At 44.1% G+C, this 60,948-nt stretch overlaps 2 protein-coding genes across 4 annotated transcripts; one reads left to right on the top strand and one right to left on the bottom strand.

Moving 5' to 3' along the window:
* The first annotated feature begins 4,269 nt into the window (after positions 1 to 4,269).
* PPP4R4 (protein phosphatase 4 regulatory subunit 4) lies at positions 4,270 to 44,055 on the top strand. 3 transcript variants are annotated; one of them, XM_053475678.1, is made up of 25 exons: positions 4,270 to 4,933; positions 5,617 to 5,690; positions 26,668 to 26,770; positions 27,855 to 28,002; positions 29,901 to 29,974; positions 31,233 to 31,339; positions 32,309 to 32,416; positions 36,732 to 36,853; positions 37,111 to 37,233; positions 37,595 to 37,758; positions 37,861 to 37,980; positions 38,073 to 38,150; positions 39,375 to 39,458; positions 39,678 to 39,860; positions 40,213 to 40,318; positions 40,670 to 40,817; positions 40,942 to 41,086; positions 41,242 to 41,283; positions 41,374 to 41,448; positions 42,137 to 42,206; positions 42,314 to 42,394; positions 42,523 to 42,622; positions 42,943 to 42,995; positions 43,082 to 43,220; positions 43,997 to 44,055. In XM_053475678.1, exons 1-25 carry the CDS (start codon positions 4,820 to 4,822, stop codon positions 44,019 to 44,021), a joined length of 2,586 nt encoding a protein of 861 aa, XP_053331653.1. In that variant the 5' UTR covers positions 4,270 to 4,819; the 3' UTR covers positions 44,022 to 44,055. The 3 variants fall into 3 exon arrangements, with proteins under 3 accessions (XP_053331653.1, XP_053331652.1, XP_053331654.1); XM_053475677.1 differs by having other exon boundaries at positions 43,079 to 43,220; XM_053475679.1 differs by lacking the exon at positions 42,314 to 42,394 and having other exon boundaries at positions 43,079 to 43,220.
* Positions 44,056 to 46,126: 2,071 nt separating this feature from the next.
* Positions 46,127 to 56,367, bottom strand: SERPINA10 (serpin family A member 10). Its single transcript, XM_053475445.1, has 8 exons — positions 55,743 to 56,367; positions 54,701 to 54,971; positions 54,332 to 54,479; positions 53,713 to 53,918; positions 50,374 to 51,083; positions 49,834 to 50,107; positions 48,431 to 48,578; positions 46,127 to 47,053 (listed from the first exon to the last, which is right to left on the bottom strand). The coding sequence occupies exons 1-8, from the start codon at positions 56,365 to 56,367 to the stop codon at positions 46,862 to 46,864; spliced, it is 2,574 nt and encodes an 857-aa protein (XP_053331420.1). The 3' UTR covers positions 46,127 to 46,861.
* Positions 56,368 to 60,948: the final 4,581 nt, after the last annotated feature.

Here is a 60,948-nt window from a genome sequence, read left to right as displayed (position 1 = left end):
GATTCCCCCTGAGAAAAAGCAGCCTCCGATGTGAACTTAACCCCCGAATCTACGACAGGCGGAACGCTTTCCTTTCCAAACTTTTACCTTTCTTATTAAGACGTCTGGAAACAGAAATTTTTAAATAATTTTAATACCCCGTTGTACATCTCTGCGGAATATGATGGCGATACATAAAACGATAATATTAAATAAGCCACACAGCTACTCCTGTCCCAAATACCGCTGAGGAGGGAGAATTGCATCTGATAAAATTATACATTGTTTTATCGCATCATTTCAAACATAAGTATGAAGAATACTTTCTCAACCAATGACATCACAGAAAGAACAAATGGACCCCTTCCAACATTGCACTTAATGATGTCACACTTACATCACCACTTAAAACACGCTACATTTTTTGTCTGACAGTCATGCATATTAAAAATAACCAAACATTGAACTGAATTCCCATACTGCGTCCATGATCTTGGCTGAGCATCATGGGAGGTGCTGTTAACAGTAGATAAAGCTACAGACGTTAGCTGTGAATTACAATTCCCATGATGCTCAGCCAGCCAGGTGTTCACCATGAATAGGCATCCTGGGAGTTGTAATTCACAACTAACACCTGTCGCATCATCCGCTGGTAACTACAGTTTACATGCGGCTCAGTCAGACATACTGCTTCCGTTATGCTGGCTGAGCATCATGGGAAGTGCAGTCAACAGTAAAGCTGCAGATGCTAGCTGTGATCTACAATTCCCATGATTCTCAGCCAGCCAGGTTTCCATTATAATGCTAGCTGAGTATCATTGGAAGAGTAGTCAACAGCAGCAGAGAAAAAAAAAAGGCTAATGTCAGTCTCTGTCCCAGGACCCCCACACACTGCCTTTACACACACCTGCTCATAAACACACATATACATACATGCTGCCCTTACACACGCCTGTCCATACACACTGCCTTTACACACATACCTGCCCATAAACACACACATACACTGCCCATAAACACACACATACACTGCCCTTACACACACACCTGCTCATAAACACACATATACATACATGCTGCCCTTACACACGCCTGTCCATACACACTGCCTTTACACACATACCTGCCCATAAACACACACATACACTGCCCATAAACACACACATACACTGCCCTTACACACACACCTGCTCATAAACACACACATATACATACATGCTGCCCTTACACACGCCTGTCCATTCACACTGCCTTTACACACATACCTGCCCATAAACACACACATACACTGCCCATAAACACACACATACACTGCCCTTACACACACACCTGCTCATAAACACACACATACACTGCCCATAAACACACACATACACTGCCCTTACACACACACCTGCTCATAAACACACACATATACATACATGCTGCCCTTACACACGCCTGTCCATTCACACTGCCTTTACACACATACCTGCCCATAAACACACACATACACTGCCCATAAACACACACATACACTGCCCTTACACACACACCTGCTCATAAACACACACATATACATACATGCTGCCCTTACACACGCCTGTCCATTCACACTGCCTTTACACACATACCTGCCCATAAACACACACATACACTGCCCATAAACACACACATACACTGCCCTTACACACACACCTGCTCATAAACACACATATACACATACACTGTCCTTACACACACACATATACATGTGCACTGCCCTTACACACACCCGCTCATAAACACACATATATACATACACTGCTCTTACACACACTACCTTTATATACACACACACACATATACACATACACTGCCTTTAGACATACATACACATACACTGCCCTCACACACACCTGCCTTTACACACACATATACACATACATCACCTTTATACACACATATACACTGCCCTCACACACACACATTTACACATACACTGCCCTGCTGATCGGGCGGCTGTGCACCCCGAGGTGAGCACCGCTCTCGTCTCACCCTTCCTCTGCTCCTGCAAAGCGGGACAGAGGTAGGGATAGAGGAGATAGAGGGACAGAGTCCCAAAATCGGGACTGTCCCGCCCAAATAGGGACAGTCGGGGGGCATAGCTGGGATCTCTCCAGGGTACACCTGCCGATTCCCGGTTATTACAGTGAACTGCCACCGAACGGCGCCAGATAGCCAAATGTACAAATGTTTATTCCGAGCTGTTTTTTTGGTGAGAGATAAAAATAACAAACGCACCGAACTTCTGCGCTGTATATAGTGACGTTCGGAGAAAACAACCAGGAAACGCATCATAATCTGTCACTTTACATGTATCTTGGCATCATTGGCTACCGTGGGATCAGGAAGTGGCTTAGAACCCCACTCAAACCATGCGAACTTCTCGGCAGATCGGCCCCCGTCTAGTCGCCCGTTTGTCCCGCTGTAAAGACTCAAACCTTAATCAGTCGTTGGTCTCGTCTTAGATTCAGGAGCCATACGCCTATCCCCTCACTGTATTAGCTGCTACCACTTCTGCTGGGAGGCTGCCCCACTTATCAACCACCCTCTCAATAAAGAAAACTTTTTCCGTTCCATCTCAGCCTCTGACCCTCTAGTGTTAGATTCCGGTCTCTTGTTTTAACTTTTCTCCTCCTCTAAACTTCCCTCCTGTCCTTTGTTAAATCCTTTCATGTATTGCATCCCATTGTACAGCGCCGTGGAATATGATGGCGCTATATAAAACAATACATAATGATAATATAGTTAAATGTTTCTATCCTGCCCCCCCTTCTTTCCTCTAAACCGTACACATTATATATATTTATATATAGCATTTGTTTAAAGTGAGAGATATTATTTTATTTGTATCGTTTAATTAAAACATAAATATTATTATTTTAAAAAGTGTAATAAGGACATATAACCAAAACCCAGGCACTTCCTAAAGGAGCCGACCCGAGACGCCCGAAACATTAACCCCTTAATAACCTGATGATTCTATGTGTGACCCAAATGGCTCATACCGGTCGTCATGGAAACCTTGCATTGACAGAATTTAAAGATACATTTAATTGTGTCACCTGCATTCAAGCAGGGATATCAACCATAACATACTGGGAGCAAAAGCACCAACTGGGGGTCTTATATATGATCCCAGCGGGGGGATAATAGGAAGGAGTCAGACTGTGTGACCCCGAGAATCTGCTCCTTCCCCCTGAGAGTTCTCGGGTATATAAAACTGGCTGAGAGATTTGGGCAGATCCGCTTTCACTTCTCCCTTAATACCCCCGCCGGTGCCCTTAACGGGAGCCGGTTTCCCCGACACTTGGCAGCCGGAGGATTAGAGAGATAAGGAGCGTCTCGCTGTAATCTGCAGACAAGGGGGCCACGAAGATTAAGATCCTTTAATAACCCGGCAACAGAGAGCAGGAGGATTAGGATCACAGATCACAACTGCACAAAGCGCTCGGCCCCCCGGGCTGACTGACGGCCGAAAAACACCCCGTTTTCCTGGTTTCCTTTAACGTTTACACAAATCTAAAAATCAAAAGCCAGATTTCATGGAAAAATATTTGGGGGTACATAAATGGAACAGGCTCCCAGCAGAAGTGGTAGAGGGTAATACAGCGAGGGTATTAAACATGCATGGGATAGACATACAGCTCCTGAATCTAAGACGAGACCAACGACTGATTAAGGTTTGAGTCTTTTACAGCAGGAGAAACGGGCGAGTAGACGGGGGCCGGAAGGGGCCGACCTGCCCTACGTTGTTATGATTCTTAAGCTGCCTTTAGGTTAGTAAAGTGGGTGGGACTGTACCTTTAACTGATGCTTATACAGGACAATATCTCTCAGGGGCCACTCTATGTACAGACAGGGCCACCAAGCGCGCTGCTTCATTCTGTCAGTTAGTAGAAACATCTGCTGCGGAACCTCTTGGTGGTTTCAGTCCCAGACAGGGTCACCTGTTTATAAGCAGGAACTCCAAATAAAAAAAAAAGAGACCCCACTTAGCATCTCACCATAAGAATCAGACCTCCCTCATAAACTGTCCCTGGGGGTAAACACGCGCCATAATAAACTGCCCCCTGTGGGTCTCCGCGGGATCAGGTGACCCGCCCCCTCACGAGCTGCATATACCCACGGCCGGGGCAGTGAGGGCGCGTGCCCGGTGCTGACGTCAGGAGAGTCACTTAGCGCTGCGGGGAGTGAAGCTGCGATGCGTTACCATGGAAACCTTAGCCAGCAGCGGTAGGGGGCTCCGCCTCCCTGTCACCGCGCACCGGAGATTTACTAGCCCGACAGGGAACGGAGGCTGACAGAGCCACACCGAGCCCGGAGACAGCCAGCTCAGAGGCCACGGAGACACCCCGAAGCCGGGGGACACAGAGACACCCCGAACCTAGGGCCACAGGTACCGAGCAAGAGACACTCCGAACACAGAGCCCGGAGACACCCCGAACCCAGGGGCCACAGAGACAGCCCGGAGACAACCTGCCCGGCCACAGAGACATCCCCAGACGTTCCGGGCCGCAGAGCAGGTCACTGGCCGACCGCTCACCGCCTGCCACACACTGCAGTTCCGGCTCTCTGCCTCCCGTGAGGGGCAACACCGACACCTGCCCCTGAGCTGTCCTGATTGGCTACCTGGACCTCCCTGACTGGATACCCTTCCCGCGCACCCCTCTGGCTACCTGCCTGCCTGGCCCCTGGTGGTTATTGGTGGGGTTTGGCTTCTGATCTGCCCCGGTGGCTCCTCCCGTCCTCCCCCTGCCATGTGAGCGCCCCCTCCCGGCTCTCTCCTCCCCCTCCAGCCAGGCTCTCCTTCTCCTCCATGCATCCCACCGGCTTCTTCAGGATGGACTTCAGCCAGGGCAGCCTGTTCGGGTACATAGAGGACCTCCATGAGCTGGCCATCATCGAGAGGCCGGTCCGCAGGAGCCTCAAGGTACTTGGTGGGGTGTGGTAGGGGGGCACATGACGTCATAACCCTGCCAGCCAAGCTTTCCTAGACCAGTGAATGGGGTCCCCCCTCTCATTGATTCGAATTTGCGGACCCGGCATGATGTAGGGGGCACAGGAGAGGCTCCATGTGACGCAACATCTCTGACGTCATTTAGCAAATGACATTTCTTGGATGCTTTAATGAACCTCAGGCCACCACGACTTTCATGCACTGACCTCGGGGGAAAGGGCAGGGGGGCTAGGGGCATTATGGAAGAAAACTGGGGGTAGAAGACGTCCAAAATGTATATATATGAACAGAATATATGAAAAAAATCATATTGCATATATTATGCAATTTGGCATAAAAACCCCAAAATAACTTTACTGAGAATGAGGGAATAATAATTAAATGAATTAATTTAGTAACACAAACGCTGTGTATTTATTATAATAAAGAGCCGTAGATTATATAACAGTATCGGCGATAAAATGATCGTCCTTTACATATAGAACACGCGCGCTTAGTTGGCGTTCCCTTTATATCCTTCCTATCGCATCGTATCCGTGCGGAATCATCATATAGACTTGTAGCACGCTGCAAAGTGATGACAGATACACGTAGAATGATGTCATACTGACTTGTTGCACGTCATACCGACAGTATTTTTTTATCGCATGTTGCAGACACCAGAAGAGATCGAAAGGTTGACGGTCGATGAAGAACTCAATGACATCGAGAGGGCTGTATATCTGCTCAGGTACCGTTATCCTCTTTGCCTCTTGTTAATGAAGGTTTAACCCCTTGGATCCTGTGCTCGTAGACGTATCAAATGCTAAAGATATCAATATGTAAAAAAGGATTTTTGGGGGCAAATGACCAGATTTTGAGACATATACATGCATTAAGAGCTTTAAAGGCAATGTTTTATAAGAGTTATATAAGAGTTATAACTCTTATGACTCTCAGACAGCACTGGTTTTATTTCTAGCAACAGAGCTACAATTCTGTGACATCATTTAGAGAACAAAAACAAGTGCCTGAGAGTCATGGGAGTTATATTTAACCCCCCAAAAAATCATTGCTTGTTTGGTAGTGTTGCCGTTTGTTCTTTCTGTGATGTCATTGGTTGAGAAAGTATTCTTCATACTTATGTCTGAAATGATGCGTTAAAGCAATGTATAATTTTATCAGATGCAATTCTCCCTCCTCAGCGGTATTTGGGACAGGAGTAGTTGTGTGGCTTATTTATTATTATCGTTTTATGTATCGCCATCATATTCCGCAGAGATGTACAACGGGGTATTTAAATAACCCCTCCAGGAGGCAAATTTCTGTTTCCATGCGTCTTAATAAGAAAGCTAAAAGTTTGGAAAGGAAAGAGTTCCGTCTGTCCCAGATTCGGGGGTTAAGTTCCTCTTTCTCGGGGAATCTGCTGACGTTTCACGCCTCGGGATGGTTCAATCGCCATTTTCCCAGGCGCTGCCTCTCCTCGTTTTTGTGCCAGGGTTTGCCACGTCTCGGCTCGTGCTTTAGGCTATCTGGGATGTGGTAGAGCGTTGGCCAAGCCAAGGAGGTCATACGTTTATTTTAGCGGAACTGCTTTGTTTATTGATACTTTGTTTCAATAATATATTCTTTGTTTGTAAAGAAGACAGGAGATTCTAGTTTATTGAAAGTATCTTTTGTTTGCGTTTATTAATACTTTATGCATGGTGCTGGGAGAACGTGGACTCTGCCTCCAAAGTGTTAGTGGGCTTAACAGTGCGGCTACAGGGAGCATGATCATCCAAAGGGGCAATAGGTTATTATTATTATTATTAATTGTTTTATATAGCGCCCCGTGTGCCACTCATCAGGGGGGTGTCGCAACGGCCACCTAACACGGGCCTGCAGCTCACAGCTGTGGCCCCGCGCACTGTATGAGGAAACTCTTTGAGCTCAGTGAGCTGCAGACCTGTGTTAGGCGGCCGTCAGGCGGGATAGATGTCCGCGCTGCCCCAGGGATGATCAGCTGGCGCCCCGGACCAGTGAAATCTGCAAGAGAGGTAAGGGGGTGTGTGAGAGTGAATGAGTAAGTGTTTAGGGGCAGAAATTTGACAGGCAGGTTTCTTCAGGGGCAGCGGTAGCACGTGGAGGCTGTTATAGGGACAGGGGTGGCACAGACAGGCTGTATAAGGGGCAGCTGTGGCATGAGGAGGCTGTATAAGGGGCAGCGGTGGCAAGGGGAGGCTGTGATAGGGACAGCGGTGGCAAGGGGAGGCTGTTATAGGGACAGCGGTGGCACAGACAGGCTGTATAAGGGGCAGCGGTGGCACGGGGAGGCTGTTATAGGGACAGGGGTGGCACAGACAGGCTGTATAAGGGGCAGCTGTGGCATGAGGAGGCTGTATAAGGGGCAGCGGTGGCAAGGGGAGGCTGTGATAGGGACAGCGGTGGCAAGGGGAGGCTGTTATAGGGACAGCGGTGGCACAGACAGGCTGTATAAGGGGCAGCGGTGGCACGGGGAGGCTGTTTTAGGGGCAGCGGTGGCATGGGGAGGCTGTTTTAGGGGCAGCTGTGGCACGGGGAGGCTGTCTTAGGGGCAGTGGTGGCATGGGGAGGCTGTTTTAGGGGCAGAGGCCTATCACGTCAAAGTCTGGCTCACCATATAGTGATAGGAGTTATGCTGCGCCACTGTCAACGTCTGGCTCAGTATATTGTAACAACTGTTCAGTAAATGTTATTTATTTAATTTTCAGATTTCTAGTTTTTTCCAGTTTACAAATTAGTGAAATAAATATTCTTGCCAACATCATTTATTTTGTGTGTGTGTGTGTGGGGGGGTGCCACATACAAGACCCGCCCCGGGTGCCAAATACTCTAGGTACGCTCCTGCGCCAGGCAGAGGGGGTTTAATCATCTCTAGCTCTTATCTTCCATTTCTCCCATTGTCCTAGAAACGTGTACAGGAGTCCTGTTAACCGTTTTTGGGCTGAGTAGCGATTTTATTGAAAATCACTGTTAATTTGTGATTGAAGCGTTAAGCACTCGAATCCTCTGTTGCATGGAAACCACATTTTACATTTTTAGACATTATATAAAGACTCCGAACAAAATGTCACTTGAACGCCTTTGGTTTAGAGCGCGGCTAAAAGTCTTAAGAATGAACGATATTCTCAGCCGTTGAGACCATTTAAATGACGTGTTTTCAACTGAATGAAAAAAAAAACCACTTTTACACCCACATCAGCCTCTTTTCTTTTGAACTGTAGCCGCTACGTACTTTCTCATGTGATTTCTATGGAATGTCTCTGGGTGTAGGCACTGAGTCGTTTAATTCTTGAATTCGACACTCAAGTTGAATAAATTCTAATAATAAGGATGCACCAAGCCAGGTACGAGCTCAGCACAAACACACACCTCAGCCGCTCAACAAGTGTTTGGATGAAGTGAGTGAGTCCGCTTTCCCACATTGCCTCAGCCGATCTGTAATCCAGACAGGGAAGATGGTAGGATTGATAGAAGCCCATAGGGCAATATGAGGGAGACCCAGTGTCTCCTGGGTCTCCCAGTTGCCCCATATGCACACTAATCCCCGGTTACAGGGTGATAAAAAACCCCAAACCCACAAACTCTTTAGTCTTGAGAAGTTTAAACAGCTGAGTGGGTAGAAAAACCATGGGCCTGGCATGTCCTCCTGCGGGAACCCACCGGGGGAGACTTGTTTAGGGTCCTGACGATGATCTAGTCAACACACTCAATCTTCATATTGTTTGTCAAGTCCCCGGCGAAACTTTCTGAGAACTCCAGCTGATCCGACGCAGTCTGGGACTTCTTTCCGGCAACAGAACGCAGGCCCTCCGCATGTTCATACAATATGTTCCATTAGAGACGATCCTTCTCTGCCAGTGAGACTCTTTTCTCTAATTGCTGAATATTACACAGATATAAGAGTCTCAACGACTTGCATTCCCGTTAGAAAAAGATTGTTTGACCAAAAATGTCATTTTTGGAGTTGGATGTGGAGCCAACATTTCAACTGAGTTTATGAAACGACTGCAATCTTTGTATGTTTCATGTGTGTGTGGAGGAGGCGTGATGGAAGAGTTCTGCCCCCCAGAATGGAATCCTAGGATCCCCCAAACGTGAAAGGATTCTTCATGCTGCTCATACGATCACCGGTGGGATTCCATCGCCATCACAATGTGATTATTTCCCCGGTTTTAATGACATTCCTCACCTGTCTCAAGAGATTTTGCCCCTAAACACAATAGAATCCCCCCGTCGTAATGATATTTCCATCTATCTCAGTGGGATTGTGCCCACCAACTCTGCCTCCTAAATGAATGAAATATGGCCACCAACGGGGGGGATTCAGCCTCTCTGTTCAATAGGATACTGCCCACAACAGGGCCGTAGAAAGGGCGAGACGAGAGAAGCACTCATCCCCGGTGCAGCTGTGAGGGGGCAGTGTATGTGTATATGTGTGTTTATGGGCAGGTGTGTGTAAAGGCAGTGTAAATAAAATATCCTCTGTAAAAAAAAAAAATAGCTGGGGGGCACAATTTTCCATTCTTGCCTCGAGTGAAAAAGGAGCTACGGCTCTGGCCCACAAACACATGGGTTTCTGCCCCCTCATCTTGCTTCTAGCAACAGCTGGCTTAGCGTTATGAGAGTTGCGGGTCAGCATACGACAAGCGGCAGGTAGCCTTTCATTGAGGTCACTGTGTGAAGAGTGGGCTTTGGAGGGTATGCCCTGCGCTGCGCATGGGCTTCCTGAGATGATTTTACACTGAAGTTGCAGCGGGTTAATTGCTGGGCTCGGTTGCTGTGGTGTGGCCAGTGCTGTGGATGTGTGACGTTCCTTTACCTCCCCAGTGCTGCGACAGAGTCATTCTTTAGGTCACACATGACAACTATTGTCTCAGCACATAATGCCCCACGACCAGCAGCGGCAATTGCATTCAGTTAATTGTTTGCTGATTGCTTTGCCTTCGAGTTCTCGAATCCAAACCCGTCGGCTCCGGGAGCGTCTGGTGTTTAGTCGTCTTTCATTGTGAATAACGGATTCGGTGTTGTAAGTAAGCGGCAAAGCGAACTCCCAATTTGCTGGCCTTCTCAGGTTATTATTAGTATGATTTATTTATAGCGCCATCATATACTGCAGCGCTGTACAATGGACATACCCCAGGCCACGTATGTTTTCGCCGCCTAAAAGGAACGCGTCTGTTCCCAAGGAAACATTCTTTGTGTTTGTACACAGTAACCCTCGCTGCGAGCGCTATTGATGCACGGAAAATAAGTGGCAAGAGAAGCTAAATTGGAAGGAGTCGCTGTCTGCATGACCTGGGATCTGGTTTAATATCCAAGCCCCCCCCCCATTGGATCATTGTTCTTGGTGCTCACACATTTATAAAGAACCTGCTGGCAGATCGGCCCCATCCGGCCCCCGTCTAGTCGCCCGTTTCTCCTGCTGTAAAGACTCAAACCTTAATCAGTCGTTGGTCTCGTCTTAGATTCAGGAGCCGTATGTCTATCCCGCGCATGTTTAATACCCTCACTGTATTACCCTCTACCACCTCTGCTGGGAGGCAGTCCAACCTGTATTCCACGCTCTCTCTTGCATCAACGGTTGTTTTGGAAGCTGGGATCAGGAGCTGAACCCAGCATTACCAAACTTTTTGCAGCTTGGGAAACTCTTGAATGTTTTTGGCAAAAGCCTTGGCGATGCGTAAGGATATCGGGCTCAGCGACGGAGTCGCCCGGATGTATTTTAGTGAAAGACCTGAACTCATTATTGTAAGCGCACGCCAGCGGCGATAGTTCAGCAACAGCACCAATATTAGGCGTTTAAAGCCAGCGAGCCGGTGGGCATTGATTGCTAAACCCATAGAGAGACTTCGATGCCTTTACAGAAGGGGCACCTATATATAAATGGTGCGTCGCTGCTCACAGTCACCGGGTAGCGATCGGTGCAACGGTGGATTGCAGGCTTATGGGGAACATCAGCTAGAGTATTTAAAATTAACATTAAATAAAGCAATTTAAGCTTAAAAACTGCTTATTTCCTAATCACGTCATTTTAGATCAACATGTTAAATCTCATAAAACGCTTCTTTTTTCTTCAGTTTTCTTCCTCTTCTCCTCAAATTAGTTAAACATTTAAATTTACCGAGTTCGGGTGGCCAGGAATAACAAAGAACGTTTGCCAAGTTGGGCTGATGCAGATATTTTTGTTTAAATTGTTTATCCCTCTAAATACAAAATATCAGCTCTTCGCTCCAACGTACAAAACTTTGTTTAAACGTAACTGACCTCCGAACCCCCGCAGAGAAACCGGATCTTTCTCTTTCTTTCTAAGCTCTACCGGCCCGTTTGCTTCTCTCAAATTTACAAAACGCGATTTATGGTCGGAATTCTAGAACGGAAGCGAGAAGGCGCTGAGACAATCGATTTGTCTTCTGATGTAAACCTCCCCGTATCACCGCCTGGAGGCTCCGCGGTTGTCTCCCCAGGACCCTTGATATTTTGGACGAGTTACGACCCCCTGAAGCCATTTGTGGCCTTTAAATGCCTACTTTCAGCCTCTTTACTCTAACTCCAAATCTGCGTGTACTCGCCAACACCTTCTACTCTAAGAACCATGTGAATGCCCATAGAATCTGCATCACCGGAAAAAGTAACTGATTCCCTGGATTTCCCATTTTTCCCATGAATGACCAAACTGACCACAGAGGAATTGCCCTAACCCCTAACTTATCATTTATTTAAGAGCTGTTATAACAGCTTTTTTAACAACTAACTTAGCAACTAACTTAACAACTAACGTAACATCTAACTTAACATCTATCTTAATAGCTATTCCAATAGCTTTCTTAAGTTTCTAAGAACAGTCTCTGTCTGTAACAGTCTGATTGCAGTCTCTTATCGAGCTGATTGTTCTGTAGCAGCCATGAGAATCTTCTGCAAAGCTTTTTTGGTCCGCCGCCCGTTAGATGTCATGGTTATGAACATCTGTTTCAGTTTTTCAATGGTGTTTTGTGGCGCGGCCGTCTTTGCAGGACGTGCGGGCTCTGTCTCAGGCGCACGGTTCTCACGATGCATTGGAATGGCACGCTGCGCCGGCCGCGTCCGCGGTTTCCGTTGCGCATTCTGCGTGCCAGGTGTTCTCTGCGCAGGCATTGTCCATGTCGCCCGTTGCGCAGGCCGCGTCCGCGGCTTACGCTTCCCGGGCATCGCCCATGTCGCCCGTTGCGCAGGCCGCGTCCGCGGCTTACGCTTCCCGGGCATTGTCCATGCCGCCTGTTGCGCAGGCCGCGTCCGCGGCTTACGCTTCCCGGGCATTGTCCATGCCGCCTGTTGCGCAGGCTGTGTCTCCAGCGTGTCTCCAGTTGGTCTCCAGCGTGTGGGTCGCACAGTTGGTCTCCAGCGTGTGGGTCGCACGGTTGCTGTCCGGCGTGTGGGTCGCACGGTTGCTGTCTGGCGTGTGGGTCCCACGGTTGGTATCTGAGGTGCAGGTCGCGTGGTTCTTGCTGGCCGTGTTGGTTTTGGCCGCAGTGGAGCTTTGCTTCCACTCAAGCTTGGGGTCCCAGTGGCTTCGTTCAGCGCAGGAGATGGGGTTCCCATTGTCTTCAGGATCCACTCGCGGTAGTATTGAGTGTTGGAATACACTCCTGGCTTTTTGGATTTCCCGCATCCCTCGCCCCAGCTTGTCACTCCGATGACGTTATACGTGGAGCTGTCCGGGTCCATGCACATGAATGGTCCTCCGCTGTCTCCCTACAGGAGTAAAGTATAGAGGAAGGTTAATGACACTTTTCCTTGGTTTGTAACAAACTGCAGCCTCAGCTGCGCTTCCCCTGTAAAAGCTCTGCGGTTTATTCACTAAAGAGCGAGCTGGCCGGGAAGTTTCTAAAAGCGGAGCCACAGCCACCCGATGTCTGGATATAATGACCGTTCTGTGACACGGTGGCCTGAATCCCAGAATAATCCCCAGAACATGACATGATGGCCCAGATTGTCTCTTTTTATCTATTTTTTGCTATTACGTCCTCTAGCCCAAAAAATCCACAAATATTTGTATCCAATCGGTGTAAGCGCGCTCCGATATCCCGGGGTATGGTCATACCCCCCCCCCCCCGGATCTCTTTGTCGGAGCCATGTGACTGGGTTAACCCATCTTCATTCAGAGACATATGGTCTTCCTCGTCTTGGTGGCACAGTTTTTACTATTGTCCTAGCGGCGCATGTTCCCGGGGAGAAGATTTGGAACAAAATACCATCTCCAACAGACAGATTTGGTTTTATAAACCCCCTCAGACATAGAGATTTGTTTTCTTACCTGGCAGCTATCGATACCACCCTCCTCGTAGCCGGCACAGAGATTGTAGTCGTGGACTTCTCCGTTATACCACGCGGAGCCGTTGCACCTCTCCAGAGGAATCTGGTTGACTTTGGCCTCTTGGAGGATATCTGCCGTTTGGATGGCTGTTGAGACATCAAAGATTAAACTCATGAATATCACCGGCTGCCGGACGCACAGACGCCAGCGATGGATAGGAGAAGAGTGACTTAAATAAACTATTCATGGAGTCCGTGTAAGAGTGGTGTGTGTGCGGCTGAGTGTGGCGTGCGTGACTGGGAGCAGTTAGTGGGGTGAGTTTTGGTGAGTTCAGTGTCTTTGGGTTTACATCTGTTTGGCTAGACGGGCGACGACCCCCTTCCGGAAAAACTATTCCCCGTTTATAACCCCAAGAGGAGAAATCTCCCCTGTAATGGACACTCACTTTTATCTTTGGTGACGCCCCAGCCGCTGATGTAGCAATGATCCATGGCGTGAATGTCCTTGGTGGCGCTCGGCAGGCAGGCCGGCTGCACGAAGTCGGTGAATCTCACGGTCTGGTTCAGCTTGATCAGCGCCACGTCGTTCCGCTCAGTCCGAGGATTGTAATGCTCGTGCTGAACGTACGAGTCAATAGATCTGATCTGGACGTCACTTCGCGATGGATCCGACAGTTGGAATCCTCCAAGTATGATTTGCCATTTGGAAACGAGCCTGGATGATGACAGACAGACAGACAGACGTTAGCGGGAATCCATACATTATCATTCTTATCATAAACACATTGAGCTCTATTAATCAAGAGGAATTCCGGGGCAAAGATGTGAAATCGATTCACAAACAGGAGATGTAACATTAACCAGGCAGAAGTTTACAATGTAACGCGTGATGGCTTTGTCAGGTTATAATAGTGAGGGTAAAGCGAATGGTAACATTTCTACCCCTCACAATCCCATTATGCACAGCCACCATTCTTACCCCCCTCCCCCATCCTTACCTCTTCATGGTCTTGAAGCAGTGAGCCGCTGTTAGGACCCACTGCTCATCGATTAAAGTCCCTCCGCAGGAGTGGCGATGTCCGCCTCCGGAAGGCACTTGGATGCTGACCAGCCATGGCCAAGCACCAGGCTGCGCATCAACTCCTCCAACAATCCGCGAGCTGCCATATTCTGACATGAGCGGGCGTCTGCCGCAGCCTGAAAGAGAGTGACAAAAAGGGGCAAAAATCAACCAACCGCGTCGGACGGGATACTGTTATGTAAGACAACGACAATGTGTTTAATATATATATAAAGACAGGAGAAAAAGGGTTAAAACCGGTATGGGGCTCGGGGGAGTTACAGGGCACCTGTCTGCACTACACACTATAGAAGGATGGTTTAGTGGCAGCGATGTTGCAGGGCGGTGATGGATGGGAGTGATGGGTGTACTTACTGTTTGAGTCAGATGGATGCAGGGCGGTGAGGATCAGAATCATTAGAAGTTGGATGCGATTTATCTGCTTTGAAGCCATCGTTGCTCCTTCACTTCTACACTGAACTACTGCCGGAATGTCAGGGCCCTTTACAGCCTCCGTGACATCATCACCTATTGTGATGTCACCTGTGTATTGTGACATCACAAAGGCAGCAGGTGGAAGGAGCAGGAGGCTGTATACTACTGGAATACTAATACTAATAATATAGATAATAATTTATATAAAAGGTATTCGTTGTTATATTAAAGAATATACAGCCTGTGCCGGCCTATATCTGCTGTATTAACCCTTGAAGGGTGAAGGCTGTATTATTATTCTTTTTTTTACCCTTTAGGGTTGAAGGGTTTTGATCCGCTTGCAATGGATTTTTCAGCCGGATCTTCCCCGTCTCCCATTTATTTTACCCACAAAGCTTATATATTAGGTTTTTCAGGACATGCAGGGCTTCTGAAACCGTCCTTATAACGATCATTAAGTAACAACCAATAAAATGAGAATCCTAAAATAAACACTCTTACATCATACATGGAGGGATTAGTGAGGTCATCCAGTGACTCGGATGTTAATGATAATGTTATCTATTTGGGTGAAATAAACGCAGATTCCCAATTAAATTCAAGACAGGATGCTGTCATTCAAATAAAAAAATGGTTAAAACCGGTATGGGGCTTGGGGGGGGGTTACAGGGCGATACTCCCATCAGGCACCTGTCTGCACTACACACAATAGAAGGATGGTTTAGTGGCAGCGATGTTGCAGGGCGGTGATGGATGGGAGTGATGGGTGTACTTACTGTTTGAGTCAGATGGATGCAGGGCGGTGAGGATCAGAATCATTAGAAGTTGGATGGGATTTATCTGCTTTGAAGCCATCGTTGCTCCTTCACTTCTACACTGAACTACTGCCGGAATGTCAGGGCCCTTTACAGCCTCCGTGACATCATCACCTATTGTGATGTCACCTGTGTATTGTGACATCACAAAGGCAGCAGGTGGAAGGAGCAGGAGGCTGTATAGTACTCGAATACCCACAAAACTCAATTATTTATAGATAATTTTTGTAGGTATTCCAGTAGGATACAGTTTCCGACTTTCATGCCTTTATCCCATTTATTTACCCCGCAGAAATGATGTCTTACGTTTTTTAAGGCATGCAGGGCTTTTGGAACCATCCATGTAGTCGTGTACTCCAGTTCTTATCAATGCCGCCTCCAGAAGGACTGAGATAGCCCTGCATACTGCATGATTAAATCCATGAACCCTGTATTCTAATTTAACGATACATTATAAGAGGCCAACTCGGCCTTTCGTGATGAGAAGTATAGCCGTGTTGTTTGATTATTACATAGCGTGAAGTCAGAGAATCGGAATGTTTCATCTCATCAAAGCTCTGATTTATATATTCATTTATTCTTCTGGCCGTAAACAACCCCGACCGGCTTCAGTAATGAATCGGATTTTAGAGGCTTGCCTTCAACAATCAATCAATGTGGTCTCCATTGATAAAAAAAGACAACAACAATCCTTTGTAAATAAATGGCCGGGTAGGACGAGGAGCGGCCGAACTATTAAAGTGTATTTCCCAAAACGTCATTTCATCCGGTGAACCCCAGTCCTAGAGGACCTCGGACGCCACAGCTTTATAGAAGAACACGTAACAAATCTCGGGCGCTTCGTGACCTCCCTCTCTGTTTGGTAGACTGTTGGAGATGGGGGGGGGGCTGTGGTGGCAAGCGAGAGGTGGCAGAAGGGGAGAGGGTGAATGTAGCATGGGGGTATCTGGGGCAAACGTGGACATTCTTTTTGCCCTGTAAAATCCAACACGTAATGGGACTCGTTCTCGTTCTAGCAGGTTTTTCGAGGCTGTTGTACTTTATTTTTACCGTGTCTCGGCCTGCGGCTCGGATGGTAGTGGAGGCTCAAAGAAATAATTTAAGTCTGTGTGATATGAAAAGACATTAGAGAGACGTTCACGTGCTAAGGGTGTTATTACAGTAAAGTGGAGAGCGGCGCGGGTCAGATGGAGGTGAAGGCGTCTGGAATACAAAGATGAACCAATTAGACTGACTGGAGAGACGTTAATCGCTGTGCTGCCAGCAGAACACGTGGACAACATACAGCGTCGGCTTTAGTACGCGGCCCGCACCAAAACCTTACTACTGGGAGCACCGCGAGTCGTGGGAACAGAGGCCAAGCTGGCGTTGGGTTCAGGTGTTTCCGGTACGCGTCCCAGACACCGGTAACAAATTGCAAGCCTGGTGTGGGGGCCAACGTTAGAACTTCAAGGACCTCAATCAATTAATCATATTTCCTCAACATGTCCCAAATGTTGGTGATACGACCAGCCTCTCCCACCTCTCCATAGGATCTATAGGATTCTATACTGCACCCCCCATCTTCACCGCTTACAATGTAAAAGGGGGGCATGTAATTCCCCTTCCTTCTTCCATCCCAACCCCCACTTTTCCCATTACACCTAGCGACTTCAGATACTTCCTTGACGAATGAAACAAACGCACTGGGGGCCGCTGACCGTCGAAGGGTCTCTGTCCACTGGCGCCTTCGTTTTCTTTGACTACAGAACGACTCCTGCTTGAACGTAAATCAGTTTACGGCACATTGATTCGCTCCCTGCTTGCATTTCACAAGCAGTCATGGATAAACCTGCTTATAATATCCATTGCATTACCAGGTCTCTGATATCCAATGTATCTTTAATAATTACGCCCTGAGCTCGATATCCATTACTTTTATAACAGCGCAAAGTGCCTTCCTTCTCCTGAAACCACGATACCCATCGCCCGTGCTTTACCTGCATTGCACAACCCCGGGAGCTGAACGGATCGATTCATGGGATAAGTTGCCATTTGATGCCGGGATTATTGTATGCGTGCCGGTTTGCGCCTTTGGGCATATCTTTTTTTATTTTTCCGGTTCCCTGGACGATGTAAATTCGTCCCGGTTGCCCATTTTAGGGTTATTTTTGCTCGACATTCTCTTGGAGATTAGAAGTAAAAGAAATTCTATCTTGAGTAACGCCAGGTATTCATTGCAGCAAGATTATTCATTTATCATTCTATTTTATTTATGTAGCGCCAACAATTTCCGCAGCGCTTCGTACAGTCCATACATTCAAGGGGTCCGACAGAACCGATACATTAGGGATACAGAACCGATACATTAGGGAAAGAGGGTCTTTTGTAGAACAAAAAGCCTAATTTAAATAGATTGTATCCTTCTTTATTGCAATTATATCAGATCCCGGTCCCATTAAACCACCTGTGGATTTGCATTGTTTCTAAATATTACGTTATATTTTAATTACACGTAAAGACAAGAATAAAAGCTTTTAATGCACGAGGAAGCGGTGGAGGACTAGAACAGAAAAAAAGGAATGGATCCAGGGTAAATGTATGAATCCCGGCATTAAGGAAGTTAAAGCTGTCTTTAGGGCAGCCATACCCTAGATAATCGTGGAGACGAATACATCGGGAGGTACAGGTACCCAAAAATCAAGGTCCACGCTAACCGCGAACCGGTACAATCAAATGAAATCTGGTTTTAAAAGGATGTCATCTCTGCTGTGATTTTAGGTCCAGGGATTGAGCTCTGATACCCGGTGATCACCCACACCCAGATCGGCCCCCGTCCGGCCCCCGTCTAGTCTGCCCGTTTCTCCCGCTGTAAAGACTCAAACCTAAATCAGTCGTTGGTCTCGTCTTAGATTCCTATATAATAAATAATGCATATCATATATCGTTTTTAATGACGGCGCCCCTTTAAATGTTTGGAAGTATGCCGTTGAGTGACAGCTGATAGCGTTTATTCTAGTTCTGGTAACAGATATGCGTGCGTACATAACCATTGTTCATATACCTCTCTGTCTGAAGTCATCACGTTCAGGTGGGGCGCCCGATTTCCGTTTTCATATGAAATATGGCAGCGAGCCTCCAAAGAAAGAAAAAAAAGCGGCCACCCCAGCTTCTCCGTTTTAATTTGCGTGGCTGTTTCGTTCGTTATCGGCGAGGGCGACTAATCTGCTTTTGTTTCGGACGAGAAAACTCCTTTCAGCCGCGTCCCCGATGTGGCTTTGTATTCATAGTAACCTTATTTACCAAGATCAGCTTTAGTTAATTGAAGTTTCGTGTTTCTTTGTGCCCTTCCTGAGCGGGGGCCAAACGAGCAGAAATCCAATTCACACAAATAACCATCTTGTGCCCCTGCCAAAGAAATGTACCCGGAGAACCTGCTTGATCATTCAACCATACCTGTGGATAAAGGATCGCTAAAACACGCTTGTTTGTTAAGCTGTAATGTAGACTATTGTTCCGTCTGCGGCCCGGGCCGAGCTTTGGGAAACGGATTGGAAATAATGATCGGCGCTGCTATTGTTAAAGCGATAGGATCATTTAATGTTTGTTTGTTTTTCCATTTTACCGTTTTTCTTTTTGAACAGCCGTTGTCAAGAATGGCACTTGTGAAGACCAGGACACTTGGGATGTATGGTGGAAGGGTGCGAGCCATTCATTCGGTGTGCTTTACACCCCCCTGTGCAGTGAAAACTGTTTTAAAGTAAATAGAGCCTTTTCTGTTCCCTTTTATTTTGGTAACTGTGGGATTATCTGTCAATGCCGCTAAACGAAGTCGTCCGCTTCCATCAGGGAGACTTACAGCGACTGGGATTTCCTCCGAAATCCACAAATCCACGCAGCTTATTCCATCTCCATTAATACGTTGGACGCCAGGCGGCAGATCTCCGGAAGGATGACCGAGGGCCGCACGCGCCGAGCCGAGACGCAGCAGTGCGTGCTATAAAGACTGTGGAGGTCTACGCAACGATGGGACCATCTGGATGTCAGAGGCTGGTGGCGATCGACGTTCCATAACCGAGATGATTAGAAGACACCGGAAGTAATTACTTAACGCAAGTGAAGCTGCCGGCGGGCAGCTGAATTTGCCTCTGTATGCACAGTCCCTATAACGTACCGCCGACACTGGAAAGAGCGCGTGGATTCTGTTCCGCACATTGGGTGCTGCCAGTATCTTCTCCTGCGCGAGTCGCTTTATGAGCTCGCGTGTTCGCTTGCCATGTCGTCCGATAAGTGGCCACTGTGAAAGAATACCCCGCAGTGTTACGCTATACTAGCCCTAAAGTGATGGAAGGCTCCTTGCGTCTCCCCGCTGTTACAAACAAGTGATTTACGGGATGCTTGCCTGTCATGTCATTAAATATACATCAGCCGGTAAGCCTATACAGGGGCCATTAGCCAGGGAGGTTCTCTGCAAGCTGTACCTGCAACCTGTCTAATATTGGGCCACGTGTAGCCCACCGTCCTTACCCGGTAGCTACCTGGGACAGCGGGTAGAGTGTACGGCAATCAGGACTGTCCCGGAAAACCAGTGACTGCTGGCAGGTGTTCAGCTTACTCCAAACCAAAAAGTGTCTTGCTAACTGACAGGTGAATTTTCATCACTTCATGACGCAAAAAACCCCCCAAAAACGATGAATCTATTAATAATTAAAGTGAACCTTTCACCTGAAAAACGTCACATTAATCAATACGACATGTAAGCGGTCTGTACGCCGAGTGAATGCTTTAATTCAATTCTTTGAGGTGATACATTTCCAAATTCTTTAAGTATCCCTTTGGCTTAGAAAGACTTTCCCACAATGCACCTGATTTCTTCTCGTTTAATAATTTAAAGAGGAGCAATTTAATTAAAAAATATAATTTAAAAATATATAATTATATTTTACTTTAAAAATCGCCTGTCACTGTTGCTGGCCAGTATAAATCTGGTTAAATTTTTTTTTTTCTTTTACAAACTGTAGGCGATTAGTTTTAATTTCTTTAATTAATTTTCTTCTATTTTTTTTCTATTTTAAAATAATAATATTATTTAATAATAATAAAAAATAAATAAATAAATTATTATAATAAATAAATATTATTATTGTTTCCTTGTGTTTTACCAAATATATAATTTTGAGAGCTGTCCGAAAGATGATCGCTTTTCATCGCTGCCTTTCTAATTTGCTTTCATCCATCCATCTACTTTATTATTTTCAGAAGTGAGAAAATTCTCAGCAGAACAAATGAATCAGGGATTCCGCCTACTGTTTTCCCAAATTACAAGGCTCGCTTTCCGCTGCTCTGCATTTTCCTTTAGCAAATACCATGGTAACCCACTGTTACAGGAGAGGATCGGGACAATGCAGGAGCGGCCACGGCGCCTTTTTTATATATATCGTGCGTCTAATTATTACTTCATTTAACGGTTTAAGTGCCGCAGCAGGGAGGTGCTTTAAATGCCATTGAGATCTTGGAGATATTGGGCGCCTTGGAGGAATAAGGCGAAGGATTTGGAGGGTCAGAAGTTTAGGTGTAAATTAGGTTATATTTTACTGAGAGAGTGGTAGATAAGTGGAACAGCCTCCCAGAAGTGGTAGAGGCTAATACAGCAAGGGAATATGGGATAGGCATACGGCTCCTGAACCTAAGACGAGGCCGACGACTGATTGAGGTTTGACCCTTTACAGCAGGAGAAACGGGCGACTAGACGGGGGCCGGATGGCGCCTTGGCTGATTTAAAAGAGAATGCTAAGGGGGTTCAAGTAACCCACCTCAAAATGTTACCACTTTCTCCTTCCACGGCGTTTCTTGATTCTGTAGATGTTGCCGATAAGCCAGAGACTAATAAGAGAAACGTGTTTCCGGAGGCAGAATACCTGGGAACATATTTCATAGTCTGAAGTGAGCCGTGTCTGCTGCTTGAGGAAGCACATTAAGAGCTTTCGGGTGTAAGAGTTGTTCCCGTTACCAAGGAGAGGAAGATTACCGACTCTATAACCTGCAGGAAGACACGGCCGCTTCTTATACCCATAAACTTTTGATCCCTTCCAGTTCATTTTAAGATCACAAATAAATCCCAATCCAAATATCCTGCGCGGCCGTTCATTTACCTTCGTTACAACATGAATCACTCGCCCTTCCTTCGTTTCCAATGAACGCCCCATCAAATCGACGCCAGCGCTACGTCCCTTAATAATTTAACAAAACGATTTATTTGGAAATCAATGTACCCTTTGGACTCCCAAAATGAGTGAAAAAAAAACCAAAAAACCCACTTTATTAGAGAAACAAAAGTTAACAGCTGGTTGGATCATACTGGACATTTTTGTGTCGCACAGAAAGAATTACAATAATAATAATAATAATAATAACAATAATAATAATATAATAAGCAATAATGGGATACAATGTATAAGATGTGTCTTTAATTCCTATAAAACCAAACAAAACGTTTTTTGTTTTTTTATACCTGGATTTTGAAGGGTCAAAACTTTATTGATGTCATATTTATCGGCATTTATGCAGGAAATGCTGAGCCAGCATGATATTTTAGGGATAGAGAGGATCACGGAGATCGCCATAACATGAAAAAGTGAGGTTTCTTCTTCTTTCTTCTTTCTTTTATTTCTTCTTCTCCTTCTTCTTCATCATCCTCATCATCATTCATAATTTGATTAGAAATGATGCATTATTATTATTATTATCTTTTATTTTTATATAGTGGCCACAGTTTACGCAGCGCTTAATACAATACATAAACAATACAATACAATACAAAACAAACCGATACATTAGATGGAGAGACTCGGCTCACAAGCTTACAATCTAGAGGATCTTTAGAAATGATATGTTACAAGCAGCTCGTTGGGGAGGCCATTTCTTCAGAGAATTTCCCGTGAGGGTTTTGTATCGTAGCGTGTTCATCTTCGGTGATCTGGCTGTTATGTAAGTTCTTGCAAAACAGGGAATTTTAAACCTCTACGAAATCCAATAACCAATCGGGCCGTTAGAGCTGTGCCGTCGGGAGCTGTGCCGTCGGGAGCGTACGTAGCTTGTATCCGTTCCCTGTGAGCAACAAACGACATTCCTACTGTGATAGATTTCTGATACGGTAATAATTGCAATCACTGATGGGGGCTGCTTCGTCGGGGGGTTTACAAGGTCTCCGAGGTCCGCAGGTCCAGTCTACTCGATGGACAGAAGACTAAATCTCACCCTGTGTCACCCAGCGTCTTGTCTCCTAGCGCTCCTACTGCTAAGAAGGGATGCCAGGAGGTGGGGGGCAGTCCGACTCCAGCTCCAGGGGCCATATCTAGTGCCTGTGGTCAGAATACGCGGAGTTAATATGTAGCACACATTAAAGACCTCTTTCTGTCCTTATAACCCCAAGTGGTTCTCCACCAATCGCTTACAACTACAGCTGGCACTCCATGCCCAAAACACTAGAACTTTACAACTTTCCTTCCTGATGACCGATGAAACAATAAAAAAACTACAATAAAGGCGGACAGCCATCCTTTCTTACGCTGCTGTGCCACTGCGCGCTGCAGTGCATCCATATTCCCCCCAGCATTCCGTGTGCCCCGGTAACATCGCTTTAACGCGGTACATTATATGCGTGTAACATGTCACGGTTGCCACATTGTAACACGTTAACGCGCTGTGGCTGACACGCTAAGAGAAAGCGCGACTTAAGTACACACGGAGTCCTCTCTCCCCCTGACAGGTGTTTACGTGGTTGTCACTGAGACTTGGAAGGAACATTTCGCTGGCAGGATTTCCAGCGAGTTACCCAAGAACACGTGCTAATAAATTCCGCCTGGCATCGCCTGGCATCATCATTATTCGTTTTGCTGCGTCGAGGAGATCCGTGTCAGCCGGGGGGGGGGCTGCCACGGAAGACCTTGCAGAGTAGAAAAAAAAATATTAGTAATTTATTGTTCATATATTATTAAAAATATAAAAAGGATTGGATTTCTGTTTGACCATCACAGAGTCTGAGGTGAGGGATATCATGGTGCGTTTGGCAGGACCCAGGCATATTAATTATCCTTTTATCACGCAACAGAGCGCAGAAACGCCGGGTTCCTCGGGATTTTCCAGCTTTCTTTTTTTTTTGGGGGGTATGAGCTCTATCTGATTTTCTGGCCGGATTATATCCTTTTTAAAATGTTTTTATTTTTTAACTGGTACAGAAACTGATGAAAGGATGCAGTTAAAATACTGATTTTTATTATTAGGAATAACTCAAAAAATTTCAAAAGGGAATTAACATTTCTGTTTTATTAATTTCCGTAGCTTTTAGTCTTTTAGCTTTTATTGGGGTTCGAGAAACAAAATTGGCTGCACACAACCCCCTACCTATACGCCAAAGCAGCCAATCACATCCTTGGTTTCTTCAGTGATGTCATCAGTGATGTCATTAAAAAAACTTATTAAAAGTCACAATATATATTGTGTTATTTCAACAAAATTTAAAGGGACACTCCAGCCGCCTTATGCGCTTTACTGAGGGGCCCCTGTAAATCCGTGCGGTTCCAATGCCCAAAGGGGGCTCTTCGTGCTCAACGAGGCAGATTTTTCTTTCCCTGGGACTTCTCCTTTAAACACGAGCAAGTACTGTTGCCCCATATGTCAGAGAATGTTCTGCGCCAGCCGCCTTCTTGCCCACAGAAGTGCGCGGGCTGCCTCGTTTCACACTCCCACTCCAGCCCACTCACACTGACACAATAAAGATGTCTCCCGAGGTGCTGCGGCCGCGCTCAGCATATTAAGCCGCAGGCGGATGAAGTCATTTTGTGTGTGTTTGTATTTTTGTTACAATATGCCTGGGAATTGTCTGCCGAGGACATTTCCACCCAAGCTTTCCTCTGCGTGCGGCTAATGAAGCCTCAGAGATGGGGGGCTCGTAAAGAATGCCCTGCGGCCGATCCTGATGGTGGGTGCAGATAGAAGGGGAGTCTGAGGCTTCTGTAGTGCAAAACATCTTATAGGATGTAAACCATCAATGAAGTCACCTGTATTCAAGCAGGGATTCTAGCTGTGATGTAGCAGGCAGAAAAGCACCAGTTGGGATCATTAAATCAAAAGGAAATTATGAAGGAGTCACCTCCAGACCCTGACAATCTGCCTGTTCACCCTGAGACTGGGGTAAAAACACTGATAATTTTGCCCATTTACCCTGAGACTGGGGTAAAAACGCTGACAATCTGCAGACGCGGCATGCGCAATGTATGCATCATATGCATTTATATTCATAAATGCTCATAACTCATCGCTGGGCTCCCCGGCAGAGTAATAGTTAAAAAAACGCGTGCCAACCGATTGAAGCCTTTCTCCGTGTTACCTTAGAAATCACGGCGCGCTGTGTTTGTCATGTAAATAGCCGCCCGTCACGCGTGATTCACTAAGACAACGCGGGTCACAACGTGGGCTCTCGTCTCGGTTCGATTCTCACTCAGCGGATGGCAGAAGCCGTCACGATCTCACCCAGATGAGGTTCGCTGTCAGACTGCAGAGAGTTTATTATCTCGCAAATAATGGATCGGTGATTCGTTTAACCCCTTTTGGGGGCTGCATGGTAATCTGCCACAGCGATACACAGCGCAGAGGGGGCTATTAATGCGGGGTAAAACATCTCAACCCCCACAGAGGCAATGTCACATGAGTCTATTATGTATTTTAACCCACTCCTTCCCACGCAGGAAACTTGCCAGTGCTAGCTCTTTCCATATATATTTATACTGTCAGATAAAGTGCCATTAAATTGTTCAGCGGATAAACCCCAGACACTAAGGCGGCCACACTTTAAAAGTGAATTTTGCAGAAATTGTATAAAAATTCTTTATTTTAATGCACCTGGCGCGTTACGTGCAAAGAAAATATACATCGTAACCGGTAGCAGGAAAAAGTAAATATTTTTTACATATTATTTGCATTTTACATATTAAATCAAACTATATATATATACATTGGAAACACACATTATGTTTATCCAATGGCAGCAGAACTTCCTGTTCTCCAGGTCTGTGTGATTATTCCTCCCCGTTACGTTATCTCTCACCTGTTATTAAGTTGCTGGTTGATGCTGATTGGTTCAGGCAGCCTTTATAAAGGTGGGAAAGGAGAAAGCAGAGAACTTCAGGAAATCAACGAGCGCATGTAGGCTTTGCCACCTTTTGCCACAGTATCCAAATCTCCAAAATAATAATAATAATAATAAATGATTACACAGGAAAACATTTTTTTCCCTTTAGAGTTTATTACAAAATATATTAAAATGGATCATTATCATTTTTGAGCTTTGAGCTGAGCACTTTTTCGGGATATACCCCCTGCATGGGCAGATCCAGACCAGTGGCACCCAGTAAGACGCCTTTACTGGTAGCGGCTCCAGATGAGGCAGGTTTGCCAGTGACGCGCTGACACCCATGTATTTATAAAGCAGAAAAGATTTCATTTAGCCCTAACCGAAGCTGTCGAGCGGCTTGGCTTTTTATTTTAGAAGCGTTACCTTGGCAACCTGAAGAACTGTATTTTCACTTACTGCCCCTGGAAGGATCTCTAATTATTTTGCAAACTGTAAGGAGTCTCTGAGTCTAAAATAGGGCAGAGAGTAACTATGAGGATGGGATGAGTTTCAAGGCATCCGTGCCAACCATGCCAACCACAGTCTCTAAACAGTACCGTAACTCGTGTACCTAGGGCAAGGCTCAGACCTCCCAGAATGTGGATTATGTTGGCCATAATCATTGGTGAAAGGGAGCATCTTTGTTGCCGTTTGAGGGACATTATTTTTAGATGTAATATAAGAAAGTTTTACTTTACGGAGAGAGTAGTAGATACATGGATACGCCTCCCTGCAGTAGTGGTGGGGGTAATAGAGTGAGGGAATTTAAAGATGCATGGCATAGGCATATAGCTTCTGAATCTAAGACAAGACCAAGCCTATTGTGTCTGCAGTTCTCAGAATGGAAATCACTTGCTCTTTCTTAACGATTGTTTTTGGGGATCTAGGAAGTAAAAATATAGTTGACAAATTTTTTTTATTTTTTTCTGACCCAGATTTTTTTTTTATCTTACAGTTCTGGCCAAGACATCCAAGGAACAAGCGTGGTGGCCAATCTTCCAGTATTGATTCGGCAGAGCCCGGCAGACACTCTGAGACGCGTGTTACCGAAAGTCAGAGTAAGTATGGTTTTAGTGGCGGGGCAGTAAACACAACCCCGACGCCTTATCATACTGCCTGTGGGAAACAATAGAATGTCTCAGTCTTAATCACCCACCAGACACTCTGACTCATGAAAGTCTATGGAGGAACGGACTTTTGTCAATGCCGACCCGCATTACTGTGTACAGCGCTGGGATTTAGGTTTAAGGAGAAAATATTTTTTCCATGATACTTTGTCTTGATTTAAAGTGTCTGAAATGTAACAAGATGTCTCCAAAACGTAATTGAATGACCTCGACTTAAGCTCTTTTTCCATATGAATTTGAAACGTTTTGTTCTTATATAACATATATTTCTACCTTAATCCTCCTTGATGCTGATTCCGGCATATATCGTGCCCGCAATCTTCCGATGACTAAGGATGCTTTAGTCTTCTACTAATTTCCATGGTAACAGACAGTTCATGGCAGGAAAAGCTCTACATTTAAAATATATGTATATATATATATATATAATAATAATAATAAAAAAACTTAACCCTTTCATAGACATCCTCTAGATTTTAAACTCGTTGTACAGCGATGCGGAATATGCTGGTGCTATATAAAACAATAAATCATAATAACAATTGGAATAAAGATAATGATTTATGATAAAATGCGTTATAAACCAATTTCCTACTGGTTCGGTAGTTCTTATTGGGACTTACCCAACCAACATTCTGAGCTCCTAGAAAAGAGGGGCGTTAATGGGGAAAGGGGGGTGTCAAGAGAGGGAAGAGGGGCATCATGGGAGGAAAGAGGGGTATCCAGAGAGGAAAGAGGGACATCATAGAGGAAATGGGGATACAGAAAGAGGATGGGAAAAAGGGGGCACAGGAAGGAAAGAGGGGCATCAAGGGAGGGAAGAGAGAGTGTCAGGGGAGGGAAGTCAGGGTACCGGGATTTGGGAACCAAAGAGGGACTGGACAATCTAACCAGGGACATTTGGGAGGTATGCTCTTATTCTAGCCATTGGATTGTCTTTCGTTGAATGATAAGACTTGCGATCGTAGGCAGCGATTTCCGTCTAACGTTCATTACAATGTTCCCTTGTTGACAGGAGGTTCTCCATGTTGCAGGAGTGGAGATGCAGCTCACGGCTGCCTACTCTTTCTTGACTATCTTACAAGAAGAATCTGTCTCGATACATTCGTACTGTCTGTCCTTCCTGCAAATCATCCTGCAGAACCTGGAGCACAGAGACCCCGGTGAGTAGCGCCAACCGCACGCATTGTCCTCGCCAGCGGCCTTCACGCCAGCGGCCTTCACGCCAGCGGATGTCCCTGATATAAACGGGGCCCCGTTGTGTTCATTCAGCGGAGGGAGCGTGAGGGATTATTTCATTGTGAAGTGAGGAAGATTCAGGGACGTAAATAATTTAGTGATGCATAAACTCTTAATGCCTCAATAGCTCACAGGTGAAGAACGAAGCTGTGGGGTCTTGAAAGTTTATGTGACCCACCATCAGGCCGTTGGGGGCCACAGACCTGGGGGCCAGGAATTCTATGTATTTCTGCATTATTTATTTATTTTTTTATTGAGATGGATATCAAGAATTTGTGGCTTGTCTGTGGCCCTCAAGGACTGGAGTGATAAAGGGCCATTGGAACACAGGAGTGATGGGAGTGATAAAGGGCCATTGGAACACAGGAGTGATGGGAGTGATAAAGGGCCATTGGAACACAGGAGTGATGGGAGTGATAAAGGGCCATTGGAACCCAGGAGTGATGGGAGTGATAAAGGGCCATTGGAACACAGGAGTGATGGGAGTGATAAAGGGCCATTGGAACACAGGAGTGATGGGAGTGATAAAGGGCCATTGGAACACAGGAGTGATGGGAGTGATAAAGGGCCATTGGAGCACAGGAGTGATGGGAATGATAAGGGGCCATTGGAACACAGGAGTGATGGGAGTGATAAAGGGCCATTGGAACACAGCCGTTTCCAGCTACAATAGTCATTTACAACATTAACCCCGTCTGTGCTGGATTTCTGATCCATTTCATGTTATTTTAATGGACAAAATCTGCCTTTCTTTCAAAAACGAGGAAGTTTCTAAGTGACCCCAAACTTTTGAATGGCCTTGTAGATTTTTTATCGAAGGCAGAGAAATGAGACGTTCTACCCAACCTGCGTATTTTACCCGCCGGTGGAGGGACGCGCAGGTTTCTTGCGTTTTATCTTTACAGACTCATCATTCAAAGTCTTTCATTTGTCAGATTGATTTTGTTTTTTTGTCTAAAGATTTTTTTTTTCTGAGCATAAATTACTTTTCTCCCAAATCGAAAAGCCGGCTGCATTCACAGCTGCCTGATTGATTCAAGAGCCCTAACGGCGCGTCTGCAGAGCAGTCATTGACTCAAAGGCGGACTTAGTGTTCCTCTGAGGATGTGTTGGGTTGAAACATGTATTCATAATACATACCCGAAACAACAACCTTAAAACGAATTGCTTTCTTCTAACGTCTGGGGCTTCTTTTATTTTCCGGAGCCTGCACCCCCCAAAAAAAGAGCCACTAAGTGCCAATTGGGTGCTTCTTATGGCCAACAATGAGGTGACCCTCTATTTACGCTCATGCTTGGAATCCCTTCTTGATAGTTGACTCATTTGGCCCCAATATGAGGTCCTAAAATATTTTTTTGTGAAATAATTGAATGGGTCATTTTATTCTTAATAACAGCGGCACATAACTTACTTTTTTTTTTGTCTTTATTTCTTGCATATTTTTCCAACCTCACCGCCGCCAATTTTTTAACATGTTCTAGGCAATAGCAAAAAAAAAAAAAAACTATATAAAATCAGGTACGGTATTAATTACCAAAGGGCTGCGTATAAAGGGGAAGGTAAAAAAAAAAGTGTGTAATTCTTCATTTTTACCCCAAAATGCTCTCTTTCTAGTACATAATTCAAGGTCTTGTGTATGTTTCGTCGGGCAGCATTTAAAGATACCCCCCATATAGGGATGAATAAACCCTGAATGTGATTTGCTTTCTGGGGCTTTTAACCCCGGGCAGATTTTGTCTTGTATGCGGGTCTGTGATGTATCGTTGAATGAGATCCGACGCTCTTTAATTTTTATTGCCTTTGGTCCCTTTTTATGAGACAGGTGTTAGCAATGCTTGGCTGGATACCCTTCTGTGCGTCATCGAAGTTTTGCCAAAGGAGACCATCAGACACGAGGTAAAGCCACAAAGCGCTCGGCCTTCTAACGAACGATTGCACCTTCATTTATAGCGGGTTCAGCGCGAAGCAGAGAGCAGATCCCCCTGTATTCCCCGGTCCGTGTCACGATGTATCACTATAGCAAGGTCTTTTCTCTAATACAAGGGACTGTATATCACGGAGAGCCTTGCCAAGCGACCGAGCCGGCCACGCACAGGAATGTAACCCACAGACAATCACTATACAGGGATACAGACGTTACAGCCCGATTTTTACGATTCTAGCGAAACGTTCATTCTTACTGCGCTGAACGTAAAACGAATGCCAGATTTTTCTGGGAAACTGCCTAATTCTAGCCGGGACTCGTGTGGTTAAACCGACATCATTTGTTGCCATAGCAGCAGAAAGATCTTTGTGTGTAAATGTTTGTATATTATCTTCACGAAACCTTTCAGGGCACAGTACGGCTGGTTTTGTTTAATTACGTTTTGTCGGGGCTGCCGCTTAACATCGGAGGGCGCCGTGAAATCAGAATTCACATCACTTGCCGGCGCTCGTTATTCTCAACTGCAGCCCTTCCCGCTCAAGGGTATTGTGGTCGTTCGGCCTGTTTTGAATCGCATAAATCCCCGGGTTGCACTTGTGATGTGACATTGAGAAGATCATGCTTACAAATGGCAATTGTGGTGCGGAGTTCTAAATGTGGAGCAGTTACCATGGCAACCCAAAGACCGTACCGGCTACTTAAGCCGCATTTAGCAATTTGCTGAATGATGGATCTGTATAAACATCGCCCTTGGTTTAGACCGATGGAACACGGCTGGGGTGTATGAATGAACGAGTCTTCATCGCCTTGTGTTATCATAGCAATCGTGAAGCTTAGACGCTGCGTAAAAAAGGTTCGAATGATCTCCTAAAGAGATCTCCTTAGCTGCTAATGTTAGGAAATGCACCACTGTTTTAAAAACATCATTTTTAGCATCTCTACTGGGAGGTTGGTAGATACAGGGAACAGCCTCCCAGCAGAAGTGGTAGAGGGTAATACAGTGAGGGGATTAAACATGCGCGGGATAGACATACGGCTCCTGAATCTAAGACGAGACCAACGACTGATTAAGGTTTGACTCTTTACAGCAGGAGAAAGGGGCGACTAAGACGGGGGCCGAATGGGGCCGATCTGCCGGCAGCTTCTAGGTTTCTGTCATGTTTATATCGCCCGCTGTGTCTTCTCATCGGTTCATCTCGAAGCTCATTTAGTTTTTGCTTTTCCGTCCAGATTTTAAACCCACTTGTGTCGAAAGCTCAGCTTTCCCAGACGCTGCAGTCCCGCCTCGTGAGCTGTAGGATTTTGGGGAAGGTGGCCAATAAGTTTGAAGCTCACATGTAAGTAGAACGATTGAGTTTTCACTCGCGGTCGCTATTAAAGGAGAACGATCTCCTCTCCTGTGTCGCTTCATACTCTACTCGCAGGGCTACAAGAAACGTTAGTCTGTCCCGGGAACAAAAGAATCGATTGTCTGTAAATAACATTCAAATGTTTACAAACAAAAGATACTTTGCCTTTTCCATCATTATTTGTCGTTTTTTTATACAAACCTTCTTTCTGAGAATAAAATCCAAAAACCTCGACCTATAAAATCGCTCTGTTTGGTTTTTGAGATGATTTTAGTAACACAAGTGCATTTAAATTAACATCCCCATATGCAAATTATTTCCCACGGTGCACTTCTCCCGATCTTCTTCATTGAACGCTCAGTCTGCATCGCCTTAAGTCACTGAAACGTGTTCCGTAACCATAATGCCTTTTCCATGCAACAACCGGTTTCTAACGGCAACTAGTATAAAAATAGTATTTTAAAAAAAACCCTTTTTTTTGCAGATTTGCAAATCTAAGTAGAATTGAAAAGCCCAATAGATACAGGGGGTGGCATATCTCTTCCGCCTGAGTAAGAGACACGCAGCAGTATGTTACACATTAAACCCATTTAGTTAATAAGCCCCTGTCCTGTGACTATGTCCTGTTTATATCGTGACATTTAATATCATGCGTAAATTATTTGCTTTGCCTGATTTGGTTGATGACTTTGCACGTTTGTCCCCCTCGGCCCTGGAAGAAAGATCTTCGTTTGAAAAGAAATATGTTCTTCTTCTTCACGGTCTTGTAGAAAGGGGGGGGGGGATTTGTAACATTGTAAAATTTTATTTATTCATTCACTTTTTCTGCAACAATTCTATGAAGAACCATTCACAATCCTCAGGCTACTAGGAGTGGTTTTAGAGGAACGTATGATGGGAATTACAACGTGACAACAGCGTCCATAACATAATGTTTCATTAACCCTTTGTGTTCAGAGTAAAGCGAGATATTCTCCCGCTGGTGAAGTCTCTGTGTCAGGACGTGGAGTATGAAGTGCGCTCCTGTATGTGCCGGCAGCTGGAGTTTATCGCGCAGGGAATCGGGTGAGTAACACTAGAGATTATGTCTTTTTGGGACAGCGGACAGAGCGTTTCAGAATACAGAATGTTACTTCCTTCTTTGTCTAGTTCACAAAGAATTAAATCGAAACATTCTTCTGTTTTCATTATTATTATTATTATTAATATTATATTTGTATTTTATTTTTATTATTATATATTTTTTATTATTATTATATTTTTATTATTATTATTTATCTTTTATTTATGTAGCGCCAACAATTCACGCAGAGCTTCTTACGCTACAGATATTCACGTGGGGTATGACAAGACGAGACAAACCGATACATTTACTCCCTTTTATGGCTACGCGCCATATAGACATGGGGTAGAAATGTAGGATTTTATTTTTAGTGAATTTTATTAAGTTTGTTTATTCATACGATTGTCCAAAAACCAGGAGGAAGCCCCAGCGATACAAACGGAGAAAACTCACTGTTGAAATACAAGTTTTTTTTCCTCGCTTTCCTACTTTCTTCTCCAGCAATATCGACAAAATACAAAAAAACCATGTTTTTGGTCTACATACATAAATCTAGTAGATATATTTATACCATCAAGCAGAGCCCTGTAGGGGGAAGCAGCGCAAACATTAATTGCGGATAATAATTATTATTTAATTGGCAATAACTATCATTATTTATATTGCATGTATATATATATATATATATATATATATATATATATATATATAACATAGAGAATACATGCAGATAAGCCATATAATATAACTATTTATTCTATTAGCAGAAATATTTCCTATTCACTACCTGAGGCGCAAAGCGCTGCTTTTTCCTGCTCGTTTTTTTTAGGGAGTTAACTCCTAAGGCAAGCGACGGGCACGGCGTCTAATTAAAGTAATCTCTGGTGGAACGAAGGTGCTGAAGAATTCATTAAAGGACTTTGGGAAGTATCAGACAGATCTGTTTTTTAAATAGGCCAACGAGGCAAGTCGCAGATAAAAAAGGCATCGCTAATTAGTGTCATAAAAATAAAAAATAGCTATTTTGAGTCCGGCGTTTTTCCCAAGTTTCGCTTTTATTTAACCTTTTCGGTTCGTTATCTTGAGAAGTCTAGTTACCCCATTCGTTGCAGTTTCGGTTAATTGTCTCTGGGACTTGGAGTGCAGAATGATAGTGGATTCTGGGTGTTGGAGTGCAGAATGATAGTGGATTCTGGGTGTTGGAGTGCAGAATGATAGTGGATTCTGGGTGTTGGAGTGCAGAATGATAGTGGATTCTGGGTGTTGGAGTGCAGAATGATAGTGGATTGTGGGTGTTGGAGTGCAGAATGATAGTGGATTCTGGGTGTTGGAGTGCAGAATGATAGTGGATTCTGGGTGTTGGAGTGCAGAATGATAGTGGATTGTGGGTGTTGGAGTGCAGAATGATAGTGGATTCTGGGTGTTGGAGTGCAGAATGATAGTGGATTCTGGGTGTTGGAGTGCAGAATGATAGTGGATTCTGGTTGTTGGAGTGCAGAATCAGGGGATTCTGGGTGTTGGAGTGCAGAATGATAGTGGATTCTGGGTGTTGGAGTTCAGAATGATAGTGGATTCTGGGTGTTGGAGTGCAGAATGATAGTGGATTCTGGGTGTTGGAGTGCAGAATGATAGTGGATTCTGGGTGTTGGAGTTCAGAATGATAGTGGATTCTGGGTGTTGGAGTGCAGAATGATAGTGGATTCTGGGTGTTGGAGTGCAGAATGATAGTGGATTCTGGGTGTTGGAGTGCAGAATGATAGTGGATTGTGGGTGTTGGAGTGCAGAATGATTGGGGATTCTGGGTGTTGGAGTGCAGAATGATAGTGGATTGTGGGTGTTGGAGTGCAGAATGATAGTGGATTCTGGGTGTTGGAGTGCAGAATGATAGTGGATTCTGGGTGTTGGAGTGCAGAATGATAGTGGATTGTGGGTGTTGGAGTGCAGAATGATAGTGGATTGTGGGTGTTGGAGTGCAGAATGATAGTGGATTGTGGGTGTTGGAGTGCAGAATGATAGTGGATTGTGGGTGTTGGAGTGCAGAATGATAGTGGATTGTGGGTGTTGGAGTGCAGAATGATAGTGGATTCTGGGTGTTGGAGTTTTTTAATTTTTGTTTTTCATGCACAACTGTACAGCTCTGCAAAATATGGCGCCATATAAATTAATAAATAATAATAAAAAGTAAATCCCATGTTATGTAAACAAAGCAAGTCATGCATTATGTTTATTATTATTATTATTATTTTATTATTATTATTATTATTTTATTATTATTATTATCCCCCCTCTGCATCATAGGGGGGCTCCCTTCTTTATCCAAGAATCCAGTGCTTTCAATAAAGTGTCGCCCTAATAATGTCCCAAACCCCCCTTTTTCGGGTTTCCCATTTTTAACCCAAACCATGCATGTGAAATTGTAAAGTCTGTTGCTTTTCTGGCAGTGGAACAGCCTCCCAGCAGAATGCACCACTGTATTAAAAACATCATTTTTAGCATCTCTACTGGGAGGTTGGTAGATACAGGGAACAGCCTCCCAGCAGAAGTGGTAGAGGGTAATACAGTGAGGGTATTAAACATGCATGGGATAGACATCCGGCTCCTGAATCTAAGATGAGACCAACGACTGATTAAGGTTTGACTCTTTACAGCAGGAGAAACCGGCGACTAGACGGGGGCCGAATGGGGCCGTTTGTGTTTGTTCCCAGTCCTGCCTAAAAGCATTATTTGTATTGTTTCTACCCCATACAGTATTATAAATAGAATGAAGCTTTGGCATTGTGGACGGTTTATGCCCCCAGCTGACTGATTACTACCCTTAGTTTGTATAGCGGTGACGGGGAGTCGAGAGACACGGCGCCCCCTGCTGGAGGAATGAATTCCAGCCGAGTTTAGAATCTTTTTAAATTCGGATTTTTATGCATTCTTTGCCACGTTTGACAGGCGAGGCCCCGGACACCTTATTTGTGAATAGTTTTTTTTTATGGCATCAATCATAAAATTCACCATAATACCCCCCAAAAAAAAGTGATGTGGCACAGGCTCCACGCATTGGCCGTGGGACCGAAGAATCACTCGTTTTTATAGATGAGTAAGAATTCACCCTGGCCGGCTAACGACCCAAAATGACAATAGTCGCTAAGCGAGGAAAGAGAGCGGAAATCCGAGGCTATTGGAATCGTGTAAACGGAGTCTGTTCCGCTGCGGCCCCCCACACACTGACTCAGAAAAGCATTATCCGTTCAGCGCGCGATGAGCCGGCCGTTTATATAAAGCACAATGTCACCCGCTAACGCATCGAACGCGTGACGAAGGGATTCACCTTCACTGAGCGCGGGCGCCCTTGGAGATCTCACCGGAAGCTTCTGTCGCATATGATCAGCGATAATAATTTTGAGGTTGAGTACAATATGCCCCCCCCCCTTGCTGGAAACATAGAGTTGGAGGGCTGTAAGACCCATCCGGCCCCCGTCTAGTCGCCCGTTTCTCCTGCTGTAAAGACTTAAAACGCAATCAGTCGTTGGTCTCGTCTTAGATTCAGGAGCCGTATGTCTATCCCATGCATGTTTAATACCCTCGCTGTATTACCCTCTACCACCTCTGCTGGGAGGCTGCTCCACTTATCTACTACCCTCACAGTAAAGTAACACTTCCTCTACATCTCAGTCTCTGACGCTCTAGTGTTAGATTCCCGTCTCTTGTTGTAACTTTTCTCCTCCTTTGGAATAAACTTCCCTCTTGTCCTTTATGAAATCCATTTATGTATTTAAATGTCTCTCTCCTATCTGCTCTCTCTTCTTTCCTCTGTCTCTCTCTCTCCCATCCCCTCTCCTGCGTCTCTCTCTCCCATCCCCTCTCCTCCGTCTCTCTCTCCCATCCCCTCTCCTCCGTCTCTCTCTCCCATCCCCTCTCCTCCGTCTCTCTCTCCCATCCCCTCTCCGCCGTCTCTCTCTCCCATCCCCTCTCCTCCGTCTCTCTCTCCCATCCCCTCTCCTCCGTCTCTCTCTTATCTCCCCCAAGCCAGACACCTCGAGATCTTTCTGGGGCTCTAATTTTAATAAATACAATATATGTTCCTAATGATTATTTATAATAATGCCTCTCTAACCCCCCTCCGGATTGTAAGCTCTCCCGGCGAGCCTTTTGTCCCTGATTTATCTGCCTGGGTCGTTCTGGTAAAGTAAGCATGTCATTCGCTTTGGTTACCCCGGTCTGCGGATTATCAGTATTTATCAGAGTAAATAAATGGCATTAAATGTTCTAGGCAGTTGCCGTCGGCTCTCGCTCGCTGTCGGTGCTTAACAGGCCGTTATTTTGCAGGACAGAACTTACAAAATCGGTGGTCCTTCCCGAACTCGTGGAGCTGGCCCGGGACGAGGGCAGCAGCGTGCGCCTGGCGGCTTTCGAGACGCTGGTGAATCTGCTCGTTATGTTTGACCACGGTATGGCTCTTATCAGTTCCTTCCTTCACTGAGGGTATCAGCATCTTGGGGGATGTAATCTGATATAGGGGGGACAGCCCGGCGTGACCTCATGTGACCCGGCTGCTTTCGGGCCTTCTTCCAGGCCAGGTGTACAAACCATGTGTCACGGAGTGGAACACGGCACTCACGACTGCTTAACCCTATCATGGCTCCACTTAAGCCCGTCACGTGCCTAAAAAAGTGTTTTTTTTTTTTGTTTTCTCGCCCCTTTCCAGATGACCGAAGCCAGGTGGTCCTCCCTCTAGTGAAGTCATTCTGCGAGAAGTCCTTCAAGGCAGACGAACCGGTCCTGGCGTCTCTGTCTCTGCATTTAGGAAAACTTTGCCATGGCCTGCAAGGTAAAGCTGATGGGCATCACAAAGGTGTAATCCTATGGCGGGCGCGGGTGTCTGGCTTTCCTAGTGATGTCCAGAGGGGCAGGGGACGGAGATAAATACCCCCCCCAGGCTTTTCTAACACACTAGAAGAAGAAGCACACGAAGGATCCCAAGATGATATTACGTTACCAGACCGCACAGTAGCCCTCCCTAGGAACTCTATACCTATTGTTAATTATCCCTCTCCTGACCCAATAGTGTTAACTATGATTGTCATGGAAGCCCCCGCCAGGTCTTTGTTTCAGAGGTCCTCCTGCGCTAACGCTGGTCGCTTCGATGTTACGAATCATTCTAATACCTCGTGATCTCCGCGTCTTCCAAGGCATCTTCAGCCAGGAGCAGCAGATCTGGTTCCTGGACTTCTACAAGAAGCTTTGCAGACTGGGCTTACACCAAGAGAACGGACACAACGACAATCAGATTCAGAACATGGAGCTGGAGAAGAAGTACTTATCCGTGAGGAAGAACTGCGCCTACAACTTCCCCGTGAGTCCCACTCATCGGCTCGAGCAAAACAATGGGCATTTTAAGCCCGTGTCTCCTAAAAGGTGCGCTGAATCACCTCTTTTTTTTCCTCTCTTCCCATAGGCCATGATTTTGTTTGTTGGCGCTAAAAGCTTTCACATAGAGCTGTATACAACCTTCTTTTGTCTTTGTCACGACCCAGACATGCCGGTGAGATACACGGTGGCCGCTGGCTTCTATGAAGTAAGTTCAGACGTTCGCCTTTTAATTGTTGGCGATTGAGTTTGGTCAAAGTGGACATTGAATCAAAGATTAAAGTTAACTTTTTTTGGCAGGTCTGTAAGCTTTTAGGGTCCAATGTGTATTTAATACACAAAGAGCTGATGGCCTTATTACAAGATGACTCCTTAGAGGTAAGTTACGTTTGGTGTAATACATTTGGTATAAAGGTTGTATCTGTTTCTGCCAACCCCATGCCATGGGTCGGCTACCCTAACAGGTGTGTAGATAAGACCCCAGGGAGTCTGAACTCCACCATCCCTATGTACATGCCGACACTAGACTGACATCCCAGAGAGACGCCGTGGGCAGAGGTCCTCTTGGAAATGTATCATTAGGGTCTATCTATGTATGATTTAAGACAGAAATGAATCTTAGCACCTTCGTAAGCACCTCCTGACACCATACACCATGTGCTCACACACACTCTAACACAATGTGCTCACACACATTAATACTAATACCAAACTCTAACACACACACTCTACCACCAAATAGCAACTTACAACTTAACACAACACATACACACATGTTCTAACACCATACACTTACACACGTACACGCATTATGACACTGTACACTTACACATACATACACACATTATGACACTGTACACTGTACACTTACACATACATACACACATTATGACACTGTACACTTACACATACATACACACATTATGACACTGTACACTTACACATACATACACACATTATGACACTGTACACTTACACATACATACACGCATTATGACACTGTACACTTACACATACATACACACATTATGACACTGTACACTTACACATACATACACACATTATGACACTGTACACTTACACATACATACACACATTATGACACTGTACACTTACACATACATACACACATTATGACACTGTACACTTACACATACATACACACATTATGACACTGTACACTTACACATACATACACATAGCATCACTCTAACCCCGTACACTTTCACTTACAGACACTCTCTTTCTCTCTCTCCATCGGCTTGCACAGTTCTCCCTCCCCGTCTCTCCCTCTTACCTCTGGCCGAGTCCTGTCATCAAGGCGGCTCGTACTCTCTGTACCCTCTGTCCCTCTGTTTTAGGGCATAATTGGTGCACTAAGCTTCATTTCTACCTTTAATCATAGCTCAAGTTACAGAAAGCGAGATGATTAACACAAGCTGAGTTTTGGTTTCTCATTAAATGAGCTGAGCCTTTGGATCTCCTCTGACTCCTCGTGTTAATCCTCATTATATAACAGCTTTCACTCGTTATCATATATCTGGCTCGATCCGTATGTTTACAGACTTGAATCCTATTACCAGGGAGTTTTATTTCTGGCAGGTTATCGATGCTTTATTAGACAATCTTCCCGAAACTCTGGAGCTGATGGCAAATGGAGGTGAAAACTCAGGGCTAGAAAATAAGGTGAATATTCCCCTTTTTTGTAAATTTAAATTGCGGGATAGATTTAAAGTATTCGGTAGAATATTTTTATTATTGTTATTAACAGTATTTTTGGGTGTAGGCAGAGATCTAGTACGATGTAGCGGAGCGCCCTCGTGTGGCGTGTCAGGGTATCTGCAGGGCCATTATCTGTGGCACGGCCGCAGGACGCCCCAGCTGAGATCTCTCCTTCCGTTTCAGCTTCTGATCGTTCCCGACCTGGTCCCGGCACTGACCTCGGCAGAACAGAGAGTTGCCAACTCACTCAAATGGAGGAGCCATGAAAAACTAATACAGAAGTATTCCTGCTTGCCACACATCATTTCGAGCGACCAGATTTACTACCGCTTCCTGCACAGAATGTTCACCGTTATTTTAACCAATGTAAGCCTAACGTAAAGAATATATGTATATTAGAAACCAATTTACACTTTCTGTTCTCAGGTTCTGCAGGATTATTTCTCCCTATTAGGTTTTGTCAGCCTTTGTAAGTATCAGGGAGGAGAAGGGAGAGGACTTCAGGACCAGATGTTGATAAAAGTAATTCTGGCTCTGCCACAGGCTGCCACCGAGCCACGAATGACTTTCCAGGTCACGGCACATTCAGGGATTAGAAGTAATTTCCAAAGCAGGACGTTTTGAGATCTTGGTGGTTCTGAGGACTGGTCCAGAATAAGTGTTTTTTTTGCTTATAATACAGAAATAAAAAACCCAAAAGCCCCTTTCTCCTCTACAGAGTGTTTTACCCGTCCAGAAGGCAGCCGCCCGAACCCTGTGCATATTCCTGCGTTATAACCGCAAACAGGAGCAGAGGAATGAAGTCATCCAGAACCTCGTTGAACGTGAGTTTATTATCACTTTCTGACTGTCATACAGCCCAATCCACGACACTTTATTATTAATGTATTCGAGTCAGATTGGTCATACTTGGTCCAAACTGCAGAAGCACCAACAAGTGTTTCCAAGGTTGAGCGGAGACTCACATGCTGGTTTGCGTGTGGCTTCTGGGAGTTGAGTGGCGCCTCCACTGAGGACAACCTGGATAGAGAAGGGCTCAAAGTTCGCATTCTGTTTCAGAACGTTCCTTTGCACTCGCGCAGAATTCTGACCGGTAAAAGCCACGAAGCCCGTTTGTTTTGGGCCGACGTTCAGGTTCCGCTTCCGCTTACTTCTGTGAACTCTATTCCTCTCAGAGCTCTGCCAGGGGAAGAGTTACTGGAACAGGCTGAGGTTCTTAGACGTCTGCGAGGACATCATCGAGCTGTTTTCCAAATCTTTCTTCTGCAAGTATTTTTTTCTGTCGGTTCTGGAGCTTACGAGTGACCCGGTCGCTAACGTCAGGTAAGGGAGAGCTGACTGCTTCACACTGATTGCACCGTCTAGCGGGAAATGTCCTATATATATATATATCTCTATGTTATCGGAATTTGGTCTTCAGTATCTGGCGTCGTCTCTCACGTTACAGAATGAAGGTTTGCTACATGCTGCCGAAACTAAAATCTACGCTGAAGCTGCCGGCCGACAAGCACTTGCTGCAGCAGATGGAGCTGTGTGTGAGGAAGCTCTTATGTCAAGAGAAAGATAAAGACGTGCTGGCCGTGGTGAAGCGGGTGAGCATCTCCTGCCCTCCTTCTCGAGTACCCCAGATGCAAATACATAACCTGCCCCGATCATCTGATACAAAGTTACTGATGTAGAAGTTGTGGTTACGGTTTAGGCCACCCCTTTCTGACCCAATTTTTGTTCATTTTGCCGTGTTTTGCAGACGGTGCTGGAGTTGGACAGAATGGACATGTCCGTGGATGCGGTAGGTGCTGACGCGCTTTTTAATTCACTTTATTTTACAAAGTTCTCCCTCCTGTTTCCTTATTATTGTGGTTTTTTTTTCTATCAAAAGTTCCAAAAACGCTTCTATGAAAAAGATTTGTTGGATCAGGAGAAGGAGAGAGAGGAGCATCTTATGCTGGAAATGGTATGTCGCAGGACAGGAACAAGATTCTCTACAAATCAGGGATCCTTCTAAATATTAAACTGCTATCTGTACCTGCTTTGAAGCATTTGCATGTGAGAATACAGATTTCAGAACAGCACCTTTCTTCACCTAAAATACTCATTCATCAGGGGCGTAACTAGAAACCATGGTGCCCTGGTGCGAAACCTGCCCCAGGACCCCCCAACTTCACCGGGTAACATGTCCCACGGTGCCAACTTTCACCTAAACAGCTTGTAGGTGCCACTTTTGCCCTAAACAGCTTGTGAGTACCACCTTTGCCCCAAGCAGATTATCAGCGCCATCCTAACCCCAAACAGCCTGCATGTGCCATCTTTGCTTGTCAGCGCCCCCAAACAGCTTATCCGGTCCGGCTCAGGTCAGGGCGTCCCTTTCTGAACGATTTTGAACCGGTACGAGGAGACAAGTAGTCACGGGGTCGACACGGGCCCCCTAGAGAGACGGCCCCGTGTAGTTACGGCACTGCCATTAATTTTTAAATGAGTTCACAGATAGCGTCAGAAGCACGGCTGTCGTTAATGCAGCTGCCTTTGCGTTCTGCATTCATATCTCTTCTTCCAGTTTAAACATTCCTGCTACAGAGCGACCCGAGAGAAATGTTCTGGGGACGGGAATCTACAGACATGTCCTGAGTTCTTTGTCATTTCAGGAGCAAATCGAGAAGGAAAAGCAACAAGGAGAAGGAAGGTCCGGCAACGACAAGAATTACGATAAGAAGCGTAAGTGCGCGTTGTGTTGTGCTCTCTAAATCCATTGGCGGGTTTTCCAAGCGCGCGTTAGAGCCCACGTCGGCCATAACCGTTACTGAGACGCTCCTTTGTTTTAGGCAGAGACAGTAAAACAGGGGCAAGTTTACCAAAAAACCTTCCGACGGTGATCTCCGGAGGTTCTTCAAGCACACAAAGCAGTGAGTACGCCATGTAAACGCGGGACTTCGTTATTGGGAGTGCGAGTAGCGGGGCCACGAAGCGCATAACCCTTTCCTTTTACATCGATGTATCCGCTGCCGGTAATTCGTCTCCGTGTTTTCCGCAGCCGGGAGCAGAGAAGGCGTGAAAAGCAAGCTGATCCGCAGCCAGTCGTTCAGTAGCCACGTCATCCAGCCGAAACACAGCTCTCTGGAGAAGTGTGCCAAGTACGTGCTGCTTGAAAAGCTTTCTTCAAAGTTCATTATCAAATGATTAAAATAAAAAAGGTTTATTTGTTGCAACAAAATTTCTTCGGTGTTCTCGTAATTCCGCCCCGGTCCAAGCACCATCGCTTAAAATGCTTAAAATAGTTAAAAGCCGTATTGAATTTCATCCCTTTTCTACCAATGATATGTTTCTTCACAACCTGTTTGTTTTATTATTTTATTTCCACCTGCATTAAATGTATTTTTTTTCTGGTTAGATAGTTATTAACTAACACTTTTTTAATGTTTTTTATTTATTATTATTATTTTTTTTTTTTTAGCAAAAGTAACTCTGTATTAGGTGTGGGGAAAAATGTTTTGCTGCCATTTGTAGGTAAGTCTATATTTTTTAAAATATTCACAGTGCCAAACCAAAAAGTGTCAAACGTTTATAAACCAGTCTTCCTAACCTTCCAGAAGATTCTCTCAAAGGCCGTAGCGGCAGCGCCAGCGGAGCGGTGAGCTTCTCTGGATCCGTAGCGTCTTCCCGGAGCATAGGGAACTCGGCGGACCTGAAGTCAAACGGGAGCAGGGACCCCCAAGCCCGGAAGCTTAGCTTGTAAGTATGGGGTAAATGAACGAGGGTATTAGTGTACAGCGCTGCGGAATCTGTCGGCGCTTTATAAATAAAGTATAATTATAATAATAATAAGAAATCTGACGCAAGCTAAACGGAGGAGTTTGTCTCCACGACAGAATATATTATTATCTCCCGAGCTGTTTCGGACAGAAAATAGGAGCATTCTGAACAAAAACAAATACTATATGTAATTATCATTAACCCCTTAAGGACAACGGGCTGTCCTTAAACCCATTACATGTAGGAGCTTTGTCGTGAAGGGGTTAATATTATTAATTACTTTTATGGTGTTTGTACATTATGATGTCATAAAGAATAATTTTCTACAGAATTTTTTGCCAAAGAGGGGGAAGCCCAACATTTATACAGCCAGCAGCCCCTGGACAGAGATTCCGAGTGTCCTTTTCCACCCCGGTCCCGTCGTATTCCCTATAGCAGGGGCGTCCAACCTGCGGCCCTCCAGCTGCTGCAGAACCACATCTCCCATCCTCCTCAGCCAGCCCCTTAGCTGAAAGAGCATTATGGGAGATGTAGTCCTGCAGCAGGTGGAGGGACGCAGGTTGGATGCCCCTGCCCTATAGTTAACATAGAGAGGGGTTCTAAAAATATATATATATATACGGCACAGGATTAAAATATTTAGCGCACAAAAGATCTGCTTTAAGCAATAATAATGCCTTAAAAATGTTTTAATCTTTTTTAATCCCTAATTAATTTTAATCACCTTTTTTTATTTTTTTTTTATTTTTTCGCAGAAAAACCCGGAAATCAAAAGCTTAAATCATTCATCCAGTAGCCCGGCAAACCAAAGAAACTCATGGCACGTGGAGGCTGAGAATGACCGGCGACTGGGTTTTTAAACACGCTCCTCGAAACGCAATGACGTTCCCGCGCCGCTCGTCACGACGACGGAGGAATCAATCGCGTCTCTCTATCGCGCATCCTCTGGGAGAGCTGCTTCCCCGCTCCGGGGGGGGGGGAGCCCAAGCGCTGAGCAACGCGTCGCCAAATGCGTTTCCCACCACTTGTCGCTTTAAGGAATAAACCTCGCTGCGTGGCTTTCTGTGCGCTTCAAGCCTTGGAGACTACTATTTATTGCACAGTTTTCTTACAAAAGAAGCTATTTAAATAGAAAAAAGGCAAATCTATATATATATATGTGTTCGGCAGTAAGAATACTATGCAGAGGCGCGTTGTGATCACGGCAATGGGATTCCGCGAAGAGCACAAACTCACCCTAAAAGGACGCCGTGACGGCAAATATATTTTCTAAAAAAAAAAAAAAAATATTTCCCTTTATTCACGAAACTATTTTGTTTTGTAAATACTTTATTTACCACTTTTGGAGTATTTCAGATAGTATTTTCTCTTTATCTAGTGGTTTCGATGAATGAATTTAGTTGTAACTGTTGCCGCATAACGCTTTTTACACCCTACATGCCTATACGTTGACATTCCCGCTTTTTCTATTTAAACACCCCCGATACCGTTTACAATAACGCCGATATATTTGTACGAAGCTATTGTCAGCTTCTTTATTTGCAATGAGATGAGAATAAGTATATTCGTATCAAAGAGGTATTTTTATTTTCACGGTAATCATATTAAAAAATAAAAAAAATATATAAAAAGAAAAAAAACAAAGATGGATTCCCCCGGGCGTTTCGAAGCACGTGAACATGATTATGTGACACATCGCAATGCATGCGTGATCGCAGCTAAGTCTTTAGCCCTGTATATTTCAGAATTAAATGGTGACAAATGCGTTTTCCGAATTGTCTGTTTTTAATTCAGCGTAAACGCGCGGATATTTACATCACATTCTGGATCTGAACGCGAGGCGAAAACACTCTATGGATGATTTTAAGTTCTTTTTTTTTAAATATCATGGAAACCGCTATCTGTACCGGCCATGAAACATTTGCATGTGAGAATACAGATTTCAGAACCTTTTTTCACCTAAAATACTCATTCATCAGGGGCGTAACTAGAAACCCTGGTGCCCTGGTGCGAATGCTGCCCGACGACCCCCCAACTTCACCAAGTAACATGCCCCACACCTAAACAGCTTGTGAGTGCCACCTTTGCCCCAAACATCTTGTGAGTGCCACCTTTGCCCCAAACAGCTTGTGAGTGCCTTTGCCCCAAGCAGAATATTAGTGCCATCCTAACCCCAAACAGCCTGCATGTGCCATCTTTGCTTGTCAGTGCCCTGAAAACACTCTATGGATGATTTTAAGGTTTTTTTTTTTGTAAATATCATGGAAATGGAGTAGTTTGATAAGCACAGGAAGGAAATTTCAAAGGTGGAGAAACGTTATAACAAGAGGAAGAATCACTAGAGGATCGGAGGCTCAGATGGAACGGAAGGAAGTTTTACTTCACTGAGAGGGTGGGAGATAAGTGGGCAGCGTTTAGGTGACTTGGGATCAGATACAGACCTCAATTTTCACCGAGTTGTTAAAACACATGATTTCTGCAATGTTAAAATAGATATTTACAGTAAAAACTCCATTGATGATAATTACAGAGTACCCGCTATAATTGTAGGGGGTGGTGATATATGTCAGAGGTATGTAGTATTTTGCACGCGTTCTAATTGCTGCTTGATAACCGATATGTTTTTCCAGCTAAAGTGGGAAAAATATAATTATTGCTGACAACTTACTCATGAAACGATTCAGCTCGACCTCTTTATATGGAAAGCCTCGTCACCGATGAGCTGAAAGACCATGCATATAGCATATACCGTATATAATAAAGTGACCCCTAACAGCAAATTTTATTCTATAGATCCAGAATTATTTTAGTCCTGTTCAGCAAAATATTTTTTGGCGAAAAAGGAAGTAATTAAAAAAAAAAAAAAAAAAAAAAGCAGACATGGATTCACACATATAACTTTGTTCTTTATTGTCTGAGAAAAGGAAACCTGTATCACTTCAACAACTCCCAGCACACTCAGCCGGTGATTGCTGACCTCGGTCTCTCGACCCCGATCTGTCTGCTGAAATAGGATGATCTCGTTCTGCAAATAAACCTACACTACTCTACCTGCGTCATAATGGAATATTTTGAGTTATAAAATAGTAATAATTATATATAATATATAGTAATTAATACATTTTAATTAGAAAAATCAGATAAAAATGGCTCTAATAAATGGGAATGGATTCGGCACAATGGGAAGATCTGTATATTAAAGAGCGACGTGGTTTATAGGAGATGGTGGAATCCAGATCACTTTCTAAGGGTCTTTTTAATAATTAAGTCCATTTTAGATATAATAAATGTCCGTTTGTAACAATTGTATCCTCGCTATTTATTAAAGCTTTGGAAACCCGTCCAGTCGGACCATGGCCAGCTCAATGGCGAATCTTTGAAGGGCAACAAGGTTTACAACATGCATCGATTTCATCCAATCAGGAGAAGAAAATACACACCGCGTCCTCATCGTGTATTTTTTTTATGGGAATTTGATACTCGGGGGCCAGAGGCTTTAGGTTTGGAATATTAAGACCAGGATGGACGACCGTCCAATTTTAATTGTCATGTCGTGACATAGAGTTCGAGTGCCTTGTAGCAGTGTTTCCGAAATAATTCTTCTTTTCTACGAAAGTTATTCAGAACTTTGTTGGATCGACGACTCGTCCAATAAAAAGCAGCGAATTGCAGGCTTCTTCAAATATCATGAATAGGAAAGGGCGATCCACCCGGATAATAGGCGTCAGCATGTATGGAATAATTTCCGCCCCTGTTACCGCAGACGCTTCTGTTCCCCTCTCGTCCACCTCGATCACAGCTCTTTGCGTTACCTAAAATGGGACAAAATTGGAAGATTTATGTATTTAATCCAAAAAAAACCCTCAATGGTCGTAAGAGGTTGCGTAACGCTGCTTCTTAACGACGAACACCGCTTACTACAAAGTATCTAAAACACGGCAGTATCTATATGTGTGGAATTATGAACAAATCCATTTAAATATATATGCAGTGGCGGAACTACCGGGGTCGCAGGGGTCGCAGATTCGTGGGCCCAGCGGCCGGCGGAGCGGGATTGGAAGCCGCATCCGGGCCAGGGGCGGGCTGGGCAGGGGGACAATTGAAGTGGCCGGCTGGCCGGCGCTACTTTAATTCTTTTTTTAATTATTTAAAAATTATTAAATTTTAAAAAAAAAGTATTAAAGTAGCGCAGGCCGGCCACATCAGCACCCAGCTGCCGTGTACGATGGCCGCCTAGTGATGGGAGCAGCGTGAGGGGGTGAAAGCTCCGCCCCCTCGCACAGACCTTTCACCCCTCAAAGTAGCTCCGGCCGGCGGCATCAGCACGCACCGGCCGTTTAGATTAAATTTCCAGCAATCTGATGGCCGCCTAGTGATGATGAGACTGAGAGCAGGGTGAGGGGTGAAAGCTCCGCCCCCTCGCACTCAGACTGCTGGAGCACCGGATGTCCTGTCAGTGACTTTCTGTTAGCATAGAAAATGGCGGCCTGCAGCTACCAGAGGACGGAGGCCAAGATGAAAAAGCCCCAAAGTGGAAGAAGCAGAAGGTCAGTAAACTCATTTATTTTTTGTACAAACTGTATAATATTTGTTTGTATTTTTAAAAAATGTGTGCTTTTTTAAATTATTAATTATTTTTAAATGATTAAGCAAAAAAGAATCTCTGTGTCTGTATGTGTTCACATGTTCAGCCCCCCCATGTCATTGCTGTCCCAATTCAGCCCCCCATGTAATCTCTGTCCCCAATGAGCCCCTCCCAGTGTCACCCCTGTCCCCATTCAGGAGGCAGAGTGCCCCATGATATGCCTTTTAACCCCCTTTATGCCACTCTGTCTCCAGAAATGCCTTTTAACCCCCTATATGCCACTCTGCCTCTATAAATGCCTTTTAACCCCTATATGCCACTCTGTCTCTATAAATGCCTTTTAACCCCCTATATGCCTCTCTGCCTCCAAAAATGCCTTATACCCCCTTATATGCCACTCTGTCCCATGATATGCCTTTTAACCTCTAGTCTATTTTTATCAGACCCTTTGAATATAGGGACTGTAAAAAGCGCTGCGGGAATTGTTGGCGCTATATGAATAAAAATTAATAATAATAAAATAACAATAATAATATTTAGAGGAAATGAATGCACTCTGGTTAGAATGTTATCATAAATGAGAATGTTTTCTATCAGTACTAACCTCCGACAGCCTCAAATTCCTCTCTTCTGTTAACCGAGTTAAGTTGGCTTTCCCTGTAAATATTTCTTGTATTCCCATTTCTTCCAAAGATGTCTTCAGCTGGTATTTTTGATCCAATTTAAATTTTGGAAAAAATATTTCTGTTTTTCTACAGGAAAAAAAAATTATACATTTTGTTTAAAATGCATCCTGTCAAATGCAGCACGCATGGCTGCTTCTGAATCAGGGGTAAACATCGTTATTTTGGTATTTATGTAATAAATTAAATTATTACACAAATAACTGTTTTTTTGCAATATTAAATCCTCCTCTCGTGACATCATAATCCAGCCCCTTATGCAAATTAAAACCTACATAACACAAGATAGGCTGTATTTTGTATGGAGGTGTCACAAAATTGGCAGAATTAGAAAAAAAGCATGTATTCAACACAATTATTTGGAAGTTTATATATTTGAATTAACATTTCTGTTATACTTGTGAAGCTTAATGGAACTGCAGCTTCTCCTTTAGGTGCCCCCCCATTACATGTTAAAGTACTAAAAGTAATTAAATCTACATTCCTCAGCAAGGCTGTCTGGGACATTTAAATGTCCCTTTAAACTTAGGTCCCTAGCAGTGGTGTCGGCAGGGATGTGTGCCCCCCCCATTGAAACGCCGTCTTTTTTTTTTTTGGTGATAGACGCAGAGGAGAAAGAGAGGCACCGAGCGGTCGCTGAGGAATAACTTTTCAGCAACCGCTCGGCGCCTCTCACTCTTCTCCGCCTCTCTCTCTCTGCCTTGGTCGCGGTGCCGGCATTTCATGCTGAGCGCCGCGATATGACGAGGAGTGAGGAGAGGGTAGATAGGGAGACGGGGGAACACAGAGTAGTTAGTGAGGAGAGGGTAGATAGGGAGACGGGGGACACAGAGTAGTTAGTGAGGAGAGGGTAGATAGGGAGACGGGGGACACAGAGTAGTTAGTGAGGAGAGGGTAGATAGGGAGACGGGGGACACAGAGTAGTTAGTGAGGAGAGGGTAGATAGGGAGACGGGGGGGACACAAAGTAGTTAGTGAGGAGAGGGTAGATAGGGAGACGGGGGACACAAAGTAGTTAGTGAGGAGAGGGTAGATAGGGAGACGGGGGACACAAAGTAGTTAGTGAGGAGAGGGTAGATAGGGAGACGTGGGGACACAGAGTAGTTAGTGAGGAGAGGGTGTTTTATAATTATCCCCCTACTTTGGTCCCTGTCCCCCCATGTGCCCTCTCCTAAATATGAAAGCTGGAGACCCCACTGATCCCTAGTGGAGTCTAGAACTTGCTGGGTGAAATGATGTTCACAGATTAACTATCCAAGGCATAGAACATGATAGCGTAATTAGCTAAATAAGCTAAAATAGGGGCAGGGAACCCATGGGAATACCGATATTTCATCTGTCCCTGCCAAATATCCAACAGCTCCTTGGATAAGTTATCTTCTATGGTGACGAGGTCCCCGTCCTTTTCGGGAATGACCACGAGCATGTGCGCTCCTCCTTTGTATGGGATTTTCAGCACCGTACACGATAGCGACTTGTCGACCATCCAATGGACTTTATCCATTTTATACATCATGGGCGCCGTCACGGAGTTATATTTGTCTATATAGAACTTTTGGTTCTCTGTTAAGTTTGGATTGAATGGATATTGCCATTTGCCTGCAGGGGAGAGAGAAAAATAAAATAATTAGAAATGTATCAGATCTTTTTAAACTTAGGGTTGTCTCGCTTCCGATTTTCCGGCCAAGTTATGGTTGGACGTTGTGCTGGTTGCCCCACATGGGATAACATTAGGTAGAAATACCCTGGGCTACCCATGACCAATTTCCCAGTGTTTATGTTCCCCTTTTTTTATTTTGTTTTTCATGAATATTATGAGATTTAATAAGAAAAACTATTGTAGAAGACAGTAGAGAGATAATTACCTTTGAACAAAATATAGTCAAGGAGAACAAGCTTGGCGAGCGGGTCAATGGAATCATAAAGCTGGGAAATCTTGCCCCTTGTCTTTTTATTGACGTAATCGTTGACGATATTTTTGGCCTCCTTGTTGTGGAAGTCGATATACTGAAATTCCATGCTGAAGTACTCGTGGGTCAGGTTGTAGAATTCTTCCCTGACGGGAAAGGTTTCATGGATGAAAGCGAAGCTTCCAGCGTCCAGGATAAATGCCTCGTTCTCCGTAATTTTTAATTTGTTTTTCCTGAACAGCGAGGGCAGTAAAAGAGGTTGTTCGTGGTTCTTAAACTTCTGTAAATTTAGACCATCTAGGATCTGGTCCTGCGTGAGCCCCTGGGTTCCCAACATTAGGGACCCGAGGCTGAAGGACACGCTGAATGGGGATAAGAATATGTTGTTGTCATGTTTGTCGGCCATCTTCCGGTAGAGGTTGAATCCAAAATTGGTGTTCATTTCAGTCACGTCGTGAACAGAGAGTTGAGCCGGAGGCTGCGTATGATTTAAAGGGACTGGATCTGTTACCGTAGAAGATTCGTTTCGCTCCCCGTGATGGTCATGTTGTTCCTTTCTTGGGTTGTTGCCCCCTCCCTTAGTGGCTGGATTGCCCAGGCACAGGGTAACAAGAAGAAGGACATGAAGGCTCCACCTCATGGTTAAACTTCCAGGGGTTCTCCTTCTGGGAAGCGAAAGGACACAGATTAACATCAAAACCGGCAATGGATGTGGCCAGAAAGGCAACTTTGTTACACTAATTATAGCTGAGCTGGGACTTTAAAGGCTACAATGTGTGTTTTGTGTTATTTCATTCATTTAGACTTTGGTGAAATGACTTTAATAATAAATAATAATAATAATAATAATAAATACACGCGTTTGTTGCCGTTTTAATACCCATACTTGGGCTTTTTACACGATGGAACGTCTTGGTGAACGTGTAGGACGGTCTTGTGTCTATTAAACAATCGGCAGCAAATTGTTCATCCAAAAAGGCGTTAGAGCCAAAGACTGCCCGTGAACGAAAGATTAAAGGGGGTGTTGATGGACATTCTAACGGAACTTTCACTCGTTACACAAACCATGTCATTGAGAAGAAACTGGTGTGAGGAGACACGAGCCGTAAACCAGCAGGGTTGGCATTAAAGAACAATTAGAATTACCGAAAGCTTTGTGCAAGTGACATCCATAAAATATGAAGCATCTGGACAAATCCCAATCGACCTGGACCAATGGCCTGTCAATGGCGCTGCTTAAATTTTAAATACTAACGATTAGCTCGTTAAGAACTTTCTGTTGCCCATCTGTCTGTCTCTCTGTCTCTCTTTCTGTCTCTTTTTGATGAAATGGATAGAGCCGCGCATAACGTTATATACGACGTCCCGATAGCTTATGTAACGTTGTATCCTCTCTTTGGTGGCCCAATAAAAAGTTAGAACAACATTTGATGAAACATAAAGATAAACATGACATCATGGCACTGATCCGTTATTACATCAGGCTTAGCCTCTCTCACCTGTGTTCAAGTAAGGATCCCTCAAACATAGAATGTTAGGGATAGAAGATAGGTTTGCAAAGTCCCATTTTTGAGCTTTTATGCTAAATGTCTGCCGACAAAACCATGGAAATATATCCTCTGCTGGACCCGGAGAAGCTGCCTTTGCCTTTCTCGAGTTACTTGAAATGCCTCTAGTCCTTTAAGACCGTTAGTGGCCATTCTAATAGTCTCTCCATCAGTTTCTCCCCCCCAAGTCTGAAATATAAGCTACAAAGTGTCTACATTCCGATAGTTTGGACACAACCCGATAATGTATATTTCTAACTATAATTTACAAATAAAACAAAATCCTTACCAGTGTCCTCTTCTGTCAACTCACAGATCTACTAAACTGCCAAAGGTTAACGTCCAGTGCTGAGGGTCTCCGGCAAATATTTGACAATCCAAAGGATAGAACTGGTTGATTCTATTCTTGTATTTATTAACCGTATTGTACACAAAGGTATCATCTAAAGCACACAAGGGTTTCCATATAACACCTACTCTCTAAAAGGAACATTGTGTCTCCAAACATCAAGATAAAAAGCTTGGTTTTTTAATATCAATCCATAAGTGTGGGTTATATCTTCACATTTTGTAGAACATTGAGATCTGTGAGTCTGGGGGAAGAAATTTACCTTCGCAATCTTCACTTCCTGCTCTTCCTTACAGGTTCCACCTACCTAACAGGAAATGCTCAGTAGAGTATGTGCGTATGCTATGGATGTCCCCAGTTTTATTAAAAAGCTATAAATACTTGCATTTAAAAATTGGAATTTAACTAAGTTCTGTTTTCGTGGAAAGAAATCATGACTTTTTAATATTTCAAAAACTTTACATTATAATAACATTAATTGTAGATGCACTGTTTAAAAACCTTACATTATATTAATATTAAGCATAAATATATTGTTTAAAAAAGCTTTACATTATATTAATATTAACTGTAGATACATTGCTTAAAAAATAAATTATAATAATATTAAGTGTAGATACATTGTTTACAAAACTTTACATTATATGAAAACCTTACATTATATTATCTTTTATTGTAGATACCATGTTTACAAAACTTTACATTATATTACCATTAATTGTAGATACCTTGTTTACTAAACTTTACATTATATACCATTAATTGTAGATACCTTGTTTACTAAACTTTACATTATATTAACCTTTATATACTTTACATTATATTAATGGAAGCCACCTGATGCCTGCATTCGCTAGAACTAGAAAGCTTTCTGGAAACATCGTTACTGGAGGCTGTCTTCTTCTAGATCAATATACAAACTTGAACTTGATGGACTTCTCTTTTATTTCCCATTTAAAAAACTACCATTCCTCATTCCTCTAAAAACTGATTTCTTGGCCTCAATCCTTCTGTTGTTTTTTTTTTTGTGCAGAGCGGCAGATCGTGTGGGCCGGACTTAACTCTTTAAATACCAATGGGACACCATTATATGTCATATGTCCATTTGCTCTTTGGAAAGACCAGACAAGTTTTTATACATTCACACAGTTACCCTAAAATAAGTATCTCCTTTTGAATTCTCATTGTGTTGTTGCCCTACCAAATGTAGCCAAAAGAAATGTTAACAGAAACTTTACACATTTTTAATGTGAAATTTTATTTTCATGGAATACGCAGAAATATCTTTTTGGATTTAGTGAGTTTCTGCCGTTCTGGGTGGTTTTGTAGCTGGTCTCTCGAGCTTCTCATCACCTTGATGTTTCCCGTGGCTGTAGAACCTTGAATGGATTAGGTTACATTGTAGCAGACACGGCTTGGTGAGTGGGGTTGATGACCCGGCCCATGAAGAGGATGCTCTTGGTCTCCTTGCTGTAGATGAAGAGGAGGAACGGGCGGTCGACCCTGAACGGCGTCACAGCCTGCTTGACATTTACATCGGTGGCTGTAGCCCCGCTCGCTTCTGTCCCGTATTCGTTAACGTTCAGCACGGCTTCATGTAAGGCCTTGAAAGGTCAAGTGAACAAGGAACTCATTAGTAGTCGTGTCGTTATAGGATTTCCTATTAGAGCGTTTAACACCATTAAAAAATGTGTTACATTAGAGATTTCAACGCTTTGCGAAAGTGCTAGTTTTTGGTTTAGGAACCATAGCCCGCCTTTTAAAAAGGTGTGAGAGATTTCTAATTATAACCTTTTCATCCGTGTTCCATGCAATTCCTGTCCTTGTCCGGACCACCAGACCTTTAAGGGTGGTAGATAAGTGGCACGGCCTCCCACCAGAAGTGGTAGAGGCCAATACAGTGAGAGGATTTAATTCTATGTCTGTATGACTTAAATCGGCTTACGTTATTGCGAAAGCTGTAAACAAACCCTGGAACGAGGATGGTTTTAATTGTCACAAAAGATCGTTTACTTACCTTGGAGACCAACAGGTTGTGGTTACCAGAAATCTTAGACAAGTTGGCGCTGCCGCCAAAAACGTCGACCATGCCCATGCGCGAGAGATAGGTTTTCAAGTCGAGTTTAGCGCTGAAAGAGAACTTGGGTAGCGAAAGGTCCACGAGGCTTCGGGAAAAAAGAAATCAGCAAATGATATTCCTGTTAAATGTTCTGAAGCTGAGATCTACCGACTTTTATTTAAGACCATTCATTAATTACGTTTTTAAATATATTGCCCCAAAATATAGTGTTTTTGCATATCAGAGTTCTCGCTCTGGGCCCGATCTACTAAACAAACACTCGACGTCCTTTGATCATCGCCCCTCCGCATGTGAAGGCAGACGTACCTGGTACGAGGCGAATGTATCCAGCGTTTCAATGTCTCTTCTGACAAAGATCTTTCTACCTTTATGATTTCGCCGTCTTTGGGTACCGCGACGACCATGTACGCTTTCTCTTTATACGGCAATTGTATGACCTCACAATTCAACTCGTCGTCGCGGTAAGTTTTGTAGAGGCCGACACGATGCATCATCGGGACTTGGATCTTAGCGACGCTATTCATCGAAAACTGGTCGTCCCTTGTGAGCTCCTGGTTGAAAGTATCTTGCCATTCTCCTAAAGAAGTAGAAGATTCACGTGATCATCTTTTAAGTTAGGAAAAAAAATATTTTTTGGGGGGGAAAACATTAAAAAAAAAGGTTGGGAGGGGGGCTAGAATTTGAGGTTTTTGTTTGTTAATGCCTGTCTTGTGCTAAAGAACATAATCTTGGCATCCGTCCTCCTCTTCCTCTTCCGGTTACTTTGTTACCACAGCAGTAATTTCAAATATTTTTTATAAAAAAAAGTCAAGATAGAAGGTAATATTTTTGATGACTGACAATGAGTGAGATTCCCGATGTTTATCGGTAAGTAAATACCGGCGGCGTGAGTTGCCATGACTGTTACCGTGACTGTAAGTTATATGTAGACTCCATCTTCTCTTGGGCCAATAAACACTCCTTATTTTAGAGTCAAGACAAGACTTATTATCTAACATATTACTCATTGATGGATAGATACAGAGAGTGACCATTTTACGGAGAATATGGAGGCCGGTAAGGACGGGCGGAAGGCTATCCTGAACCTAAAAAAGCCCAATGACCAAGGAAGGCTTGATGCCATACATGAGTTAGGAAAATAGTCAGGTTCGATGGACGTAATGGCTCGTGATACATTGTTTTTTTATGAAGAATGATAGAAGAACACAAAGTATCCGGAGAAACAACAAAATCCTGATATCGGGGTTACTTTTAGAACAATCACTGATAAACCGCTGTTAAGGCTTATTACTAGAACTTCTAATTCGGATTTCCAGTTTGGATACATTTGGGTTCCATGGAGTCTTACCTTTGAAGAGAATATAATTCACCAGGACCATGACAGCATCTCGGCCGAGGTCCTCCACCAGCTTCTGTATTTTACCGCCGGTCTCCTTTCTCACGTAATCGTTGATCTGTCTCTCTGCCTCTTGGATCTGAGCGAAGTTGGTTTTCTTGATACCCGCTCTGTAGTATCGCTCCATAGCCTTTCGGAAACCCGTGAGCATCTTAAGGTTCTGGTCTACGAACAGCGCGTTTCCGATGCTGACCTGCAGAGAGCTGCGATGGGCGTTTAATTCCCGGAGAAGATACTGGAAAGCTTCGTTGATTTCTCTGTCGTTCTGCGTTCCGTTTAAGCACAGCGCTTCGATGATCTGCTGATGGGTGGCCGACTTGGCCCCTTGAGCTAGCATGGCAAACGCGGTGGAAATACTCAATGGGGAGAAAAATATGTTTTCTTGGAGGGATCTTGACCCATCAGAAGAAACCTCATTGTAAACCTTTAGGGCAAATTGGGTATTTCCACGCGCCACTTCTTCATCTCTCTCAGGCTTCCATTTGACGTTCTCATCTTGAGTTTGATCTTGAGAAGAATCGTGTTCTGAAGCCAGTATCAGGGGGGCACATAGCAAGAGGGACAGAAGAAGCCTCATTTTGTCTTAGAACCACCTAGAAAATATATATTAAAAAGCAAGAAGCAAGAACATGAAGGTTAATTAACAATATATATGTATATAGTTCAGTAGGAATATTAATTAATAAACAGTAAGCCGGATACATGTAAAGAGAAAAAAAGTCATAATTGTTACTAAAAAAAAAAAAAAAAAAAAAAAAAAAAGACTTCAAATTTTGAAAATATTTTAATATAATATTTTGTTGAGTGCTAAATATTTAAGAAATGTAATTAGTTTTGGGCCACTCTGTAATTATGTTTGTAAGAGAAGATTTCATATATTATTGTATTTTATACTCACGTATAATTAATGTAAAATGATTTTAATGTTTTTTTTTTTTTAATATGAATTCTTATTAAATAATATTAAATATTACAGCCGTGCTCACAGCGAGCGATTTATGTTTTTCCGAATCTGAATTATATTAAAGTATATTGGTATAAGTTAGATAAATACGTACCGCTGTGCGATGCCTTCTTTCCGTAATAAGGTTAATGTTCTTGTAATTCTAGATATTTATACCGACCGCTGAATAAATTGATCATCTGACAAAGCAGTTAATGTCATATTGACCTGTCCCTGTCAAGGATGTCGGTGATTACAACAGAAAGAAAATATATACTGATAAGATAAATCAAACATTAGACAAAATGAGAACTAGAAACCTCCAGAAGGTTTCCAGAAGTACATTGGAAATGTTAAAAATTGGGAATTTATAAAAAAAAAAATTTGCAGAGGGATCTGGTGCAGTTCCTCATTATTCCACACGGTGGCGCCATTGCCATACATTTTTATAAATGAAATTTGCTGGCGGCCGGCAGACGTCTCTATTAATATTACTCCCATGGCCAGGTCAGAACACCCTATTAGGGCACTTGCCGCAGATATATTGGTGACGAAGCCCAACGCGCGGGACCATTCACGTAATATACATTCATCGCGCCGCGATCCGGCTTAAACCCATTCCGAGTGGAGCTCGGCGGTAATTCACTTTCTCGGCAAATTGATTTTCTAGTAAATTGATGTAAAAGTTCACATGCACCGTGCTTGAAATTCAAATGTATGCAGATACTTTATGCCTCCTGTGGTTTCCAGATGGCAGAAGAAGAAATAAACATAGTCTGTCATTTATGGGGTTTTTTTTTTTTTTTTAGAACAAATTAACGTACAGGTTTTTTTTTTTGGAAGGGAATACGGTAAGTTTTAGGAAGTATTATTATCAGACTATAGTCGGTAAGTTTTAGGAAGTATTATTATCAGACTATAAGCGTATGATGGCTTTAAGGGTGGTGGTCGCTGGCGGCAACATGTCGTTTACCCTATTTTTTTTTATTACTGGCATCTTTTATGATTTATACGTCTGGTCTTTGTGTACCTGGTTGGCGTCTTTACGGGAATTATCTTCCCTGACCAAGTGCGCGCGCATCGATTTTTCGAGAGAGAGAGGTTGGGAGGACTTCCTACATCATGGATCCTTATGAGATCACTTAGCCGATAAAAATCAATTTTTAGCACTAAAAATCACTCACCATGTTAATATTATCAGTCAGTTTACTGCACAGACTAGAGCCGCCGTCCTCGCTGCGCCGATCTCCCGCTACGCTGCGGCAAATTGTCTGATTGAGTTAGTCTGACCGTCTAGTCGAGGGACGCAACGTCTTCTTCAGACAACAAAGACACATTTATATCCGCGACATTAATTAGCCCTCTGAAGTTCAAGCGAGCGCGCGGGGGGGGGAATCTTCCAGGCCGATCATTTTTAAATGCTAAACAAAGAGCACGTTGGTCTCAAATGTGCCAAGTTCTTCTAAAATTACTTCCCAAGACGTCGGGTCTCGACCGGTTATTGACCAAGCTTAAGGTGGCAGAGATGGCAGCCGGCCGGTAGATTGAGCCCTGGTGTTCAATGGATGGGGAGATCTTAATTTACTCTACGAAGATCCGTGTCCAATCAACCCAACCTCCATAATATTTTTTTACTCAATGTTTTAGATCCCTCTGGCCGCAATAAGAATGAAGTCTGAAAAAAATTGCGAATGAATTAGAACAAGTCCTTTCCCTTCACACCTTTAAACGTATTTATTTGTTGGTTACAAGTTGTCTTTTTAGAGACGAGTTATTTTCCTTTGAGAAAATCTGTTTTTTTTTTAATGTTTTTTTTTATTTTTAAGACGGCAGATGTCAGCTAGAATTTTGGGGTTTTCCGCTAACTCGATTTCGTTTGGAGCTCATTAAACTTAAAATTACTGAATTTTGTTCTTTTTTTTTTTTTTTTTGCTTCTCGGGCTTACAACCAACATTAGAGGAGATGAAAGGAAAGGGAAAAGTCAGTAGAGATGTATTTTTTTTTAGGGCTAAAAGAGTCTCAAGGAGTCTAATTAGCTGAAAAATATGTACTTTTATTGACTTCTCGATCAGAACGAGCCGAGGAGAAAGTGGAGCAGGCTGTTAACATCTCATGTAAAACAATTTTTACGAGTAATCCACCGAGCTTTGGCTCTTCGAGAGCCGCCGGTCGTCGGCGTATTTCCATATTTGTTGCCTAGAGCCACAAAAATGACGTCTTCCAAAAATATCTCAAAAATGAACTCTTCTAACAAATTTCATTTAAACTTTCGCACCCCGGGATTTGATCACGAAGAGCTTAACCGCAAGAATAAAAAACTGGCCTAAAGTCAAGGTAATTGCGACTTAAATTTGTCCAATGATGATCTCCACTGAGGTCGTTGAGCTTCTCTTTCATTTTTGGGCCGTGCGTCGCCTATTTTATCTTTGAGCGCTGATTTCCGCCGTGTTTCGACTTTGAAACGATCCCATTTCTCAGACGTTCGAGGGAATCAAAATAAACTCCTGTCCACAAGAAGGTAGCATAGACTCCACAAAGCAAATTCTCAACTGGAATGGCCGGGAGGGAAATTATTCATATTGGGTCAAATGAGACACCCCTGACGCTTGTGCCATGTGGTCAACCACCCAGAACTCCCATAAAACGCCATGAATCGCCTCTTGGTTGGTTCATGGACAGCAAAACATCCGATTGTAACCATTTCTGGTGCCTTTCTCACCACGGTGCGGCAGTGTATTGGTGAAGCAGTTGACCAGATCTTCAATGGGCAAGTGGGGTTAGGGGTCTTCAAACCCTCTTCTCCCCCCATTAAGCCCATGTCATCCATGTATTTTATTAAAAAAAAAAATACAAGAAGGAATCTAGAAAATGAAGAGCAATCTGTTTTGTTTTTGTCTTCTGCATGTTTTATGTATAGATTGGTAACGTTGTTCTTATGTTGAGTTCTTCCCAATGGATAGAGGACTATATATGATGAGGCCTGATGGTTTGTTCCTCACCCATTCCTCCATCATATATAAGACATTCAGTGAATCCCTGATGGAGAGCAGACGAGAGGACGAGAGGACGAGAGGACGGCTGATGGGGTACTAATGGGCTGATGGGGCATTGACTAATGCCATTGGAACCCCAGTGATCCATCTACTTCGCCATCTAGGTCACCATGAACCACAGCCATATTACAACATTGAGGAGCGGAGTTCTTTTCAGTTTTAAATCTGCTGCTTTCGAAACGACAGAACTTTTCAGCTTCATTTTTAGCGGACAAATGCCAATCCTTCTCCCACTCCCATAATGCTGAACTTAGCTTTTCTTTCTCGAAACTTAACGTCATCGGAATAGTATTTCGGAAGCCAGACCTTCTCTGTGTTCTGTTTTAGAACCTGCGGGGGGGGGGGCGCAGAACGTGGTGACGTGCAGTTAGCGCGACGCTCTTGGCTGCTCGTTCCCAGGACGCCGATTGTGCAGCTCATTAAATATTAATTAAGGAGCTGAACCTTATTGGAAGTTTATCGGCAATTATTTGGACACAAACACGGAGGGACAGGAGACATGACACAGAGGAGGATCTGTCACGGTGATTGAACGACTGATTGAACTGCTTGCATCGACCTCAGCAGAACACTGACCTTGAGAACCAAGAACGGAAGAGAATCTTCGCACATTAGTTGTTTCCTTTCTCTGGATACTTTGTTTCTTTGCTGTATCACATCTTAGGTCACCCCTCTACTTCTTATACCAGGAATGGTTGAGGGGGGGGAGGGGGCAGCTGCATTTTTAGGATAGAAATCACACAGAAATCACACTCTCGTCCATTAAAGATCTCAAAATGTTAACATACAATGGATATAATGAGCGAAGGTTTCTCCTACCCTCCGGATGGTTCCCCGTGTGCCCAGAGGGAAAAGTCTGAGAAACTCTGTCCCCATGGAGCTTACAATCTAAACATTACACGGCGTCAATTCTCTATTTTGTCCTTGGGTTGTTGTAAGTTTGTGAGATGATCTTGTAGAAAAAAAAAAACAAATTTGTGAAAACCTTGACCCGACAGCAGGAAAGACTGTTAACGTTGCTCGTGGCACGTATTATAAAGTGAGAATGGATTATATGGAATGACGACTGGGCTGAAGATTTTCCTTCCTTCCATACGGCCGATATTAATAAAAAAGAAAAAGATTTAAAAAAAGAGACGCGGCAAAAAGCTAAAAGGGCCT

The sequence above is a fragment of the Spea bombifrons genome, chromosome 9 (genome assembly GCF_027358695.1).
Source record: "Spea bombifrons isolate aSpeBom1 chromosome 9, aSpeBom1.2.pri, whole genome shotgun sequence".
Taxonomy (NCBI): domain Eukaryota; kingdom Metazoa; phylum Chordata; class Amphibia; order Anura; family Pelobatidae; genus Spea; species Spea bombifrons.
This window is presented reverse-complemented; position numbering and strand designations above follow the sequence as displayed.

Bases quoted from the DNA above. Each gene is read 5' to 3' on its own strand.
- PPP4R4 (XM_053475677.1), top strand. From the start codon at position 4,820: ATGCATCCCACCGGCTTCTTCAGGATGGACTTCAGCCAGGGCAGCCTG. The intron at 31,340-32,308 runs GTAAGTAGAACG...CTTTGTGTTCAG, and splicing joins AATAAGTTTGAAGCTCACAT to AGTAAAGCGAGATATTCTCC. The intron at 32,417-36,731 runs GTGAGTAACACT...GTTATTTTGCAG, and splicing joins TTTATCGCGCAGGGAATCGG to GACAGAACTTACAAAATCGG.
- SERPINA10 (XM_053475445.1), bottom strand. From the start codon at position 56,367: ATGAGGCTTCTTCTGTCCCTCTTGCTATGTGCCCCCCTGATACTGGCT. The intron at 54,972-55,742 runs GTAAGACTCCAT...CTACTTCTTTAG, and splicing joins GAATTATATTCTCTTCAAAG to GAGAATGGCAAGATACTTTC. The intron at 50,108-50,373 runs GTAATTATCTCT...TCTCCCCTGCAG, and splicing joins TGACTATATTTTGTTCAAAG to GCAAATGGCAATATCCATTC.